This window comes from Homo sapiens, chromosome 13 (genome assembly GCF_000001405.40).
Source record: "Homo sapiens chromosome 13, GRCh38.p14 Primary Assembly".
NCBI lineage: Eukaryota > Metazoa > Chordata > Mammalia > Primates > Hominidae > Homo > Homo sapiens.
In genome coordinates, this window is record NC_000013.11 from 85,840,830 (window position 1) to 85,912,918 (window position 72,089).

A 72,089-nucleotide genomic window follows, 5' to 3' on the forward strand; every position below is an offset into this window, starting at 1 on the left:
CTTAGATGGAACACCTGTGAAATAGAGGAAATTATAGATATCATAAAAAAGGCAAAAAGCAAAATTAAAGTGTGAATAGAATTCAGTTTTACTTTATCTGGCATATTTCTTTTTATAACCACTAGAAATTTTGGATATCCGTAATGTGTAATATAGAAATCCATAAAGAAAAGGGGTAGATATATTCCCCATTAAGACTGCTACCTCAAAGGATTGCTAAAACTGTTTGTTTTTGGCAGAAAAACAAAAATAATTAAATATTACCATTGACTTTAAGAAGCTTTCTTTCTCTTTTCAGTCTAACTTTCTTGCTGTTGGTTCTTGAAATTTCAGTAAAAGCAACAATGAGGCTATAAGCAAGTATCATTATAAACAATGACATAAACATATTGACTAAAAAATTTGCTAAATTATTTCAATGAATATTTCAATGGAAATATTTTTAAATTACTAAGTTAAAATGAAGACAGTCTGTATAAGATATAAAATTAGAAGTATTAGCTTGGATGCTTTTTTCTGCAATTTATCTGCAGACTAGTGAAATAGATTACTCCTCTTTCATAAATCTAAAACTAAAAGCAAATAGTTATCTAAGGTGTTCTCAGAAATAAAATACACAAATATGTCTTTAGCACCTTAGTATCCTCACAGTATCTCTGACCATCTCGGTTAAGCTTCAGTTTCTTAGAGACATGCTTTAGATGAAATACTGCAGTCATTACTCTCTTTCAAAAACCCATAATATCACTACACTTTTATTGTGCAGAAGACATTGACATTTTCTTTCACAATGACACTAGAATTACTGACTAATACCACTCCAGGGCTGTCTGAAACTACACTTCAAAGCAGGTGCTTACCCTTTTCTTACTTTATATCCTTTACAGACTGTCTTCAGTTTAAGAGTTAGTAATTCAAAAATAATTCCGTTGAAATCTTCATTGGAATAATTCAGCAGTATTTTCAGGATCTAGGACATCAAGAGTAATATAAGAAAAGTTGTTGGAAGTTTTTGGGTTTTTTTTTAAGATGTTACTAAAAGTGACTTTAATTTTTTTTAACACTAAGTACAGAGAAAACTCTATTAGATTAAATATATACCATCCAGTAATATGTGAATCTTAGTACACATATATTTAAAATAATTACAATAAGTATGCATCAAATCTTATCTTCAGCAATTTTGTAACATTCTGATATTTTCTCATAGGGAAATTTATCCAAGAAGAGAAAAAATACAACAAATTTGGAAAACACACAGATCTGATATATGACATATTTCTAGAGTTGAGACTGGCTACATGGAATGTCTGTAAATCTAGAAAACTGTGATATGATTTGAAACATACTTGAAAGAGTTATTAGGATTCAGTTAAGCTCTATTTCTTCAGAATTCAAATAATCTAATTATTCTTGCTCTGGTGAAGGACAGTATAAAAAGACACTTTCAACTACTTTTTGCCAAAGTCATTACTTCATTTATTTGGTGAATATTTGTCATTTGTCCATAGGCTACAGATAAAATGTGCCTCAAAATAAATAAAGTTCTCTTCTCAAAGCTCATAGTACAATGGAGATAACATTTTTTAAAAAATCCATAAGGTACAAGAAAAACATCCATTTTTTCAGATTAGCAAAAAGAGAATAAGCTCCATATGTAGAAATAAACAGTGCACTGATATTGTGAAATAACCTATTCCAATAGCAAACAATTTCAGCTTCTTATTTATTTTAAATGAATATAAATTACGTTGTTCATAAATGCCTTTTACAGTATTATTGTTGGCAAATAATGTGAAGCTTATAGTATAGTGCACTTACTTTACACATAGGCCCATCGGATCCCAAGGTCCAAGATTTCAGTTACAATAAACTGATGCAGGTTTGCTAAATTTTAAATCCAACTTACAAGGGATGTGAAGGACCTCTTCAAGGAGAACTACGAACCATTGCTCAACGAAATAAAAGAGGACACAAACAAATGGAAGAACATTCCATGCTCATGGGTAGGAAGAATCAATAGCGTGAAAATGGCCATACTGCCCAAGGTAATTTATAGATTCAATGCCATCCCCATCAAGCTACCAATGACTTTCTTCACAGAATTGGAAAAAACTACTTTAAAGTTCATATGGAACCAAAAAAGAGCCCGCATTGCCAAGTCAATCCTAAGCCGAAAGAACAAAGCTGGAGGCATCACGCTACCTGACTTCAAACTATACTACAAGGCTACAGTAACCAAAACAGCATGGTACTGGTACCAAAACAGAGCTATAGACCAATGGAACAGAACAGAGCCCTCAGAAATAATGCTGCATATCTACAACCATCTGATCTTTGACAAACCTGACAAAAAGAAGAAATGGGGAAAGGATTCCCTATTTAATAAATGGTGCTGGGAAAACTGGCTAGCCATATGTAGAAAGCTGAAACTGGATCCCTTCCTTACACCTTATACAAAAATTAATTCAAGATAGATTAAAGACTTAAATGTTAGACCTGAAACCATAAAAACCCTGGAAGAAAACCTAGGCAATACCATTCAGGACATAGGCATGGGCAAGGACTTCATGTCTAAAACACCAAAAGCAATGGCAACAAAAGCCAAAATTGACAAATGGGATCTAATTAAAGAGCTTTGCACAGCAAAGGAAACTACCATCAGAGTGAACAGGCAACCTACAGAGTGGGAGAAAATTTCTGCAATCTACTCATCTGACAAAGGGCTAATATCCAGAATCTACAAAGAACTCAAACAAATTTACAAGAAAAAAACAAACAATGCCATCAAAAAGTGGGCGAAGGATATGAACAGACACTTCTCAAAAGAAGATATTTATGCAGCCAACAGACACATGAAAAAATGCTCATCATCACTGGCCATCAGAGACATGGCAAATCAAAACCACAATGAGACACCATCTCACACCAGTTAGAATGGCGATCATTAAAAAGTCAGGAAACAACAGGTGCTGGAGAGGATGTGGAGAAACAGGAACACTATTACACTGTTGGTGGGACTGTAAACTAGTTCAACCATTGTGGAAGTCAGTGTGGCGATTCCTCAGGGATCTAGAACTAGAAATATCATTTGACCCAGCCATCCCATTACTGGGTATATACCCAAAGGATTATAAATCATGCTGCTATAAAGACGCATGCATACATATGTTTATTGCGGCACTATTCACAATAGCAAAGACTTGGAACCAACCCAAATGTCCATCAATAATAGACTGGATTAAGAAAATGTGGCACAGATACACCATGGAATATTATGCAGTCAGAAAAAATGATGAATTCATGTCTTTGTAGGCACATGAATGAAGCTGGAAACCATCATTGCCAGCAAACTATCACAAGGACAAAAAACCAAACAGCACATGTTCTCACTCATAGATGGGAACTGAACAATGAGAACACTTGGACACAGGAAGGGGAACATCATATACCGGGGCCTGCTGTGGGGTGGGGGGAGCGGGGAGGGATAGCATTAAGAGATATACCTAATGTAAATGACGAGTTAATGGGTGCAGCACACCAACATGGCACATGTACACATATGTAACCTGCACGTTGTGCACATGTACCCTAGAATTTAAAGTATAATAATAAAAAATAATAATAATAAAAAGTGGAACCTGAGGTCATTATGTCCCTTCTGGAGGACCCCAGAAGTGTTCTTACTTGTTCATTGCTGACTGATGCTCTTCCCTTTGTTCTGGTTATTGCTGTAAATAGAGCAGAGTCACTTAAAATATGCATAAAAAATCAAACTCAACCAATATTTATGAAGTTCCTTATAAATACCAGATATTGTATCAACAATGCTCAATAGATTTTCCACAAGAAAGGTTAATGCTAATTACAGGCTCAGACACAGGCAGTGGACAACTATGTTTTGTATAAGACAATCGTCAACTTTTTTATTCCCTACTCTAATTTGACTTTCAATTTGTTCTAATCATCTGATCAGGCAGCATTTCCTGGAATAGGTTTTTGAAAGTTTCAGAAAGGCAGTCATAGACACATAAAATTTAGATGGAAGGGATTATTTCAAAGTCACCTGTTTTTAGTACTCTTTTGCTTATCAAAAGACAGCATTTGCTTTGAATAAATATAATTTCAAAAGAATAAAAAGAATGAATTATACCAGTATTCAGAAAATAAAGCATTTATTAATTCATCAAAGTGTCAGCAAGGCAGATACCTAAATATATTACCATGGCATGTCTGGGAAACAATAGAAATATTAATAGATAAACTGTGTCTCTCTTATCCACATTTCTTTTTTTTTTTTGAGACGGAGTCTCGATCTCTCACCCAGGCTGGAGTGCAGTGGCACGATCTTGGCTCACTGCAAGCTCCGCTTCCCTGGTTCACGCCATTCTCCTGCCTCAGCCTCCCGAGTAGCTGGGACTACAGGAGCCCGCCACCACGCCCAGCTAATTTTTTGTGTTTAGTAGAGACGGGGTTTCAACGTGTTAGCCAGGGTGGTCTCGATTTCCTGACCTCGTGATCCGCCTGCCTCGGCCTCCCAAAGTGCTAGGATTACAGGCATGAGCCACTGTGCCCGGCTCTTATCCACGTTTCTCTTTAACTTCCTCTCCTTTATAGAGTTTCTTTATAGATGTTTCTTTACTTGGCATTGACTCATTACCACCAAGTGATTTTATCACATAGTTCAGCCTCTATACTTTTCACTGTTACCCAAATTTTTTTCTAAATGTTATTTCCTTCAGTAAAAATTAAATTATGTGAATCTAATTTCCTTTGAACTTAACTATATTATAGGAATTAAGAAATTTTACCATACTAAGTGGAATAAGAATATTAATGGGTTTATATATTATCCTACCTTTACTCTTTCTCACTCTTATATTAGAAATTAAGTGACTTCATTTAAATACTTTATTTAAAATAAACTGTACTAATCTAAATTGTTCAGATGATGAGTTTTGGCAAATGTCTGCATCTGGGTATCTACCTATATTTGCAGAGAATGTGTTTGCATCTATCCTGCTTGGGGTTTCCCGAGCTCTCAATTTTGAGTGGAAGTCCTTCATCAATTTTTGAAGGCATTCAGCAATTATCTCTTTATTTCTCCTGTCTAATTTTCTCTCTCTTCTCTTTTATTGCCACACAATAACATAGGAGCTAAGTCATTCAATTTGTTTCTTTCTTTTTTCTTTTCTTTCTTTTTTTTTTTTGAGATGAGGTCTCACTCTGTTGTCCAGGTTGGAGTGCAGTGGCTAATTATGCCTCTTCAGGCACAATTGTAGTGTGCCAAAGCCTCAAACATTTGTGCTCAAGTGATTCTCCTGCCTCAGCCACCAGAGTAGCTGAGAATGCAAGTGCACCCAGAGTAGCTGAGACTGCAGGTGCCCGGCTTAGGCCATTTCATTTTTTAAAAATGTTTTGTTTTTTGGTCTTATTTCACTGTTTTCCAGTATAAATATTTTCTATTGACATAAAGTTCATTGTCTTTTTTTTTCATTGTTGAGTCCAATCTAATTTTTTTATCAATGAATTCTTTATATATGATCTTATGTTTTTAACGTTTTGTTCTATTTTATTTTTTAAAAATTGGTTTCTATGTCTCTAGTGGAACTCCTCATATTTTCATACATATTGTTCACAATTTTCAGTAGATATTTACATAGCATTTTTATTGTACTTGAAATTCACTTTCTGATAATTTTAGTATCAGAGACATCTTTGCTTCTACTGATGGTTCTTCTTATGATCATGTGTTATATTTTCTTGCTTATTTATGTGTCTTTTAAAATGGAAGTAATATTGTTAAACTTTTTAAAGAACATGCTCTGTCTTGTGCCAGGTTACTTGAGTGGGAAGCTGAATCAATCTTACCTGTATTTGAGTAGAATCTGGTAATTTTCGAAAGTTTAATTTGATTGGGTTTACCATTGGGTTCAAATGTTTTTACAAATAAGATAAAAAAATTCTCTTCTGTGGGACTTTGATTCTGAAGAAAGCTGAGACTCCAAAGATCTTTCTGTTCTTTACAGCTGAGCCTCCCCTTTCCAGACTGTAGATCTCTCTGTGCTCTATATCCCACCATTAGCTTTGTCTTCAGTGGGGAAATATTTTATTTCTCTTTAGTCTTGACCTATGCTTTCTATGCCTATAGAGAGTTCTTTGATGGAATATGTAAGAAGAATTTCTCTCAGCACTTCTGTCATCTCTCTTTATCTCCTTCTGTGGTGGGTTTGCCTCCTCTCAACAATGCCAATAATGAGAACAAAATTATCTACTCTCGTCTGAAAAGCTGATCACTTTCTGTAAATGAGTCCACTTCTGTGTCTTTGCGTATTGGTTCTCTGATAGTTTCAGAGAAACTATGATATTTTAGTGGGTCTGTCTTGTTATGTGGTTAGTATGAAAGTAACATATTGCAACGATCTCCAACGCAACAGGAACAGAAGTCTCTCTCTCTGTCTCATGAGCAATATATTTTTGCTGGCTTTTTGTTGTTGTTGTTAACTTAAGAAGTTAATTTAATAGCAAGACCTTCCATCCAGTTAACCGAGATGCTTTGAAGCGTGATGGCTGGCTGACTGTGTATATATAGCTCTTACTGCTTCTTTTTAGGCCTGATTGTTTTGAAATAACCTAGTTTTAATATTTTCAGAAAAAATCCATGTTATGATACAGCTATTCAATATTGAATTATTATTGAAATCTGGGCATTTCTCCTTATGTGACCTTTGTTCAGTTAAAGTGTCTTTATTTGTACTTAACTTTTTTCCATATCCTCAAATACCTTTATAGAATTCTCTTAATCGTATCCTATTTAAAATATGCTCAAGAGAAAATTTATAATGGTATTTACATTTCATGTGATTTACTATTCTTTTTAGGTACTTTATATAAAATATTTCTAATTTTTATCCATCACATTTTAAACTTGATAGAATTTTTCAGGGTTGCAATGAAACCCATTTTCTGTTTGCCATCCAACAAGAAAGGAAAACAGGAAGAAAAAGTAAGCTATCAAGGTTCAGAAAAATCTGATGTTAAGCCTGGTTATCTGTTATTTTTCTTTTGAGAGTTTCTGTTTTTAAATTATAGAAACAATAATCATTGTGCTTTAAATGCCTGTCAGGTGTAAAATCTAGAATCCATTAACAAACAGAACAGGTTTGAACATGTGCACTTATGAGAATAATTTTAAAAATGTTATATAATTTACAACCATCTCCTCTAAAACTGCCAAAATAACCAAAAATTATTTTACCGATTTATGAAAAATATTATAATCATTTTATCCATCATCATTCACAAAATTATATTATAATAACTTCATTAAGGAAAGCACTTGCTGATTCGCATCAGTTTAGGAAATCTTATACTTGCTACTTTTTTCCTTGACATGGTTTAAATAGCACTTAGCTTGGTGTACTCTGCAATATACTCAGGAGGAATTGCTAAAGTACTAAAATATTCATGTTTTGATGCATTGCACTTATTCCTCAGTGCCTTCTCAGTTTTGTAAGAACAAACCTAAAAGTAGCTATAGAAGTATCAGCAGTATCAGGTCTGTCAAAATAAACTTTATAAATGGAGTGTTTAGGAACATTCTGATGAGTTTGCCAAAAAATACCCTACTGGAACTAACAAACTTGGTAAATGTCTTAGACTTATAGAACACATAGAAAAATAAAAGGTTATGATTTTAATAGTTGTAGCCATGTAATAATATATATATTGGGGAACAATGTTTGGAAAATTATTTCTACTTATAAGGTTATTGAAATGTAAGTTATTATACTGTATTCAAGCACCATGTCCATATGACTCTGAAAAACAAAATAAATTAACATGAAAATTAATGGGATTTGGATTACATTTTTCTTTCTTCAATTAGTATACATGTTGATAAAACTTCTTAGATGTTTGGTAATTAAATGTATTTTGTATCAATATGTTAAAAATTTACAGCCAAAAACATACAGAAATCGTTTAAGTGGTGAGGATATAAATACACTAGTTCTCTATAACTATAAGGGTTTAGATAATATTAACCATAAGCTACTATATCTAAATTTCATCTAGTCATAGAAAACCTCAAATAGCAGTGTCTTGGAAACTTTTCCAACACTATACTTACAGAAGGGTGATGTTTAAAATTGTTCTAGGAAATTCTGCTTTAATTCACCTTTTGTAACATAATTGTCAAAAACTTTCAGTATTTTTGCTACTTTGAGTGTAGTTATATTTTTAATTAAATACAACACATTCACCCCCACCACAAATACAAACACGATTACTCACTGAGCATATTTTAAGTAGGTATAATTTTTCTTTTACCTCATGGTCAGTCACTGAATCTTATAAATATGTGTATTAGTCTGTTCTCATGCTGCTAATAAAAAAAGCATTCCTGAGACTGTATAATTTATAAAAGAAAGCGGTTTAATTGACTCACAGTTCCACATGGCTGGGGAGACCATGCAATCATGGCAGAAGGCAAATGAAGAGCAAAGTCACATCTTACATGAAGGCAGGCAAGAGAGAGTGTGCAGGGGAACTCCCCTTATAAAACCATCAGATCCCAGGAGACTTATTCATTTTCACAAGAACAGCCCCTGTGGATCATTACCTCCTACACAGTCCTTCCCATGACATATGGGAATTATGGGAGCTACAAATCAAAACGAGATTTGTGTGGGGACACAGCCAAACCACATCATTCTTTCCATGGCCCCTCCCAAGTCTCATGTCCTAACACTTCAAAACAAATCATGTCTTCCCAACAGTCCCCCAAAGTCTTAATTAATTTCAGCATTAATTCAAAAGTCCACAGTCCAAAGTCTCACCTGAGAAAAGGCAAATCCCTTCAACCTATGAGCCTATAAAATCAGAAGCAAGTTTGTTACTTCCTAGATACAATGGAGGTACAGGCATTGGGTAAATAAACCTGTTCCAAGTGGGAGAAATTGGCCAAAATGAAGGGACTACAGGACCCATGCAAATCCAAAATCCAGTGGGGCAGTCAAATCTTAAAGCTCCAAAATGATCTCCTTTGACTCCATGTCTCTCATCCAGGTCATGCTGATGCGAAAGATAGATTCCCATGGTCTTGGACTGCTCCTCCCCTGTGGCTTCGCAGGGTACAGCCCCACTCCTGTCTACTTTCACAGGCTGGTGTTGAGTGTCTGTGGCTTTTCCAGGTGCACAGTTCAATCTGTCAGTGGATCTGCCATTCTGGGTTCTGGAGGATGGTGGCCCTCTTCTCACAGCTCCACTAGGCAGTACCCCAGTGAGAACCTTGTGAGGGGGTCCCACCCACATTTCCCTTCCACACTGCCCTAGCAGAGGTTCTCCATGAGGGCTCCATCCCTTCAGCACACCTCTACCTGGATATCCAGACATTTCTATGCATCCTGTGAAATCTAAGCAGAGGTTCCCAAACCTCAATTCTTGACTTCTGTGTACTCACAGGCTCAACACCACGTGGAAGCTTTCAAGGCTTGGGGCTTGCACCCTCTGAAGCCATGGCCTGAGCTGTACATTGTCTCCTTTTAGCTATGGCTGGGATGCAGGGCACCAAGTCTTGAGACTGCACAAAGCAGCAAGGCCCTGGGTCTGGCCCACAAAACCATTTTTCTCCCGCTAGGCCTCGGGGCCTATGATGGTGGGGCTGCTGTGAAGATCTCTGACATGCCCTGGAGACATTTTCCCCATTGGCTTGGCAATTAACATTTGGCTCCTTGTTACTTATGCAGATTTCTGCAGCAGGCTTGAATTCCTCTTCAGAAAATGAGTTTTTCTTTTCTATTGCATCACCAGACTGCAAATTATCTGAACTTTTATGTTCCACTCCCTTTTTAAACATAAGTGTCTCCTTCAAACCATATCTTTGTGATTATGTAAAACTGAATGCTTTCAACAGCACCCAAATCAACTCTTAAATGCTTTGCTGCTTAGAAATTTCTTCCAGCAGAAACCCTGCATATTCTTTCTCAAGTTCAAAGTTCCAAAGATCTCTAGACAGAGGTAAAGTGCCACCAGTCTCTTTGCTAAAACATTGCAAGAATCACCATTATTCAAGTTCCCAAGAAGTTCCTCATCTCCACCTGAGATGAGTAGCATTTGGTCAAAGTCATCCAATAAGTATCTAGGAAGTTCCAAACTTTATCCCACTTTTCTGTTTTCTTCTGAGCCATCCAAACTCTTCCAATCTCTGTCTGTTACATAGTTCCAAAGTTGCTTCCACATTTACAGGTATCTTTACAGCAGCGCCCCACTCCTGGCACCAATTGACTGTGTTAGTCTGTACTCACACTGCTAATAAAGATTTACCTGAGGCTACATAATCTATACAGGAAAGAGGTTTAATTGACTCACAGTTCCATATGGCAGGGGAGACCTCACAATCATGGTGGAAGGCAAATGAGGAGCAAAGTCACGTCTTATCTGGCAGGAAGCAAGAGAGTGTGTAGGTGAACTCCCCTTTATAAAACCATCAGATCTCATGAGACTTATTCATTATCATAAAAACAGCACAGGAAAGACCTACCCCCATGATTCAGTTACCTCCCACATGACATGTGGGAATTATGGGAGCTAAAATCAAGAGGATATTTGGATGGGGACACAGGCAAACCACATCAACATAATTCCTTAATATTGATTTAATCCATTATTTATTCATGTATTAAACTGTTCTTAATTTTTTCTTTTGATATCTTTAGTGAATACTTTGAGCTGATAATTTAAAATATCTTTTAAAAAATTTCACCAATTAGCTTCACAAATTTTATCAATAAATGTTATTACCTCACAAGTTAAAAGGCAATCACTGAGTATAAAGGATGTTTGCATTATATAAGTAGTAAATATTTATGTAACTACTATATATGCATTTATTTATCATCTATTTAGCTACATCAATGTATCTAATGATGTAGTACATCACTGCTATCTTTTTAGATACTTCAGTGACTTTGACGTTTTTATATCCCCAGCAAATTTTTGGCTTTTCTCTTGAACAGTGTTTGTTATTGCCTGTCGTTTGTTACAAGCCATTTTAACTGGGATGAGATGATATATTATTAAAGTTTTGATTTGCATTTATCTGATGTATTAGTCCATTTTCACACTGCTGATAAAGACATATCCTAGACTAGGTAATTTATAAAGGAAAGAGATTTAATTGGCTAACAGTTCCACATGGCTGGGGAGGCCTCACAATCATGGTGGAAGGCAAGAAGGAGCAAAGTTACATCTTACATGGCATCAGGCAAAGAGAGAATGAGAGTCAAGTGAAAGGGAAACCCCTTTTCAAACCATCAAATCTCATGAGACTTATTCACTACCCCAAGAACAGTATGGGGGAAAAAACGTCATGATTCAATTATCTCCCACTGGGTAACTCTCACAACACATGGGAATTATGGAAACTATAATTCAAGATGAGATTTGGGTGGGGACACAGAGCCAAACAATATCATCTGATAATCAGTGATGTTGAGCACCTTTCATATGCCTGTTTGCCATTTGTATGTCTTCTTTTGAGAAAAATCTTTTCAAATTGTTTGCCCTTTTTAAAAAGTCATGTGATTAGATTTTTTCCTATACAGTTGTTTGAGCTCTTTATATATTCTGGTTATTATTCTGTTTCGCAGGAATGTAAAATTAGCTGGGGACTGCTCAAAGATTATTTTTTAAGGATTGCTGAAAAACTATGCATGTGGCTCTTGTGAATATTTTATGCGTATTTACAAGTGCAGCATATAAAAATATTACTTGACAAGGTGTTACATTACCGACAAAGGACTCCTGTAATTCAAAGACAATCACCTATAATAAGCTGCTGATATCTAGATTCACCAGTAGTTGAAAATGAGGTAAAGGATCTTTGTTGACTGCAAAAAGGAACAGCATCTATTGTTGATGATAAATCATTGTGTCTGTATGCTTGTGCAAAATATAGTATGTATATATCTTTCATTAAATTTTTGGGACTCCATCATTATTTTCTAAGTTTAGATAGCACTTTTAGAACTTTACTATCATGTGCTTTTTGTTTCTGGTTTTTCTTCTCTCCTCCATACTGTAATATTATGCATTTTTCTTCTCTCTTTTTCCACAATATCAACTGAGTGAAAAAAGTGGGTTAAAGTAAAATCACAGTTAGTAGAAAATAAAGTAAAAATAGAAAATAGTACTGAAATATACAAGCACATATACTCATACAATGGGATATTTTATTTGTATTGGACTGATTACCTTACTGGAAGGGACTGTATTTTGTGGAAGGTTTGATAAACTTGGTGATTGTTTGTACTCTTGCTACAAATCATTGTTGGCAATGTAAGCCCTTCTGAAGCAGCTGCTGGGGAGTCGTCTGCTGCAGCAAGGGGGTGGGGGTGAGGCTGAAGCCATGTGCTACATGGGTCTGGCAGGAGCAGGATACAGGTGACAGCCCCACCCCCTATGAGTTGGCAGGACTCCCCTGTCTCCCAGGTGCAGCTGCAGCAGCCCAGGCATAGATCCAGACCCGGGCGCCCCTGTGCTCTAAGAGGTTTGGGAAGTCCCTGGTCCTGAAGGTTCTGAAGTGCCTACTCCCACTCTCTGGCCTCTCCCCAACCCCAAGTGCCCACTCCTGTGCTGAGCAAAGTTTTGGCCTAGCCCGGGCACTGTCTTGACCTGGTTGGGTGTGTGTGTACTTGGGTCAGTGCTGACACCCCAGCCCCCTACTGCCTCAGCCACCTTCAGACTTTGGACACTAACGAACATGGGAGGGATGCTGGGTAAGGGCTGAGGGCAGCTTGGTGTGGGCCAGCAGGCACCCCTCGGCCTGAACTGCCTGGGCACCTGGACAACATGTTGATGGCAGGAGGCAGACAGGTTCCTGGGTGGAAAGGGGTGGGTCCCTCGTGAAATCCAACCTTCAAGACAGGGATGGCCTGAAGCCCGGGGGCCAGGCTGCCAGCTCTGGGTGGAGACTGCAGCTGGGAGTGAGAACTTATGGTGCTTTTTAGGGGCCCACCCATGGGCCAATCAGCATGCACTTCCTCCCTCTGAGCCCATAGAATTGATTCAGCCAGACTCAGAAAGATGTCAGGACTACCAGCTGAGGGTGGAACTACCCACTTCTAGTCTCCCTGACAGTGGGAGACCACTGGTCTCCTCTCCACTGAGAGCTGTACACTCATTGGGATGACCTGCCTGCAGAAAGGAGCTACCTAAAAAGGAGCTACCCACTTTGGGTCTCCTGAGAGCTGTTCTGTCGCTCAATGAAAGCTCCTCTCCACCTTACTCACCTTCCAGTCATCTGCATACCTCATTCTTCCTGGACATGGGACAAGAACTGGGAGACCACTGAATGGCAGGACTGAAAGAGGCGTAACACAAACAGAGCTGAAACACTTCCCCCACTTGTCGTGTTGTGGGTGATAAGGAGAGAAGGGCTGTGGCCCTTAGAGAAGCCCAGACCTAGGGAACCTCCAAGCCAGGGCTGTGACACCCTCTTTACGGCTCTGCAGTTCCTGGCCTCTCCAAGCTTCTGGGCACCACCAGGTTTCCTCATACCCACAGTGGAAGACACTTGCGTTACACCTGGTCCAGCCGCAGCCTCGCACAGGGCCAGCATCTGTATTGGTGCTTGGAGCTCCCTGCCCTGTGGCAGACGGCACTCCTGGCTGTGCACAGTGGCCAGACCCTGTGCTCATTCACACTCGCCTTACTGCTCTGTGCCGGCTTGCCCTTGGTAGACATAGGATCTCTGCAGGTAGTGCGAGCTGAGTGCAGCCTGTGGGGCTGAGTGGGTGGAATGAGCCTAGCAAGCCCCAACAAAAGCACCCTTGGCCACAGAGTTTTCCAGCCAGAAAAGTGACACCCTAAGGATCCTGTGACATCATTGTGAGAGAAAAGTTCTTAAAATATAGTAATTTTGTGTGTTTTTTTCTCATAAAACAAACCACCACAATAAAAACAGGGCCCCAAATTCAAGAGGAAACTCAAAAACATATTAGTAAACACACACGTAACTCATGCTGCTGCAGCAGTGGGTGAAGAAGGAGATTTGCTTCTCTAGGGACTGTATAGATGAGATTTTAACACCTGTGCAATGTCAGGAGATGCAGCTCTCTCCTTATGTATGTCCTAGAGCTGGAAAATTTTAAATTTGTCTGAAAGGGATTTTTAAGAAAAGAGAATATAGAATACACAGAGGTACTGTTTTTCAACGCTTTCCAAAAGTTGATCATGACTTTTTAGTTAATTGGAATACCGTCTTCTCATTGTTGAAGTGAAGAATTTGTAGTCATTTTTAACTTCTCCCTTCCACTCAAATACCTCATCCAATAAGTCAGCAAATCCAATATGTCAGTATATAGATTTTACTTTTAAAATATATCCAAGATCTCACCACATTTTACTGCTTCCAACTCTAACACCCCAGAATTAGCTCATATCATTTGTCACCAGACAAATGACCTTCATGCTTCTATCCAATCTCCCTGCACTGTCTCCTCAACAGGGTAGTCAAAATCTTACTCCTCTGTTTAAAATACAGTCATATGTCAATTAACAAAGGGACACTTCCTAAGAAATGCATATTTAAGTAATCACCTGAATTCTATAATCATTGTTTGTGTGAATATCATAGAGTGTACTGACAGAAACCTAGATGGGCTAGCCTACTCCATGCCTAGGCTACATGGTATAGCCTATTGCTTCTAGGCTGCAAAACTGTACAGAATCTTACTGTACAGAATACAGCAGGGAATTATAACACAATGATAAGTATTTGTGTATTTAAGCACACATTAGCATAGAATAGGTATAGTAAAAATCTGTTTAAAAAGATTTAAAAATGGTACACTTACCATGAATAAAGATTGCAGAAAATGGAAGTTGCTCTGTATGAGTTGGTGAGTGAGTGTCTACGAATGTGAAGGCTTAGGATATTACTGTACACTACTGTAGAGTTTATAAACCCTATACCATTCGCTACCCTGAATTTATTTAAAAAGACATTTTTTCTTCTTCAATAATCAATTAGCCTTAGCTTATTATAACTTTTTTACTTTATAAATTTGAAATAAAAAAAAATTTGATTCTTTGGTAATAATGCAAAACACAAACACATTGTACAGCTGTACAAAATATTTCTTTCTGCATGCCTGTATTCTATAAACATTTTCCTCTTTAGCACAAATTATTTTAATTAAAAACAAAGACATGAACACAGACATTAGCCTAGGCCTACAAGATCATTAATACATTTGTCTACGCTTCCACATCTTGTCTCACTTAAAGGTCTTCAGGGGCAATAACATACATGGTGCTGTCATCTCCATGATAACAGTGCCTTCTCCTGGAATATATCCTGAAGGACCTGCCTGTGGCCGTTTTACAGTTAACATTTTTTTAATAAGTAGAAGGAATACAATCTAAAATAATGATAAATGGTATAATATAGTAAGTGCATAAACTAGTGACAGTCATTTATTATCATTACCAAGCATTATGTACTATACAGAATTGTATGTACTATACTTTTCTATGATTGGCAGTGTGGTATGTTTGTTTATACCAGTATCACCACAGACATGTGAGTAATGCATTGGGCTACAATGTTAAGACAGCTACGACATCAATAGGCCCTAGGAATTTTTCAGCTTCATGTTAATCTTAAGGGACCACCATCATATGTGCAGTCTGTCCTTTACCAAAACATTGTATGCAGCACGTTGCTGTAAATGCCAAGGATCCCCATGGGTTCTCTAAAATTATTTACAATTGCCAGGAAAAGTCTTTAAAATGGCCAAGGCCTTACCTGACTTGGCTGTTTGTTATTCTCTCTGCATCCTCAATTGTCCTCCTCTCATTCAACTCACTTCCTCTGCAATAGATTCTTTTCTTTTTCTATAACACACAGATATCCTTCTGCCTCAGGGCCTTTGCACCCATTGATACACTAGCATGAGAAAGCCTTACCTCCAGATATCCATCTTGCTTTCTCTTTCATGGTTTAATCCACTTTCTCAAATTTGGCCTTTTCAGGCTACCTGAATGAAAACTTTATTATCTCAACTCCAGGACTCATTATTCTAATTCTCTTTCTCATCTTTTAGCATCTAAATATTCCATGTGAATATGTAAAGTATTTAATTATTTTCTTTATTTCTTGTTTTCCCTCACTATTAACTTTTGTGGGAAAGAATTTTTGATTTTTCACTTATTTGTGTGCATATGTATATTTTAAAAACTGCTTGGAGCTCAGACCAGAGCCTGACACAGAGTAGATACTCAATGAATTCTTGTTAAAAATTAGTAATCAGACATTTTAGAAGTATTTTTACTCTTCTGTAAAAAAAATTCGGAACCTGGTCAAAAGTAACAGGATAAAATATAGAACAAAATTTCAAAATTTACAGCTCTTCTATTCCTAAATTGAAAGCAAAATTTAGAAATTATCAATAAAATGTCTTCCACTTCACAGTTAGTTTTAAAAATTGCTAAATTGATATAACTAGATAAATTGGTAAAATATTATAAAACTTTTTCTTTTACTATATAAAAAATTTAATTTTCAAATAAATAATTGGTATACTACCCCAAACACTTTAATACTAAAATGCAGCTTAAAACATCGAATCCTATTGAAAAATAGGTCTCATTGCATTTTTATAAACCATGAAAATTTGCTTCAATGCCTGAGTACAATCTACATACATCACCTATTTTGAAGTTAATGAATGTATTAATCACATATAAGAGCGTAGTACTAGAGAAATACATAATCTCATTTTCTTTCATCTATGGGCAAAACGGTTGCCTTATATATTATGAAGTGAGCACTCAATAAAGTGTCTATATGGATAAATCTTTGTAAACAGAAGTTCAGATGACTCCATTTACACGTTTCCAAAGTACCATGTTAGCAAAGACTAGCAGCATTTGGAGACTTTATTTTTAAAGAGTCTCCTTGTGCATATCCAAGTGCGTTTGACTCTTGGCATGGCAGACAGGGGTCCTCTCTCTGCAGGAAATAAAAACTTTCTGAAATCTTTGTGCTCAATTGGAATCCTTCTGAGGAGTAATTCAACGCATCTTAGAAAATGAGGTAGGTGAACAGTCATGATCCCCAAACATGAGTCGCAAAAAACAATATGAAATATTTAGAAAATATTTTTAAAATATTTGAATCCACAAAATTTCTAACTTTCAGAAATCAGTGAAAAGAACATTTGGAGACTTCAAATTTGTTGTTAGTATAATATTAATTACAATTGGGAGAAATACATCAAATATAGTAGGATAAAATAATTTAAAATTTGACCAACAGAATGAGAAGTAAAATACAGAATGTTACGGTAAGCTTACCAAGAATTTCTATTCTTTAAATCTAGTGTATTTTAATAACATTAAAAATTTGGCATATATTCATTCCATTGCACCAAAAGAATATATTTTGTAGCTGCCATATTATTATTTTTTATAAAGGATATATTTTAACCAGTAATTTGAAAGTTTACAATTTTGATTCAAGGCCTGTGCTCCCTCCCACCCCACAAATGGAGGAAAACAAAAATAGTAATATATATTACAATTTTTTAAAGTTTTGAGATAATTATATGTTTTCATAAGTATAATTTAAGTTAACAAGATATGTCGCAATGATTATTTTTATTCTTTCAACAAATATTGATTGCATACCTACCATTGGAAATAGAATAATGAGCACAATATTTGCTCGAACATAAGATACAGTCTAATAGGGAGAGAGACTGCTCAAATGTGATACATGCCTATGTAGCCTTATAACCTAAAATACATATATGTTATAAAAGATAGAAATATGATGCTATGAGAGAATACTGTATAACAGAGAAACTTACCTATAGGATGAAATACAAACTTTCATGACTATATTACAACGGGAATCAGATTTATAGGTTTATACATGAATTTGGATAGGAAAAGGCCAATAGAATAAATAATCTTTCCTGAGATATAATGTGAGGCATTGTTTGTTACAGGGAACTGAAATTCAGCCAGTATGGCTGGAAATCAGAGGTTAAGGGAGAGCATACAAAGACTCTGAAGGAGTTAGAAAACTAAACAGGAACTTCTGGGTCATATTTAAGAATGTAGTCTTCTCCTTAATTAAAAAGGAAGAGTCATTAAATCTATAAATTATAATGACAAGGCTACATTAGCATTTTAAAGTGACCATTCATGATGTGGTTTGGGAAACATATTGGAGTAGATGGAGTAGATGAGAGTGAACACAATAAGTTAGGATGCTTTTGCTGGCTTTGGGTTGATAGTTAATGTTACTTTAGATGACAAGAGTGGCAATAAATATGTAGATATGTGGTCATATATCAAAATATGTAAGATGTAAATTAATGACATAGTAATCAATTGTATATGGGTTGTGAGAAGCAAGATTGTATCATTAATGTATTCAATTAGCAAATACTAAATCTATACTATTTGCTACTTCAGTTATTGCTAATGAGAATAAGTGAATAAGACAAAGTCCATTTCCTCCTTCAAGTTACATTATTTAATGATAATTTTTCTGACCTTTGTAACTATAAGCATAAAGATGCCATTCACCCAAATAGTAATATGGATCTTCTAGGTAAATCTAGGTAAATGTAAATATTTAGTTGAGTTTAGTAGGGAAAATCATGGATCAATGGTGAATTAGAATTGGAGTTGCCTTTACAATATTCAAATACATGGGAAGTTTGATACTTCAGGCTATAATGCATAGAAGGCACATTTGCAAGGAGAAACACAATTTTTGGTCAGTGTTATGTAGAAGGCAATTAAAACTGAGGTTGTAAATGACATTTTCTAGAAAGAGTTATAAAAGACGAGAAATGTGACAAGGATGTAATCATGAAGTCCCTGAATATTTCATTGTCAAATAAATAAGATACTTCTCTGAAAGGAACTGGGATATTTCAGATTAGATAAAAGCTCAATGACTGAGACCTCAGGGATGCTTAGTTTGGTGAATATTATTAAGAAAGAGAAAGCTGTCTAGTGGAATGTTAGGCAAGATGAAGACTGAAAATAAAAATTCTTCACTGGATTTTTGAACATGGAGATCATTGGATTCATTGGTAACTACTGTTTTGTTGAACTAATGAACATAAAAGTCAGATTGGAATAAGATAAGAATAGTGGGAGTTGAGAAATGGAGGTTTGTATGAATAGACCTAAGGCACACAGCTCCATACATAGGGTATTCACATTTCACCGGTGAGGAAGTTGAACCCCAGAGTTGTTAGATACCTTACACATGACACAAAGAATTGCCAATAATCAGATTGGAGTCTTATGTGCTTTATAATACAAAATGAAAGAAGACATGTACATAATTTCAATTATTTCCAAATCATGACATCTACTTACTAATTTCTAAAAAATATCTGGCTGATTTATTTCATATTCTATCTCTGGGATAAGTAGTAAAACATAATAATTATATATATATATGCATACGCATATTACATGTGTGTGTATATGTATAGGGGTGTGTATGTGGGTGCAAGGGTATGTGTGTATGGTAAATGTTTAGAGATGGTAAATCCAAAATAAATCATTTCAGCTTGCATGAGGGATTGTCAATATTGCTAGCAGCAGATGCGAGGGAACTTTGCTGTGTTCTCTTTCCCAACAAGGTAACTACTGTATTCTATTTCCTCGGGCAGAGTATGTCCCCTTTGTCCCATTGATAGAAGTCTTGACCATGTGACTTATATCCATCACTGATGCATAAAACATTGATAGTGGTGTGGAAAGAGACACATCGGGCAAAAGGAAAACAGACCTTCATATTTATTTCCTTTCTTTTTCCCTCCTACCATGTGTTTCTTCCGTTCTTCCTCACTTTCATCTAATTTCTATTGTATCAAAATTCTTTCCCATATCATGTAACTGCACTATACTAGCACCTTAGAAGAAAACATTGAATAGGATTTATTCTCACCCTTTATTGACTTATCCTATGTGAAGAGAAGGAGAAAGTAGTTTTGGAGATAAATAAGAGAAAGCTTCTAATGAATGCATTACCTTCTAATGTAAAGGACAGAGATGAACAAAAGATCATTCAAAATAAAACATTTACTTTCATTTTGAGCAACTAAGAAAAGTAGTGATATTCTAGGAGATTTTTATTATCATCTTCCCCAGGTTCATCATAATTTCAATAACATTAGTATTAGGAAATGCGCATATATTGATTTTATTTTTATGCTTCAAATAATTATTCACATTAACTATACATTTTATACCAGATACATATATCCAACCTACAACAATAGAATAGAAAATTGAAAGAAAGGCCACTAAGATTTTTATCTCACCCATTGTGCTAGTCCCATTTATTCTCTCATCATGTAGGACTGTCTATAAATATGTTCATGGTTGTTAATTCTATTATCCTTGAAGGTAACTTTAGAGTATGAAGGGGAAATTAATTACTTGTAATGTTTATAAGGATGACAGTGAAGAATTCAGTTTATAACCGTTCTTTTGATCCATTAGCTACTTACAAAAAAGGTTTTCTAATTTACTAGTGTCAAAATGAACAATTTCTTTCTAATTTGCAAAAACTAAACAAATAATAACTGATATTTACTGGCACAATTACTTAATAAAAACAAAACAAGTGCAGATAGATTAAAAACTTTAAAGGAATTAGATATTTTATCAGCTTAACTGGTTACTTTATCAGTTTAAGTTTTATGAGAAATTCACTCATCATGTTGAAAGCTTACCTGGCTACTTTAGAAACACGTTAATCCCATTATTTGCTCTCTAAAGGGCAGCAGGTACAATCCAGTGAATTACGGGGAGTCTGGTAACATCTTCTGACCTTTCAATATACGTCTAATAAAGATACAAACTGGTGCAATCAAGTACACTCTTTCATGTTTAATGGGAGAGCATTGACTTATACTTCATGGTATTTCTTTTCAATGGTTCTTGATGTAATTGTGCCCATTTTACATCATATTATGGAGAAAAATACCTTTTTTAAAAGCTTTATGTTTAATCTTTTAAATTTCTCTGTATTTTAAAATTATTAAAAATTTGAAAAGTAAATTTTTATTTGGCTAAAGCATTTTACTAAGGATTTTAAAATATTTTTTCGATTGCTCTTAAATTGTATTTCCTCTGGTTACATGGCTTTGCAAATATAAATCTGAACTTCACAAAATTAATTGATCTCTTGAAAAGAATTAATTTTTCTTTTGAGTAAAAACAAATCTTTGTTGTTTCCATAACCCCTACCACATTCAATCTAATCCCAAAGTCAATTTTGTCTATTGCCAAAGTATATTCCAAATCCATCTTCACTATCCTCTATCAACAGCCACCACCTTAGTCCAAATCTCCTAAACTATAAGAGCCTTCATTTGGTCTTCTTGCTTCCAAGTCCGAGCTTCAAAAACACCATTCTCCAAAGCAGCAGCCAAGGTGATCTTTCAAAAAATATGTTGTACTAACCCTCTCCTGCACAACATTTCCCAATAACTTTTTACTGTAATTAGGATAATAAGAAAGCATTTCATGGCCTTCAAGACCATTTAGCTTTTGCAGTTTTTCTCTACTACTACTACATTATGCTGTTTTCCTTCTTTGTCTCTACACTCTAGACCTTGTAGCTTCTACTTTGTCCTTGAATGTTTTAAGATTAGTTGTATTTTGACGACTTTGATTTGGAATTTTCTCCCATTGTATATTTACATGCCTATATCATACTCATTCTGTTGCCAACTTGAATTTCTCTAAAGAGCCTTCCTCTGACATTCCTGACTATAATAACAATCTCATAACTCTTCTTAGCTCATTGATTTCATAACAGTTATCGCAATTTATCTTATTAATGTATTTGCTAGTTTTAAATTCTCTCTATTCAAGAGATAAGATCTTTTATATAGTGTTAAGGGCTAAAATCTCAGTTACTAGGACAATTCATGGTGTATATTGGGCATTCAAATGATTTTTGACTTTTGATCTTTTAATTTTAGGGTATTAAATCATATGGTGTTAAGTTATTAAGCTATTAAATTGTGTAGTATTATTGCAATGTGTGTTGTTTTGTATAGCATCTGTGGAAGTTAGGGTTTATTTTACTGATATAATTAAATTCTAAGACTGTGACCCCCACACTCCAGCTCCCAAAGGGACCATGCCATTGGATAATCAACTACCCAAGAGAAAGGGCAGGACCTGTGTTTATGACAGGATATGACATCCTTGATTAGGTTATGTGGTATGATATGGTAGTGATATGGGGATATTGCAGATGTAAATAAAACTCTAATCTGCTGACTTTTAGTTAATAAAAAGAGCAGACTACATTGCTGGACCAAACCCAGATGAATCTTTTTTTTTTATTTTTTATTTTATTATACTTTAAGTTTTAGGGTACATGTGCACAACGTGCAGGTTAGTTACATATGTATACATGTGCCATGTTGGTGTGCTGTACCCATTAACTCGTCATTTAACATTAGGTATATCTCCTAATGCTATCCCTCCCCCCTCCCCCCACCCCACAACAGGCCCCGGGGTGTGATGTTCCCCTTCCTGTGTCCATGTGTTCTCATTGTTCAATTCCCACCTATAAGTGAGAACATGCAGTGTTTGGTTTTTTGTCCTTGCAATAGTTTGCTCAGAATGATGGTTTCCAGATTCATCCATGTCCCTACAAAGGACATGAACTCATCCTTTTTTATGGCTGCATAGTATTCCATGGTGTATATGTGCCACATTTTCTTAATCCAGTCTATCATTGTTGGACATTTGGGTTGGTTCCAAGTCTTTGCTATTGTGAATAGTGCCACGATAAACATACGTGTGCATGTGTCTTTATAGCAGCATGATTTATAATCCTTTGGGTATATACCAGTAATGGGATGGCTGAGTCAAATGATATTTCTAGTTCTAGATCCCTGAGGAATCGCCACACTGACTTCCACAATGGTTGAACTAGTTTACAGTCCCACCAATAGTGTAAAAGTGTTCCTATTTCTCCACATCCTCTCCAGCACCTGTCATTTCCTGACTTTTTAATGATCGCCATTCTAACTGGTGTGAGATGGTATCTCATTGTGGTTTTGATTTGCCATGTCTCTGATGGCCATTGATGATGAGCATTTTTTCATGTGTCTGTTGGCTGCATAAATGTCTTCTTTTGAGAAGTGTCTGTTCATATCCGTCGCCCACTTGTTGATGGCATTGTTTGTTTTTTTCTTGTAAATTTGTTTGAGTTCTTTGTAGATTCTGGATATTAGCACTTTGTCAGATGAGTAGATTGCAGAAATTTTCTCCCACTCTGTAGGTTGCCTGTTCACTCTGATGGTAGTTTCTTTTGCTGTGCAGGAGCTCTTTAGTTTAATTAGATCCCATTTGTCAATTTTGGCTTTTGTTGCCATTGCTTTTGGTGTTTTAGACATGAAGTCCTTGCCCATGCCTATGTCCTGAATGGTACTGCCTAGGTTTTCTTCCAGGGTGTTTATGGTTTCAGGTCTAACATTTAAGTCTTTAATCTATCTTGAATTAATTTTTGTATAAGGTGTAAGGAAGGGATCCAGTTTCAGCTTTCTACATAGGGCTAGCCAGTTTTCCCAGCACCATTTATTAAATAGGGAATCCTTTCCCCATTTCTTCTTTTTGTCAGGTTTGTCAAAGATCAGATGGTTGTAGATATGCAGCATTATTTCTGAGGGCTCTGTTCTGTTCCATTGGTCTATAGCTCTGTTTTGGTACCAGTACTGTGCTGTTTTGGTTACTGTAGCCTTGTAGTATAGTTTGAAGTCAGGTAGCGTGATGCCTTCAGCTTTGTTCTTTTGGCTTAGGATTGACTTGGCAATGCGGGCTCTTTTTTGGTTCCATATGAACTTTAAAGTAGATTTTCCAATTCTGTGAAGAAAGTCATTGGTAGCTTGATGGGGATGGCATTGAATCTATAAATTACCTTGGGCAGTATGGCCATTTTCACGATATTGATTCTTCCTACCCATGAGCATGGAATGTTCTTCCATTCGTTTGTATCCTCTTTTATTTCACTGAGCAGTGGTTTGTAGTTCTCCTTGAAGAGGTCCTTCACATCCCTTGTAAGTTGGATTCCTAGGTATTTTATTCTCTTTGAAGCAATTGTGAATGGGAGTTCACTCATGATTTGTCTCTCTGTTTGTCTGTTAATGGTGTATAAGAATGCTTGTGATTTTTGCACATTGATTTTGTATCTTTAAAGAAGACTGAAAGCTGTAGCCGAAGAAACTCTCCTGTTGACCTCATAGAAGCCAGCTGCCCTCTTGTGGAGAGAACTATGTTGCAGGAAAGAGCTTGTATTCAAGGATGTGGACAACTCTGAACCCTCATATGCAGCTGATGGGAATATAAAATGGTTTTGGTCACTTTGAAAGACAGGCTGGCACTTCTTCATTAGGTTAAGCATTGAGTTACTGTATGACCCAGAACTTCCATTCTGAGTTATATACTGAAGATAGTTGAAAACACAAATCCACATAAAAACTTGCACAGACATGTTCATGGTAGGGTTACTCATAATTTTAAAAAGTGAAAACAACTCAAATGTGTGTGAACTTATAGATGGATAAATAAAACATGTCTTATCCTACAATGGAATATTATTTGAAAATTAAAGGAAATGAAGTAGTGACAAATGCTACAATGTGGAAGAACCTTAAAAACATAAGTGAATGGGAGGGGTCCTTTCCCCATTGTTTGTTTTTATGGCTTTTGTTGAAGATCAGATGTTGTAGGGGTGCAGCATTATTGCTGGGCTCTCTATTCTGTTCCATTGGATCTATGTGTCTGTTTTTGTACCACTACTATGCTTTTTTGTTATTGTTGTTGTTACTGTAGCCCTGCAGTATCGTTTGAAGTCGGGTAATGTGATGTTTCTCCAGTTTTGTTCTTTCTGCTTAAGAATGTCTTGACTATTTGAGCTCTATTTTGGTTCTATATGAATAAAAACTACCTATTGGGTAATATGCTCATTACCTGATGATTAAATAAGTTGTACATCAAACACCTGCGTCAAACAATTTACCTGTACCGCAAACCTGCACATATACCTCTGATCCTAAACATTTAAAAAAAAAAAAAAAGTGAAAGGGTCTAATCAAAAAATGCCACAAATTTTAAGATTCTATTTATATGATATAGACAGAATAGGCTACTCTGTAGAGACAAAGGGTAGAATAGTGTTTTCCTATGACTAGAAGTGGGGGAAATGTGTGGTGACTGCTAGCAGGTATGAGGTTTCTTTCTGATATGATGAAAATGTTTTAAATTTATTGTGGTGATGGTTGCATGAATCTGTGAATATTCTAAAATCATTGAAATATACACTTTAAAGGGATGAATTGTATGGTATACCAATTATCACAATCCTTTAAAATAATAAGCCACCAATCAAAATATAGTGGTTTAAAGTGTATAATACCCTATTTCTCTCATGTGCAGTACATGTCTGAGTTTGTGGGGTGGGTCTGCTCCACATAGACCTGCTCTGCTGTTCCTTCCAGGACACAGGTTTCTTCTACCTTGTTATTTTACCATCCTCAGTGAAATTGTTGTCTTATAAGTGTTCAAACTTCATTTATTGCTATAAGAAGGCACTGGTTAAAGTAAATGACATCTTTTAATATGGAGATGATACAGGAAAAGAGCAAATAGTAGAAATTATCACATAATCGAGCACCTTTTTATACTCAATTAATAAGCTTTAAATGGGATAACAAAGTTAATTTCATATAAAGAAATTTCATTCCCTAAGCTGTGTATCACTGTAAATAGCTGTGAATACAGAGTATGCATTTAACAAATAAAGCCATATGTTTTTTGCAAGATGGGAATTTGAGATGAATAAAAAGGCTTACATTTGGGTATAACAACTTTTATTATATTAAACTGTTTAGGTATTTGAGTGAAAATCATCTTATTTTAAAGTACTACTTCTTCAATTCAATATTGAATTTAATATTATTTTTTCTAGACAATGAGTACCAAGGATGTTAAATGTCAGTTATATTACTTAGGATTTTTACTGCACTTTTAATTGTGACATTTTTCAGAGTTTATACAGAGCAGAAATCTTTTTAACCTTAGAAAATTTGAGCAATCACCTAATTAAAGATTACCAAACATGTCTTATAATTTTACAACCCAACTTCTATTTCAGGAATGTTTAAAAGTTCATCTTTCTTACAAGCTTTAACCCAGAGAATAAAAACATTATACTTACCCATAAAATATTTAATTTCTAATACAATAAAAGCTCTTTTCATTTTTCTCTCTCTGGGGAAGCAATATTCTTCCTGATCAGTAGAAGTAAGGATAAAACAGTATAAAATTTGTGTCTGAGTCTTTGGGATAGCAGATTTTTTCCATTCTTATGTTTTTTGGTGGAATGAGTCTATATGAAATTGTATCTCAATTAATACCAGATTATAAAAATTAATAACAGATTATAAAATACCAGGTTATAAATTAATACCAGATTATAAAAACAATATATTTTTAAGTTAAAAATGCATTAGAGCAGAATCTAGACAATAAAAATGGAAGTAGGAGTTAAAGTAAAGTTGGCATTGGATACAATGTAACTTAACCTTTTCCCTGGGTTTTCAGAAGTTTTGCTTTATAATTGGGAAAAATGTGAAAATTTGAGACAATATATTTTGTTGTTTTTCTATGTATACTTTAAGAATGTAGTTTTAAAGTACATAAACATTAAGAATATTATTCTAAAGCATTGCATGATTTTAGCAATGTTTGGCCCACACAATATACCTCTGTCTACACCCTACATCACCTAAGAATTGGTCATTTGAAGGACTTTTCAGATTATGTTTCTTACCAACCCATTGGACTGAGATTTAAATGCTAAATATAAATTATAAATATAATTGCCTCCTACTCAAACATACTAGTGTTTATATCACAAACTTTAGTTTTGTAGTTTGGGGCCCTTTCTAGATAGCTGAGTAAGAAGCTGATTATTATAAAAAGAATACATTTTAGATAAATCTCACAATATGAATAAGCTTTTTAATTCCTTTACTGTATTATAGTTATCACATAAAACTTAGGGGATTCAGCATTATTTTTTCATCGCTAAGTTAAATAGTAGAAAAGTAAACCCCAAAGGTATTATTTACAGTTGCTCATAGCCTTACACCAAGCAAGTAGCAGAATTTTAATTCAAACTCAAATTTTCTGTTATCAAGTTCTATTTGAATAATGGGACTGATATAACTACTGCTCATTATACAACCACAGAAACCTCTTGTAAGAAAGAGTAGAGGAACACAGGCAATATATCTTCCAAAACGTTTGCAGATAGGTAGGCTGTGCCAAAAAGGCTTTACAATAAGAAGAATAACTAAAATATTCTGCCTACCTTTACAAGGACAGAGAATAAAGATTCTTCACAAGGAATATTAGCTTCAGAAACTTGGCCTTTCAAATCTCTTAAAAAGCAGTTGCTTAGGGAGAGGATCTTTAAAAATATGTGGATTGTGCTTGACGTAGCAAATTTCTTCTATCTGCAAAAGCCCTTTTCTCACTACCTCATATACACCCCTTTGATATGGCACCATGTTTGAAATTGGAGCGTACACACATAGTCATTGGATTTACTGGGATTCTCTTTGTGACAAGTAGGAGCCAAGGGGTCATGCAGGGAAGCGAACGTGCCCGATAAGGATTTCCTTGTTGCCAGAGTGTTTAGCAGCTGAGAAGTATGAAGCTGTTTGATGAAAGTTGCATGTGACTAAGGGAACTCAGAGTTTCTGGTCATAAGAGCTTTATGAAAGTTAGAGAGGACTGATGTAGACACAAAGTCACTTTTGGAGCCTGAGGTTTTAAGAGGAACCTCACTTGCACATGGGTGATCTGGGGCTGAGTATTAGCTCTGGGTGTGTCCACTGCGAATTCATGAGAAACAGCTGTGTCTCTCAATACAGCTAGAAATCACAAACACCTGGTGCTACTGAGGATCTACCCAGGCATATCACTGGATCTCATGCACCATCAATAACAGTTTCACATAACACCATGCCATTAACTCTCTCTCTGTCTCTCTCTCTCTCGGACTCTCGCTCTGTCCCCGAGGCTGGAGTGCAGTGGCGCGATCTTGGCTCACTGCAAGCTCTGCCTCCCGGGTTCACGCCATTCTCCGGCCTCAGCCTCCCGAGGAGCTGAGACTACAGGCACCCGCCCCAAGCCCGGCTAATTTTTTCTTTTCGTATTTCTAGTAGAGACGGGGTCTCACAATGTTAGCCAGGATGGTCTGTATCTCCTTACCTTGTGATACCCCCACCTCGGCCTCCCCAAGTGTTGGGATTACAGGCGTGAGCCACTACGCCCGGCCACCATGCCATTAACTTTCATACATATCCTAAAATAATTTTCATAAGAATAATCATAGAACTTTTAAAAAGATGATAATAAAACTATTCTGAGATACATGGATAAATCGAAGTTTTTTTGTTTTTGTTTTTTTTGAGATAGGATTCTACTCTGTCACCCAGACTGGACTGCAGAGGCATAGTCACGGGTCACTGCAGCCTCAACCGCTCCAGGCTCAAGTAATCCTCACACCTCAGCTTCCCAAGTAGCCGGGACTACAGGTGTGCGCCACTATGCCTGGCTAATTTTGTAAAGATGGAGTTTCACTATGTTGCCCAGGCTGATCTGTAATGCCTGGGCTCAAGTGATCATCCCGGATCAGCCTCCCAAAGTGCTGGGGTTATAGGAATGGGCCACTGCCCCTGGCTTCAAGTTCTGAAATACAGAAATTCAGTTTTGTAAACTGTCAATTTAGAAACTAATTTATAATATTAAATTTCATTAAAAAATCCATTATGTTGGGAAGATAATTACATAGTTAATTACAAAATGTTAAAATTCAGCATAGCATCAAAGTTTCGAAAATAAATACAATGCCTGGATAAGTATACTACTACACACACACACACATACATTTATACACACATAAACACACACATATACACACATACGTATGCACACAAAGGGCTAAAAAAGCAACATTACAAGCCTAAATGCCACTAAACTTTTTGTGGGGCTGGTCATTTGAAACATAACTAAAGTCAGTCTGGAAAGCTTAATATGAAAACAAAATAATGAAAAACTTACAAAATATGAAGCAGTAATGGGGAGATTACATTACTAGCAGCCATGACATATTTTAAAGCTGCCAGAATAGAATTTCTACTTGTAGGAATCATGATGTAGTCTGTTTCAGACAACAATCCCTGCTGTTTGAGACTAGCTGCACTATCATCTATCTATCTATCATCTATCTATATATCTATCTTTCTTTCTATCATCTATCCACCCATCCTTCTATCTGTCTTTCGATCTATTTATCCAAATCTTTATTTCATCTTTCCCTTTAAGGAATTGCTGACAAAGAAAGGGGTGCTTAAAGAGAAGATGGAAATCTCTGAGATATAAATTTTAGATGAGATTTCAATAATATTGAAATTGCACATTGGGGAAATTGCAATATGAGGGGAAATTGCAATTGGAGTTCAGAGCTAGTAAGAAAGAGAAACCTTGGTAAAAACAACCAGTTTCCAGTGAAGTCTGTAGAATAGCAAAATGGTAGAAGTCCCAGTTACTTAGAATACTCTAACAAAATGCTAAAATGAAGCCTCAAAGTAGATCACTACCTGACTGGATTGAAGTGAGCTGCTCCTAATTACATTGCATGCTGGAAAGCAAATGTAAATATTTTCTAGAGACTCAATTTATTTCCTAAATTACTCACATTTAAATTTTAGTATGAAAACAAAAATATCTGTGCACACCAGGAGAAGAAGAAATGTTCAAAGGGAAAAAAAAGAGATAATAGACTTTAGAAACAGACCCAAATGTGACCCAGGTACAGAAATTATGGAATGAATGTTTTTGTATATTTTAGAAAGTCAATGACAACAGGAGAAAGTGGAAATACTAGAACTAAAAAATATTAAAAATAATTTAATAAATTAGTAGATAGGCTAGTAGCATATTAGTCTCTTGAGAAGATGAGGGGATTGAGCTGAAGTATGGGTCAATATTAAAATATAGAAAATATACTACTAATGCAAGTGAAATAAGTATTGAAATACATAAAACTGGAGTTACAGAAAGAGAGAATGGAGCAAATATTTGAAGACATAATGTCAGAGTTTTGAAATTGGTAATGATCATGATGTCAATGACTTAAGATGTTCTATGATCACCAATCTTGTTTCAACCCTTTATATATGAATATTTGCTCTCTTCCATGGATCATGGAATCTCAGTCCCTACGTATTGGCAGCCCAGGAGTTGGCAAAATTATTCAAGAGGAAATTCCACATAGACTTCTAGGCTTCTGCCACCAATTTCATAGCCTCTTTGTAAGTTCTAAATGCTGATCTGCTTCCTTCTTTCAGATAGATCTCCTCATGCTTGGGCTTAGCCTCGCTGTGCTGAAATTATATCCTACAAAACTAAGCCCAAATGGAAGTGGGACAGTCCTCACGTATCTCCCTTTCTAAAAAATTTCAATCCTGCAGTGGTTCCATCTGCAATTACCATTTTATAAATTTTCTTCAGATTTTATATTGTTCTTACCAATTTCTCCATCATGAATGGAATTAGAAAATTAATGCACGTTAAAAAATATTGCTATAGATGTTGTGTATGGTATTCCCTGTTTTGGGGAAGACTGAAAGCAGAGAAGACAGCTGGTTCATGTATTTTTTTCATGCTTTAGATTTAAGTGTCCACAGACAAGATATTACTGTTCATGAACAGTATTTTTCTATGAAGTTTCTTTTCACGGATTTTCTCTTGTGACTCACCTACTAAACTCCATCTGGCTCTTACCAATGCCCTTTCCTGACCATTCTTATACTCTTAACCAACTGCTGAATCTCATTTATTTAGAAAAAAAGTTTATTTCTCAAACTTTTCCCTTCATTTTCTTTCTGTGACCAAAGTTTAAATATCTCCTAAAGGCATTCTCCCTGCATATTTTTCCAATACGGGATGCTCTTCTAGTCTGCCCCTCTTGTTAGTGGCTGAAATGTGGCAGAGCAAACCTCCATGTTCCTCACTGCTGCTCTTAAATAAATCTCCATTTCTCCTCTCTAAAAATCCCTATCTTTGAAACTCACATCCTTAGACTCTTCTATCCACTACATTTTTGTTGGAATTATCAGCTGAAAATCATATTAAGACTCATTTTTGAAGACATTCTTTCTTACTGATTGTCATTTGTCTCCAACACTGCTCCTCTTGTCATCACCGTTGGTTTCAGTATCTACTAATTGACCCTTTCAATAGCCTGGCCTAAATTCCATGATCTCCTTTCTTTAATGATTTCATCTTTCGCCTTACTTCAACTTTGTATTTATGTGTCCTTAAAAAAAGAAGTTATCACCACAATAGTCTCAATTTTATGTATCTTACTCTCCATCTACAAACACTTAACATTTACAGTTTGTTTCCCCCAGTGATACTGAAAATTCTCACACCCCACCAGGACTGGTATATCATACATCCTACTACTCTAGTCCACAACTGACATATACACTAACTTATAATCATCATCATTTGTATGCGTCTTTAACTTATTAAACTCACTCTCTTTTCTATATTCATTTTGCATTACTACAAATCTAGCTAATGAGCTCTCCACCGTGGCACCTATGAGTAGTGTCTACTCCTGTGTAGTTGAAGGGAGTTGGAGGAAAAACATGCTGACTGATCTCAATCTTCATTTATTAACTAACTTTAAATGAGATTCTTATGGTGTCTAGCAAGCATATTATTCTGTTCTTATCTATTCATTTTCTCACTGCCCTCTATGATTCTTTCAAACATTTTCATCTCTCTTTAAAGTTTCAAAACCTTCCTCTATTTTCATTCTTGGCTGTAGACATTGACTTGACTTTTTTTTCCCACATTGTGGTTAAAATATTTTACCATCCTAAACATTTTTAAATGCACAGTTCATTAGTGTTAAGTATGTTTACATTGTTGTGTAACAGGTCTGCAGAGCTTTTGACATAGACTTTTATATTATCCAGGCAATAGAAGTAAGTCGAAGTGAACGCTCACTAGCACCACAGTACAACCAGCAAATATTCTCAGATACCTGCATCTTGACCATATACTTAGTTTGTTCACTATGCATGGGCTACTCAAACTCATACAACTAGCTAACACTCTCACTTGTATATTATTGTTCCCTACTCTCTTATTCAAGAGCATTAGATCAGCAGTTGTCCTCTCTTGCTCCCTCCACACTTGATCTTTCGCATCAACATATAGACTTTTATTTTTCTCGTGTTAAACATGACTTTCTTGATCATACTTTCTCTCTCTAACTACTATATTACTCTTCTCCTAGAAGGACTTTACATTTTCTTCCTCTAGTCTTTTCCTTCCTACTCTCTCTTGGATTACTAGCAGCGTTTCATGCTAACACTATGCAGGAACTATTTTTGCAATATCACCAATGTTGCTGAATTTAAAACGTGTGTCTCAGTACTTACTTCTGTTAACCTTTCTGGAGCATTTGCTACAGCCCATGAATCTCTCCTCCTAGATGTATGTCTTTTATTGGTTTCCAGAACCCTACGCCTTCTAAAGTTCTTTCTTATTGATTTCCCTTGTCAGTCTATATTGCTAGTTACTTCTAATCTTCCAAATTACTTCAAACTGGGTGCCTTTGGACTCAGTTCTGATATCACCTGTGAACTCCAGACATTATTTATCTACCTAATTGATCTTTATATTTTTGGATATCTAATAGGTATTTTAAAATGTATATGACTAAGGACAAATTTATAACCTAATGCCCTATCCTCAATCTGTTCCTCTATTGTCTTCCCAATTTCAGTTTATAGCAACTCCATTCTCCCTTTACCTTAAGCCAAAACTTTGAGTTTTGCTTGACACCAATCTCGTCTCATGCCTATAAACGATGCATCACATATTCTGTATTCAGATTATATTTTGAATCTCATCACTAGCTCACTTCACCATTGTCCCCTTGGTCTCCCTAATAGCACTAGCTAATAAGAGTTACCTCAGTCATAAAAATGTCCTGTATTTGTATTGCCTATAGCATAGCCTCTAGCCACATATGGCTATTGAACACTTGAAATGTGCTAATGTCATTGAGAAAACTAATTAATTATACTTAATTTAAATAGTAACCTGACTAAAGGGCACTATATTGTACAAGGCAGGTCTATTCCTCTATGCTAGATAATCCTCAGGCTTTTTATTTTATTTTTTTTTTGAGATGGAGTTTCACTCTTGTCACCCAGGCTGGTGTGCAGTGGTGAGATCTCTGCTCACTGCAACCTCCTCCTCCCAGATTCAAGTGATTCTCCTGTCTCAGCCTTCCTAGTAGCTGGGATTACAGGCATGTGCCAGCACGTCCAGCTAATTTTTGTATTTTTAATAGAGACGACGTTTCACCATGTTGGACAGGCTGGTCTTGAACTCCTGACCTCAGGTGATCTGCCTGTCTCGGCCTCCCAAAGTGCTGGGATTACAGGCGTGAGCCACCGCACCCGGCCCTCAGGCTTTTTTCAAACACAACTTTCCTGATATACTTTATATATAATGAAATTCATTTGTTTCAAGTGTGCAGTTCACTTTTTCTAAATGGTAAATCTATCGTCGTAAATGACTTTTAGAACATTTTCATTTTCCAATAAGATACCTGCAATGAGTATCCCTCATTCCCATTGAGAATTACTCCCTATTCCCAACCCAGCCCCAGGAAACCACTAATCTACTTTCTATATCTGTAATTTTGCCTTTTCTGGGCATTTCATGTAAAATAAGATTGCACCATACCGACTGTTGTGCCTTACTTTTTTCACTTTGCATACGATTTTTGAGGTTCTTCCATGAAATATTATTCGTCGGTAGCTCATCCCTTTTCCTAAACAGTACTCCGTTGTATGCATATATCACATTTTTTCTGTTAATTCAACAATTGGTGAATAGTAAGGTTCTTTCCACGTTTTAGCTACTGTAAATACTACTCCTATGAACATCCATGTACACATTGTGTGGACATATGCTTTTTTTTCCTCTTAGGTTCATACCTAGAATTGGAGCTGCTGGGTTGTATGGTAGTTTCATGTTTAACTCTTTAAGAAACTGAATGTTACAGAAAGTGGCTGCATCGTTTTACATTGCTATCAGCAATGGATGAGGATTCCTTTTTCTTTATATCCATACAACGTTTTTTCTGTGTGTCTTATAGCCATTCTAGAGCGTGTAAAATGGCATCTTACTGTCGTTTTGATTTCTAGTTCCCTGTTGACTAATGATATTGGGTATCTTTTCATGTCATTATTATTTGCATAAGTTCATTTGTGAGATGTCCCTTTATGTCATTTGCCTATATTTGATTGTACTGTTTATCTTCGTATTGAGGTGTAAGAGGTTTCTGTAAGATAGGTTTTATAAATATTTTCTCGTGATCTGTTTTTTTTTTGTTTGCGTGTTTGATTTTCATTTTATCTTCTAAGTGAGGCTTTCCTTGGCTGTGTTATTTAAAATTGCAGTCACCCTTGTACTGGCTGTTACCATCTGCTTTTACAATTTTCATTCATACTTTATGTCATCATCTAACAAAATACAGGTCTTAATTAGTTTAATGTTTTTGTCTCCCCACCGGCATGTAAAGTCTATGAGAAAACAGTTTTCATGTGTGTGTGTGTGTTTTTTTAACCTCTCTTATTTACATTCTAGACCTTATAGACAAACAATTATTTGTCATTTGAATAAATGGATACTTTAATATATTCATGTGAACTAAATCTCATTATTATCACTAGCTATTCACTTTTATCTATTGTGAAATAATAATATTATCAGTTCTTCATTATTCATTGGAGGTTTTTGAAACTCCACTGAGTATTCTAATTAAAATATGTAATGTCAAATTTTAAATAAGCATGATGGATTTATAGAAATTTGAAATTTAAAACAATCCATAAGGTCATATTGTTGATCTGTAAAATGATTTCAGTAGTCCGAGTAATGTTATTACATTGCTGCTTTTTAAATTGTCTTTTCACAAATAGATAAAAATTGATCAGTATTCAGGAATGTACAAAAGTCCTATGACCTTTTGCTAAGCTTTAGAAAAATTAGTATTATTTTCTTGTTTTTATCTTGCAGTTAATTCTACAGCTGAATCAATCTTGAGTCTGTTTTTAGCTTTCTGCCTGCTTTGATTTAGAGCCAATCTATTATGAGCTGTCTGAGGTTCTTTTTTTTTTTATCTTAAAGTAATCTCATCCCTAACACTTTCATACAGTACCTACTTATTCTTCATGGATTGGAAAGAATAACCGTACTTTACTATTCTAATAATGTTTCTTAGATAAGGATTTTAATTAAGACAGAAATTGGACTATATCATTCAGGCATACCAGAAGGACAACTAAAGAGTTTGGCTTGTATAAAAATTAAATATTTTTTGAATTTCTGATTTTATTTAATGGGTAAAAAACATATATTCTAAAATATGCTTGTAACAAAAATATGAGAGAAATAACTCATTATTTTCTCTGGGGAGAAGTTAAAGAAAGTAAATGGGATTTTCTTTTCTAAATATATATTTTTAACATGTGATAAATGTTAACACGTCACTGAGACTTGTTGTGTATTAGTCTTTGCACCTAAAAAAATGAGGATATTGGGAAACATATTATTGGGGAAATAAAATGAGTAATGTATGCTTGGTTTGTTATAAGTTACAAAGTGTTGAGCAAATGTATGTTGTATATTGATCTATATTTTATACAAATGTATATTACAGTATATATTTTGCATAATACACACAGGTTAAAATGTATGCTGTCATATGTATTTAGGCATACTAAATCATATTAAATTAGTAAAATATTCAATATATATATTTATAATAGATCAGTGAAATTGTCTAAATGTATTAAGTATTTTGTTGACCTATTATTATAAATATTAATTTAAAATGATGGTTTTATGTTGTAAATATTTTTGGAACACAAATATCTATTTCAATTCTGAAAAGCATAATTTAAAAAATATCTAATCTTTTTTTCTCTGTTTTTGTTTGTGTTTATTTATTTCTAGAAAAGAATAGCTAGCATGATGTATTTCAAGTTTCTGGCATGTCATTTTCACTGAGACGTCTGAAGACCAGAAAGACTTTGCAGAATTTCAAAACACTTATTAGATGGTTTTGAGACTAGCAGATTAATACACATTTGGTTTTTCAATGTACAGCCGTAAATGGACATGGAATGACCAAAAAGCTGCATTAAGCTTCATGGAGACCATTCAGTTTTCCACAGTAGTGTTTGGTGTATACAGTAAAGAAGATAGAGAGAAGGAGAGGAAGCTAGTGAGAGGGAGGGGGAGAAAAGAGGGACTTTACTGGGTTGCATAATGATAGTCAAAATAGTTTAAGGAAAGCAAAATTTTATAATAAATTAATACATTTAGCCTTTTTTATTTCTCTTAAAATTTTTGTTTGGACCCAGAATAAATTTTTATTTAACTTATATTTCTCAGTGTTGACATAAGGTACAAATTCATTAAATTTTTACCTTTGCCAGAATTACTCTTTTTACCTTTATACACCAATAAAAGGATGATAAAATTTAAGTTTAAAGAGATTACATTTAGGCCAGGCACGGTGGCTCGTGCTTGTAATCCCAGCACTTTGGGAGGCTGAGGCGGGCAGATTACTTGAGGACAAGAGTTCAAGATCAGCCTGGCCAACATGGCGAAACCTCTCTCTACTAAAAATTAGCTGGTGTTGGTGCACTTGCCTCTCGTCCCAGCTACTCGGGAGGCTGAGGCACGAGAATGGTTTGAACTCAGGAGCCAGAGGTTACTGTGTGCTGAGATTGTGCCACTGCATTCCAGCCTGGGCAACAAAGTGACACTGTCTGATAAAACAAACAAACAGACAGAAAGTTTACATTTAAATTTGTTTCTATTTATAACTCGTTCTCTTTATTTTACCAAGTTCTAAATATAATTTCTCTAATTTATTTGGGTAGATAAGATTAATAATTCAAGACTTGATTCTAGAAAACATAATCAAATTTGTTAAGTAACCTGAATGTGGATTTTGGTCACTCAAATCTCTTTTCCTTAATGTGTGTCATAAATGCATAACATGACATTATTACTAACAACTGTAAAATACTCCACACATCATAAAGTTGAATGTACAATTCATTGAATTAGTAAAAAATCCATGTTAATTTCATAAATGTTCCTATAGACAACACACATTTCACTATAGATGTGCAAGTACATTATCTTATATTGTTTGCTTGCTAACTAATTAAAATTATTTTTTCTATAATATTATAGAAGAGGTTTATGGCAATAATCAACCGGTCTCCTAAATCTATGGTTTCCTTGTTATATGTTTTGTGGATAAAATTGATTGAATAAATGATATTTCTCATAATCAGTTAAAGGATGGTAAAATGCTTTTTCACAATATTTATTCAAAAGTTGCAAAATGATCAAATTAATTTTCTTGAAATTAAAACTATATATTAACATTAAAAAGTTATCTTAATCAAAATGATCCAAAATTAAACCTAGACCTTAAGAGTAATTTATAACTGAATTAAATATGGTACTATATAATTAAATTAAGTATTGTTCTATAAGTTGGCATTTTAGAAGGCATAAAATGAAATTATTTACCCTTAAATAATTCATAGCTTACTGGAATAAAATCCTTTTGTGAAATTAGCTCATTTGGTTTTTACTCAATACTATGTCCCTCAATTAAACTTTTTGTCCAATATATGTTCATTTTAAACAATGAACATATATTTACTCTGATGCCAAAAGTATTTAAATAATTTTATGTATTTTCCAAAAACTTAGTCAGAAAATATATCAAGGTATAATTTTAATAATTTACATACATCACATATCTAGCTTCTATAATACAAACTCCATATTAATTTCTGTATATCACACTATTAATGATTCACTCAATTCATTCTGATTTTTTCTCAAGAGACCTTTGTTTAATGTCTTATATTAAATAAAAGAATTTTAGTTTGCTAATAACAAAATCATTAGAAAAACATTTAAAGTAATAAATTGATTTGTATTCATATAGAATTTAAAAAAATTAAAGTTCTATTTATAATTATGAGACTATGTTCAAAGCAGAAAATAATCTGTTGTATATAGAAACACAAACATGTTTTTTAAAACTGATTTCTAGTGAAAATGATTTGAGATCATCTTTAGAGGGCAGCATCTAACTAGGGAAAGAGGTATTTCAGGCTAATATGTTTGAGCCATTGCAATGGTTATATCTGGTTGTTGGAAGTTGATAGCCTATTAAAACATCACCGATTTCATAATTCCAATATCAGAAGACACTAAATAACAGCATCTGACATTAGTCTCCATGAATAATCCAGTTGAACGTGCACCTCATTAAATGTCACCTGTTCTTAAAGGCATGTGTATTTTTACAGTAGATATTACAGTATCTCAGAACACATTTATTTTTACTCAAAGCATGGTAATACATAGCAATAGCAATCTAGGCTTTAACCAATATGTATTATAAAAATAAGAGTGGGAGAATGAATTTCCAATATATTTTTTAATCGTATCATAGCACAATTTTTTTTAATGCTGCAAAGGAAGAAGTAAAATAAATGAGGCTATATATTCTTGTAATCAAATGAGACTAGGACTTTAAAACATGGGTCTAAAGAGTATTTTATTCCATATCCTTTGCCTTAAAATTAGAAAACATAAATGTTAGTTAAAAATTACTGTGAAATATATGAACTAATTAGCTTATTAAACATACATTAATGAAATAACTGTTCATTGTTCTATGATTTTATATGGGAAAATTCTATATGTGCACACAATCACTACTTCTGGAAATCCTTGATATAACAATGCTTTTTAACCCTTCTATAGCTAATGACAATCATTTTGTGGAATAAAGCTTTGCAAACTATTAAGGACCAATTAATGTATTTCAGCAATAGCATAAATTGAACTCAAATTACTTAAGAAACTGAGTATGCTATCACTTGTTTCTTTGAAAATGAATAATTTACACATATAATTAATCAGTTAAACACCTCAGCAGTGCATTATCAAAACCACCATTCAGAGCAAGCCCTTCAGTCATTTATTCACTCAACAAATATTTATTGAACATATCTTTGTGCTAAGCATTCCGAGGAGCTAGGGAGTACATTTATACCAGAAACTATGCAATGCAGCGTTCTTCCCTCATGTAACTTTAATTACCCTTATTATTTGACTTTTACCTTGGATGTGTGTGAATGTATGTTGAGGACTGGTGATAAATGGGTACAAAAAGCAGTGGATCTGAAGGATTTTTAACCCCATCAAAACATAAAATTAATGTTTCTTTATAACAATCTGATCAACTATACTCACATAGTCTCCTCTAATCTCTAATATTTTAATTAATTTGGGGTAGGCAGAAAAAAAGTTGCTTCTACTTTTTATTCGCCATGATATTATCCATAGAACCATCTAAAAGAACTTAGTGTTAAAAAATTCGAGTGGATTTAAAAGCTATAAATATGTTGATATGATTTGGCTCTGTGTCCCTACCCAAATCTCATCTCAAATTGTAATCCCCATGTGTCAAGGGAGGGACCTAGTGGGAAGTGATTGGATCATGGGGGTAGTTTTCTCCACGCTCTTCTTGTGATAGTGAGTCATTTCTCATGCGATCTGATGGTTTAAAGGTGTGGCACTTCCCTTTCCTCTCTCTTTCTCTCTCTCTCCTGCTGCCTTGTAAGATGTGCCTTGCTTTCTCTTTGCCTTCCACCATGATTGTAAGTTTCTTGAGGTCTCCCAAGCCATGTGCAACTGTGAGTCAATGAAACCTCTTTTCTTCATAAATTACCCAGTCTCAGGTAGAATCTTTATAGCAGCGTGAAAACAGACTAATACATAAGTCGGCATGATTCTAAACACAAATCTAACTGCAGGTAACCTTTGAACAATGCAGGAGTTGGGGTACCAAACCCCCACATAGTAGAAAATTTATGTATAGCTTCAGACACCCTCAAAACTTAACTACTAATGGCCTGTTGTTAATCATAAGCCTTACTGATAACATAGTTGATAACATATTTTGTATGTTATCTCTATTATATGCTGTGTTCTTTCAGTAAATGAAGCTAGAGAAAAGAAAATATTATTGGGAAAATCATGAAGGAGAGAAAATACATTTACTGAACTGTATGGTATTTATCAATACTGTAGGTTTATTTCATCTATTTATAAAATATATGTTCTATCTGAAATGGTGGGCAAAAGCAGCTGCAGACCTCAGTCTACAGTACACATCAAGTAATTCAACTTTTTTTGTGCTTTTTGAGAGCACTTCCAGAATCATTAATGGCATTTTGTCCCATGGTGTTATTGAAGGTTCATGGTATTATACTAAAAATAGTGAAAAATACTTGAAACTGTGAGAGATCGCATTTTACTGCCATACCCAATTTACGGAGGACACGAGCTGCTCACGTGGAGATGGTGAGAGTCGCACAGCATTTTAAGCAGATATTTGAAACGCTTGAGTTCACCACCATAGCAACAGGAAGTAGCTATAAAATTATTACAGTAGCACAATACATACTAGAGTTACTTTTATGCAGTTATAATTTAATGCAGAGTTTTTACCTCTGTTTAAATTTCTCTTGTCTGAGAATGGTGCCAAGTACAGTCGGTAAGTGTTTGTGTGCATAAGTTTTGATGAATTTTAACTTTTAATGATAGATTTGTATATGTTTCATTGTAGTAAATCATGAAATAGACTGGAATCTACATATATTTTATGGATTAATAACTACCTTTTTTTAATAATTTACGTTACATTGTTCAACTGTGAGTTTTTTCCAATTTTTGCAAATCTTCAAAAACTTTTCAAATATATTTATTGAAAAAACTCCATGCGTAAATGGACCCATACAGTTCAAACTCATGTTGTTCAAAGTCAACTGTATTATATACTTTACTCTTACAATAAAGTAAGCTAATAAGAGAAAATGTTATTAAGAAAATCATAAGGAAGAAAAAATATATTTACTAGTCATTAAATAGAAATGTACCATCATAAAGATCTCCATCCTTATCATCCTCACATTTAGAAGGCTGATAAGGAGAAGCAAGAGAAGGGGTTGGTCTTGCTTTGTCAGGGGTGGCAAAGACAGAAGAAAATTTATGTGTAATTGGAACCATGCAGTTCAATCCTGTATTTTTCCAGGGTCAATTATTTATTTTATTTGGGTGTTACAGCTTATTAATAAACTGAAGACATACAATTAGCACAATGAGTTTAAAGACATCTGCATGTAACTCACTATTAATTTTGTTTAGTTCTTTAATTTAATTTTTAAATTTAAATATATAGTTTCTAGAGCATTATCTAATTATTACTAGTTACAGCAATTAGCAGAGTATCACGAATTAGAAAATCAGACTTTATAGATGCAGTTAAATAATGCAGTTTATATAATGCAGAACTTTGCATTCAAACGGAGTATCAGGCATACATGTAAAATTAAGATGAAGGTGAAAGGGAGTTTTATTAAGACATTTATCTCCCTAAGAAAGGCAAAATCTTGGCCTTGGCAGGTTCTCAAATTTTTATTAAGGGACTATAAAATGTGGACAAGATTTTATGTTGTCAAAATATCAATTTTAATGCTTTGCATGGAAGTTCCGCTGTAAAGCTTAAATTTGAATTGCATGATCTACTATCAAATTATGTAAAAAGAGCTAGATATCCTTCAGGTGTATCTGACCCTTACGTTTGATAAATATCTCCCCAAATTTTAATGTAGTTATTTATTTTGGAGGGCATACAATAAAATTTCAATCATTTTTGTGTCCTTATGCTTGTCTGCAAAGACAATTTATTTATTGCTATCATATTATTAAATTATAGCAATTACTTTGATTTATTTTGTTATTAAACTTTGAATTGCAACCATTTATACTTTTAGAATCATTTTCTAAAAATGGGTAAATCTTGTTGTAAAATAGCATTTACATAGGGCGAAAAACAAACAAGCTTTTATTTGTTGAAATTAAAATATAAAAGCTATAAATTTACCATGTGACTGTATATTTGTCTTATTTTAAATTTATTCCCATTAGTTTGTTAGTTTTGTGAAGTGCTGGTTTTGTTCCATACTCTGTGTGTGTTATGCCCAGGTAATCAATTCTATCTTAAAGAATATATGTTCAAGGAAGGGTAGAGTCATGAATAATGGAGATAATATTGAAAATATTAAACCCTAGGATTTTGATTTTCATCTTTCTCCCATATCTTATTTATTTCTTTTTCTTTTTAGCAACAATTTTATCATTTGAGGTGTAGAAAAAGTAGAAGAGTAGATGTTAACTCCTGAAAAAGAAAGATAAGGGACAACCTTTACGGGAAGGGATAGTGAAAGAAGCCATTTTCTTGAGCAGTAGGGGTAAAAAGGAAGAGAGGAGGTCAAGGGTTACGGAAGCAACCAGTGAGATAGATACATATCCTTCCACTCCTGTAATCTACAAAGCACATTTTTTAAAAATTTAAAAAACAGAAACAAAACAACAGCACAAAACAAATCCCTTCAGCTGGTTAGCTATGCACCCTTAACCATTAGCATTCTGATGAAATTGGCAAAAAAGCTTGCAATGTTGGTTGGATAAGCCTCGGTATGTTCCTCTTCTTTCCTAGTCTTCCCTGAATGTTATTTTTATTTTACAAATATTAAAACAAAAACCAAAGATAACTCTTAGGCTTTCTCTTTATTTTTAATCACTTGCTTCTTAGCTTCTCCCCATTCACCTTGGGATAACTCCTGTTCTAATAACTGAAGAAATTTCTCCCAGTCTCCTAAATCCTCTCTCTGGTTTTGAAGTCCCAAAGTTGGGTAGGAAGGTGTTTTGGTCTATCTACCAAATAGTGCCATTAGTATTCATTATAATTCAATCTCTTGTTCCTTCTTAATCCGGAATGAAATACTGGAACTTTGTTTGAATGAGAGAGTTAAGTACAAGGATTTTTAAAGAAGAGGTTGTGAGTTCAAGTACAGACTCACGGGATATGAATATATGTTATCATAGTTAGCACTCCCAAGCCCAAAGTAAATGTATATTTATCCTTTCTCAAATATTTGGTTGCACTTTCTGAAATGTTTATATAGTTATACCTATAAAAAATCAGGGTAACTTACTTGAGAGTAACTAAAATGATTTCTAATTATATTCCTGTTTAGCTTGAATGTTAAAATGTCACAGTCAATTCTATTCAAGATAAAAGAAAATTGAGAGAGTCATTACCATTTTGAAAAAAGACCAGGACATAGATTTATAGCAGAAAAGAAAACCATTAAGTAGATGAGATCAATAGATGTCAAGCGCATGAGGGATTCTTGTGACACCTTAAGAAAACAAGAGCCTTTAACTATAGACATAAGGATTTATAAATGTAATCTAAAAGGCTCCTCATTTAATTGACAAAGAAAATCTAAAAGCCTGGGAAGAGATAAGTATTAGATCATGAATTGCAAAATGCCATATGCTATCTTAAAAAGTGTCTAATTCATAAGTATATTCTTGATTAAACTGAAATTGAATGTCTCTCCAAAAATAGATTATGGTTGTCTTGAAAACTTTCTTCAATTACTTATTCCCTATATAATGTCAGAAAACAATTGCATATTCAATTCCATTTGGGACTATGTATAAGTTTATATAATATATCCTCGTAATTAAATTCTTGAAGTAATCTTTAAATATTGACTTAATATTTCTTCCTGATTTTCAGCCGATTTAAATTTGCCTACATGATGCCAGTCCTTTCACCTTTGACTTTGTTTTAAAGTCATTAATTTCTAGTGTGATTAGTTTTAAGAAAACTTAATAATATGATCCATTGAATATTAACTAATGTATTCACCCTCTCTAACTTCAATGTCCTAATTAATAAAATGAGGGAGGTGATCTAGATTATACTTAAAATTCCTTCTGTTCCTAAGATTATTAAAGTTCATGAAATGTGCTTGTTTTGAAAAGTTATAAATCAGCAAGGAATTGATTAGATCCTTTTTTCCAGCTCTCTCAATATTCATTGAAAATTAGACCTTAAAAATTATAAAATTTTTAAAACATGAGACGTGTTTTGAAATAATTTTCAGTTTATATTTTACAGAGGTAATAAGAGTACTTTAATAGAATAATAATAATTTATAAAATGAACTGATACAAAGAAGGATGTTCTCAAATGCTGGTTTATTAAATATGATACAAAATAAATAGTAAGCAAAGAGGCAAATTCCCTATTCCACTCTAATATTGCTGTTAGAGTGAGCTTGTATAGGGAAAAGGAAATTGATCAATGAAGATTGCTCTTGTGGTCATTTGGAGACCTTGAACTGTACAAAGACAGATTCTCAGGCATATAGATTGAAAGATTTCAGATAGTATGTATCTCATAATTGGATATGTTCATATGTGCGTGTTTACATTGATGAGTTTCACTTGTGACTCATACACCAGTAAATGATAGAAGGGTAATTGTGTAAATTGGATCTTGACTCAATTTATTTCTCTCACTCTACTCATTTCTTTTTTTAAAAAAATTTGGGGCCGGGCGCGGTGGCTCACGCCTGTAATCCCAGCACTTTGGGAGGCCAAGATGGGTGGATCACACGGTCAGGAGATCGAGTCCATCCTGGCTAACACGGTGAAACCCCATCTCTACTTAAAAAAATACAAAAATTAGCCTGGCGTGGTGGCAGGCGCCTGTAGTCCCAGCTACTCGGGAGGCTGAGGCAGGAGAGTGGCGTGAACCCGGGAGGCGGAGCTTGTAGTGAGCCGAGACTGCGCCACTGCACTACAGCCTGGGTGACAGAGCAAGACTCCGTCTCAAAAAAAAAAAAAATAGTTTGTATTTTCTCCCATCCCCTCACCTTTACTGATGCATAATTGACAAACAAATATTATATATATTTAAGGTGTATTTCATAATAATTTCATGTATGTGTTTGTTGTGAAGTGATTATCACAATCAAATTAATTAACACTTCAACAACTCACATAGTTACCATTTTTTTCTTGTGTTGTAGAGACAGTAAATACCTACTCTCAGCAAATTTCAGGTTACAATAGAGTTTCATTAACTATAGTCACCATGTTGTACATTAAATCCTCAGAACTTATTTATCATGTAACAGAAAGTTGCATCCTTTGACAAACATCTATCCATTTTCTCCATCCCACAATCTTTGATCACCACCATTCTATTCTCTGCTTCTATGAGTCTGACATTTTTAGATTCCACATATAACTGAGATAATGTGGTATTTGTCTTTCTGTGCTTGGTTTATTTCACTTAGCATAAAGTCCTCCTGTTCATCGATGTTGTTACAAATGACATGATTCTCTTCTTTTTTATGGCTGAGTGATATACTATTTTGTGTGTGTGTGTGTGTGTGTGTGTGTGTGTGTGTGTGTAACATTTTCTTTATCCATTCATCCATTGATGGACACTTAGATTAATGCCATATCTTGGCTACTGTGAATAATGTTACAGTAAATATGGGAGTGCAATTATCTCTTTGAGATTCTGTTTTCAATTCATTTGGATAAATATCCAGAAGTAGGATTGCTAAATCATTTAGCAGTTCTATTTCTAAATTTTGAGAAAGTCCTATATTGTTTTTCATAGTGTCTAGTTATTTTTCACATTAAGTATGCATTTTACAATTCTTATTTATTTCATATTTTTCTACCACAATTTTAGTTATATGTATAGTTTGAAAATCTTCCAGTTTTATGTCTCTTGTCATTTCAGTGATAACACACTTTATTTCACAGGTCATGCAAAGGATGACTGTCTGATTGAGTAGCAATTGCTGCTAGATAATTTTAAGTTTTTTTTTTATCTATGTGTACCTTTAATTTTTTAAAATATATTATCCCACTTGCTTCTATGTGGTTTAATTTTAAAGACACATTTATTTCTCAAATAAAAATCTACTTGGTAGTCCATTTCTTAATTTCAGAAATTCTATCTAAATTTTTTTAAATGGTCTGTTAAATGATTTTTAAGCCACTAAGTGATTAAGTAAAATACTAAACAATCTGAGCCAAAACAAGTGTAGAATACTTTTATTTATAACTTCAGGCAGAAATTGATCTATTGACAAGTACATTCTCCAAATAGTACTTGAGTTCGTAATGGCCATATATAAGAACTTTATAATATAAAGAGAAATGTCTCTGTTTTTGATGAAATATTTTTAAGAGACTGATCATGGCTCAGACCTCTCCTTCCAATGGGTAATTCTGATCAGAGTAAGATTTAATTGATAGGCATGTATTTTGAAGAGCTGATATTCATTATTGATGTATCCTGCATTTGTAAACTTTCCTACTTGCTAAAAGTGAATTCTAACCCTAATATTAATAATTAGGACACTTCAAAATCATTCACAGACATTCACAGAGCTGCCAAAAATTTGAATTACTTAACATGAATCTTCATAGTTCAGGTAGAACAATGTGGCATTCTGACTTCTGGTTCAAGTCCCATGCTGTATACAAGTGGTTCTTTATGGTTCATGTAGTTTCCCACTATGCACGTTGTTCTTTTGTTGGTTATTTCACTCTTCACAATGACCATCCAGCATGGTGTTGAAGAGATGTCTAATGTTTCTAAGATATCTCACAAGAATGCTGTGAGATATCTTATGGCAAATAAAAGTTTGCTAGGTAACATTTGTTCAGGCATGACTTATGCTGTGTTTCAGTTCAGTATTATGAACCAACAATAGAAAACATTCATAAAAGGGAAAAGTTGTCAATCTGTACGTGAGGCTGTTCTGTAAAGTCTGAAGTCACATGTATAATATGTTTTGAAGCTATGTAAAAACTGAAGAAATGGCTACATTTGTGGATTCATGAGAATGATAACCTTTTTTTTTTTTTTTAAGTATAGTAAGACCAAAATCCAAAGACATTTGTAGTAATGAGACCTGGAGTCACGAAAAAATGTTGAACACTTTTGAAAGCTGGCTGGCTCACACATCTAGAAAGGGAATAGGGCACAAAAAAAAAGTTAAACTTGCAGGTGCAGATAAGTAGGCTGGGGAGGAATTTTAAAATACCTGCTAAGTGCTATACAGGAAAAATGTATGGAACAGCAGGTTTTCCACACTGATGAGACTGGCTTGTTTTAAAAACATATTGGCAATCAAACATATCCTAATGCAAATAACATTTTGTTTGACAAAATGTGACCAGAGGCTTGCAGGGGCCTAATCTTGTATTTTCTCAAGATGCAACAGCTCAGTATTCACAAATCCAGTGTTTGTAGCGATTTTATAAAACATAATTCCTGCAAATAATGAGAATTAGCTACACGTAGCATTACTTTATTCCATAGTAATGAGTAGTAGCCTTTTAATATAAATATCTACTATTGCTCTTGGATAAGTATTTTCTCGTATTTATTAATATATCAGAGACATAATAAGGATATAAATGCACTAGACTTTGAATGACATATATAAAAATTTAAAATATAATAATACATGTATCTTAGATTGCCATAAAATCAAGATTGTACATGTCTTCCCAAAGCAGACATCTCTTATTACTATTTCAGGTAGAATTTCTATAAAAAATTAATGTAGCAATTGATTTTGGAAAGTATATTTGTTATATATATATATAGAAAGTATATATATATGTTATCGCATCTTTGAATCATTAATTGGATAAAGATTGTGGGGATTTACTTAACATTATTTAACCAGATTTTCAAACATACGACCAAGAAAACTGTTTTGAAACAACATCTACCAAAGAGCAGTAGAAGTCATGTATGTAAAAAAGGAGCAAATCAAAACAATTTTGGGAAAAACAGATTCAATTTTCTTTAACATATAAATTGAGGCATTTGAAACCCTCTTGTTAAATTATCCATTGCATAATGATTTCTTCATACTGATTATCAATGTATTCTAATTAGTTTTAAGTAAATATTTTTCTCTGTATAAGTTACCAAAGCAAACATTTTGTTTATTTTGGGTTTTTAACTTCTGTGTAGAATTTTTAAATTTTTATTTTAATTTTCTCTATGCATAATTATTTTTCAAGTCTTCAGATCGTATAACATTTGTATTTGTATTCTAAAATTATTTCCAGTTATTAGCTATTTAGTTATTAAAGAAATCAGCACTCTAGTTATTAAAGAAATCAGCACAGTAGTACTGTGGGTAGAAGCCTTATTCAGTTATATATTATAATGCTTGCTATACAATTACAATAAAGAAACCAATAATGAAATTTCAAATTCTTAATCTAGTGGATATTTTATGCTATTTTCTATTCTAATGCTAAATGTGGCTCTGCTGAATAGATATATAATATATTCCCTAAGAGTTTAAGCATTTGGCTAATCCAGCTATCTGTTTCAGTTTTATGTTTTAAATTGATGCATTGTCCTTTTGACATGAGTGAATTAAAATATGCCATTCAAACGCTTGTCTAGAGTTCAAGCTATAATTATGATCAGCATTAAATGTTTCATACATGTGATGACTTTACATTTGAAATATGCTTTATTTTCCATATTTGTTGGCTATGATATCTATAGGATTTTTTGGAGATGTATTTATGATTATCTCAATTTGGGCAATGAAATAAAGCAATCAAATGACAGCATGAAAGTAATGTCAAACGATGAAAATTCAACAGATGAATGCTAATTTCTTTTTTAAAGTATTCGTAAACTTTATTTTCATAGAGCAGTTTTATTGAAAACAAAAATTGAAAGGTAAAGAGATAGCCCATTTACCCTGTGCTTCTCATGAGCACATTCCCTCATTAATAACACACCCCACATAGTGGCACATTTGTTGTAATTGAAGAACCTACATTGACAAATCATTATCACCCAAAGTTCATAGTTTACATTACGGTTCATTCTTGGTGTTGCACACTCTGTGGGTTTGGAGAAATGAATAATGATATGTATCATCCATGATAATATCACATAGAATGTTTTACATATCATAAAAATAGTCTGTGCTCTGCCTATTCCCCCTTGCCACAATTCCTGGCAAACATTGATTTTTTTTTTTTTTTTTTTTTTTACCATCTTTGAAGTTTTGTCTTTTCCAGAATGTCATATAGTTTAAATAATACAGCATTCAGCCTTTTTCAGATTAGCTACTTTCACTTAGTACTATGTATTTAAGGTTTCTCCATGTCTTTTCATGGTTTGATAGCTTATTTATTTTTAGCACTGAATGATATTCCATTGTCTAGATGTACTAGAGTTTATTCATTCACCTACTAAAAGAGATCTTGTTTGCTTCCAAGTTTTAGCAGTTATGAATAAGGCTGCATAACAATCTGTGAGAATAATTTTTATGTAAAAATTTTCAACTTCTTTGGGTAAATATTGTGGGGTATAATTGATGTATTGTATGGTAAGAATATGTTTGGTTTTGTAAGAAATTGCAAAACTGTGTTTCTAAAGTGGCTGTATCATTTTACAACCCCAACAGCAATAAGTGAGAATTCCTGGTGCTCCACATCCTTGCCAGCATCTGGAGTTCTCAGTGTTTTAAATTTTGCCCATTCTAATTGGTGTGTAAATGGTATCTCATTCTTGGTTAGATTCTCATTTCCTTGATGACATATGATATGAAGCAACATTTTGTATGCTTATTCAATATTTGTAAATCTTTGGTGAACTGTCTGTTAGTGTTCTGGGCCCATTTTTTTAATCAGGTTTTTTTTGTTGTTGTTGTTTTCTTTTTGTTTAGTATTAAGAGTTCTTTGTATATTTTGAATAAGAGCCCTTCATGTGTCTTTTGCAAATACATTCTCCAAGTCTGTGGCTTTTTTTTCTCATTCTAGTTATTAATTTTCTCAGAGAAGTTTTTAATTTCAATAAAGTCCTGCTTATCAATTATTTCTTTCATTGATCAAACTTTTGTTGTATTTTAAATGGTCATTGTTGTACCCAAGGTCAACACATTTTTCTCCTTTATAATATTCTAAGAGTTTTGAAGTTTTATATTTTACATTTAGATCTATGATTCATTTTGAGTAAATCCTGGGTAGGCAAAAATAACAAATGTCCACTTCACCTAGACAAAGGAATATGGCCCAAGTTACTCAATAATTAAATCATCTAAAATTTTAAATGCTAAGCAGAGTAATTCAGAATCAAGAGGAAAACTGTTCAATAAAAAAACTATAAAAAATACTAGAGAACAATACATTTTGCCTGAAACAGAAGCTACACTAGTTTCTAAACTATTTCTAAAATTTATTAACCTGTTCCCAGAAAATGTTGTGTGCAGCCGCTGGGTAACTCTCACAATACATTGTTTTTTGCTTAACTACACATAGTTTATTTTGGTGTCTATAACTCAATAACTAATTAATTATTTTGTGATATGCTGCCTGATATGGTTAGGCTTTTTGCCCCCATTCAAATCTCATCTTGAAATGTAATTCCCAGGTGTTTATGGAGAGAGCTGGTGGGAAGTGACTGGATTATCGGGGCAGTTTTCCCCCACGCTGTTCTCATGATAGTGAATGAATTCTCAGGAGATTTGATGGTTTCATAAATAGTAGTTTTTCCTGCTTTCTCTCACCCCCACCATGTAAGACATGCCTCTTCCCCTTCTGCCATAATTCTAAGTTTCCTGAGGCCTCCCCAGTCATGTGGAACTGTGAGTCAATTAAACCTCTTTTCTTCATAAACTACTCAGTCTTGGGCAGTTTTTTATAGCAGTGTGAAAACCGACTAATACAGTAAATTGGTACCACAGAGAGTGGGGCACTGCTAAGATACTTGAAAATGTTGAAGCAACTTTGGAATTGGGTAATGGGCAGAGGTTAGAACAGTTTAGAGGGCTCAGGATAAGATAGGAAGATGGGAAAGCTTGGAACTTTCTAGAGACATATTAAATAGTTTTGACCAAAATGCTGAGAGTGATGTGAACAATGCAGTCCAGGCTGAGGTGGTCTCAGATGGAGATGAGGAACTTATTGGGAATTGGAGTAAAGGTCACTCATGCTATTCTTTAACAAAGAGACTGGTGGCATTTTTGCCCTTGCCCTAGAAATATGTGGAACGTCGACCTTGAGAGAGGTGATTTAGGGTATCTGGTGAAAGAAATTTCTAAGCAGCAAAGGATTTACCAGGTGACCTGGTTGATTTTCAAAGTCTTCAGTCTTATGCATTCACAAAGAGATGGGTTGAAACTGGAACTTATGTTTAAAAGGGAAACAGAGCATATAAGTTAGGAAAATTTGCAGCCCGACCATGTAGTAGAAAAGAAAAATGCATCTTCTGGGGAGGAATGCAAGCTAGCTGCAGAAATGTTTTTGAGTAATGTGGAGCAGAATGTTAACAGCCAAGACAATGGGAAAAATGTCTCCAGGGCATGTTAAAGACCTTCATGACAGCACTTCCCATCACAAGCCCAAAAGTCTAGGAGGCAAAAATGGTTTCTTGGGCCAGGCCCGGAGCCTCACTACTGCTCTGTGCAGCCTTGGGACTTGGCACCCTGCATCCCAGCCCTGGCTAAAAGGGGCCAGCATAGAACTCAGGCTGTTGCTTCAGAGGGTGTGAGCCCCAATCCCTGGTGGCTTCCATGTGGTGTTGTGCCTGTGGGTGCACAGAAGTCAAGAATTGAGGTTTGGGAACCTCTGCCTGGATTTCAGAGAATGTGTGAAAATGCCTAGATATCCAGGCAGAAATTTGCTGCAGGATAGAGCCCTCATGGAGAATCTCTGCTAGGACAGTGCAGAAGGAAAATGCAGGGTCAGTGTTCCCACACAGAGTCCCCACTGGGGCACTGCCTAGTGGAGCTATGAGAAGAGGGCCAGCATCCTCCAGACCCCAGAATGGTAGATTCAATAACAGCATGCACTGTGCTCCCAGAAAAGCCACATACACTCAATGCCAGACTGTGAAAGCAGCTGAGAAGGAGACTGTACCCTGCAAAGCCATAGGAGTGCAGCTGTCCAAGGCTGTGGGAGCCTACCCTTTGCATCAGCATGACCTGCATATGAGACATGGAATCAAGGGTGATTATTTTGGAACTTTCAGATTTTAATGTAACCCCTTTTCTTTGACAGACTTATTTTATTTGGAATGGGAGCATTTATCCAATTCCTGTACCATCATTGTATCTTGGAAGTAACTAACTTGTTTTTGATTTTACAGGCTCATAGGCAAAAGGGACTTGTCTTGTCTCAGATGAGACATTGGACTTTGAAATTAATGCTGAAGCTAGTTGACATGGGAGGAATTTTGGGAAGGCATGATTGATTTTGAAATGTGAGGACATGAGGTTTGGAGGGGCCAGGAGTGGAATGATATGGTTATGCTTTGTTTCCCCACCCAAAACTCAACTTGAATTGTAATGCCCAAGGGTTTAGGAAGAGACCTGGTGGGAAGAGACTGGATTATGGGGGCAGTTTCCCCCATCCCGTTCTCATGATAGTAAGTGAATTCTCACAAGATGTAATGGTTTTATAAATCATAGTTTTTCCTGTGTTTGTACTTGCTGTCACTTGCCTGCTGCCATGAAAAACATGACTCTTCCTCTTCTGCCATGATTGTATGTTTCCTTAGGCATCCCCAACCATGCAGAACTGTGATTCAATTAAACCTCTTTTCCTTATAAATTACCCACTCTTGGGTAGTTCTTTATAACTATATGAGAATGAACTAATACACTCCCTTATCCTTTACTTGTTAATTTATAATACTTATTTTGATCTTGCTTTATGCTAGATTTTTCTAAGATGTTTGGGCTATGATGTGGACAAATCATTTTAAACAAAGATAAATATTTATTTCCATGAGAAATCTCAGAGTCTTAGAAAAGGTTGTTTGTATGTACATCTTTAAAATATACCTATCTCATATTACACAAAATGAGTAATTTTACTTTTTGGCTGTGGAAAACCTATTCATCTTTTAGAATTCCAGAACACACCAGAATAAATCTTGGACAAAGATGTCTAAACAAAAATATGCTAATGTGTAGATGAGATCTGATGCATTCAGGGTGGAATAGCCATAGACAGAGGTGCTAATGTTTCAAATGAGATCTTAATTATTATTTTAGTGTTCTGTTTTAAAATGACTATAGAGACAGATTTCTTACTATTGATTCACATCCAGATGCAAGTAATAATTCTATACTGGCATATTCTTTCAAAGGAAGAAATACATCCTTTTTGGAAACAAAAAATCTGATGAAGCCTGACAGATCTACAGTTTGGTTGAACAAAAACCTCGATTTTTGGTTTTTCTACTAAAGAAACTTTATAATGTAAAATAAGACAACAAAGAAAATGACAAGTCTTCCTATGCTGTACCACTCCTATGTTCATGCATTTTATTTTCATAGATAAAGATGGCCTTAAAGAGTATAGATAACAATTTAAAATGTGGAGAATTAAAATTTACCCAATAGCTTTTTGCTGTATATAAATCTTTAATATTTTAAAAATTATTCTAAATAAACTTGTAGAGAACATCTGTATACTTATGTTAATGTACAGTGGTCAAAATTGGAATCTATAATAACGTGCCATTTTCTATAATTCTTTTAAGTGTTTTAATTAGTTTATACATAATACATTCTATGTACACAATTCTCCTTTTAAGTTTGTTAATGTTTATAATACCTGATTTTAAATGTGACATTTAAAGCCTTTGAGTATTTGTGTTCTCTCCTAAATTGGCAACATCTTCCGGAATTGTTTTGTTTATGAGAGCACAGCATATGTTTAATTTTCTCCCAGTATGTTATGTAAACCAGAAGCAAACGTCTATGAGTACCGCTATTTAATTATTGTAATATTTATACTAACTTTTTGCTTTTGAATGCACTGGATGACTTAAAATATTTTTCTAATAAAACTTTATAATAATAAAATAATTTAATAAGTTTTGCTCCATACTATTCAATTCAAGTAAAAGAATTGAGAAAAGTAAGACGAAACCTTGGATTACTATTTTGCTGCTCTCCTTAGTTAACATAATGCCTTAGTTGTAATTACAAGGACCAAAATTTTATTATATAAAAGATATTCCCTTAAAACAATTAAGCTGAGAATGAAACTATTTATTAACAAAATAAAATATTAAAATATTAATTTTTTTCAAGATGGCAGATTAGATGCTTTCCATGTGCCTCAGCCTCTTGGAAATAACAAGATAGCACATAAAAATCCTCTCTGTGAAGTTTAATTTGAGAAGGAAAATGGGAATCAACCAGAATTGTGAAGGGTTCCCCAGATCCCAGAGAGAATGTTAACAAACAGCCCCAGTAATGGCATCTGGCTGATAAAAGTGAATAAAGCTTTAGTATGTGAGCAAGGCTAAGAGCCTCCCTCCGTGACTATGATGGTTAATATTGAGTGTCAACTTGATTGGATTGAAGGATGCAAAGTATTATTCCTGGTTGCATCTGTGAGGGTGTTGCCAAAGGAGATTAACATTTGAGTCAGTGGACTGAGAGAGGCAGACCCACCCTCAATCTTGATGGGTACCATCTAATCAGCTGCCAATATGGCTAGGATAAAAGCAGACAGAGGAATGTGGAAAGAGTAGACTGGCTGATTCTTTTGGCCTTCATCTTTCTTCTGTGCTGGGTTCTTCCTGCCTTTGAACATCAGAGTTCAAGTTCTTCAGCTTTTGAACTCTTAAAATTATACCAGTGGTTTGCCAGGGGCTCTCAGGCCTTTGGCCGAAGACTGAAAGCTGCACTGTTGGCTTCCCTATTTTTGAGGTTTTGGGACTAGGGTTGTCCTCTTTGTTCCTCAGCTTGCAGATGGCCTATTGTAGGACTTCACCTTTGTGATTGTGTGAGTCAATACTCCTTAATAAACTCCCTTTCATATATACATCTATCCTATTAGTCTTGTCCCTCTAGAGAACCTGACTAATAAAAGAACTCACCTTTTCACTGAGCATCTGAGCAACCCAGGCCGGGGGAGAGCAGTTTGTTTATCCCAAGCCCAGGAACTAAGCAGAGAAGAGGCTTTGAGACACTGTGATGAAAATAAACCTGCAGCAAATTCAAACATTTTGCTAGACCCAGGACTGAGAGCAGGATATCATTTTAATTCCAAATGCATGTAAGTTCAGTCATTCCTTTGCAATCCCGAGTTTGGAGTGCTTGCTCTGGAGAGGGTTATAGGACTCTGCAGGCAGAACTGTGGAAACCACCTCAGCAACAGGGGCTGGAATTGCGCTTTCCTCCTTCACAAGCGTAGGGCAGAAGAAGAGCTCCTACAAGTATAGTTTCTCCTGTGGTGAGATGTGCAGCCATGGCCAGCTTGGTAACCTGGAACTGATCTGTATGTGACTTTCCTGGGTGCCAAATTCTGCTCCCTTGAAATCTTGATGCAGTGAGGCCTTCTCTGTTCCACCCCGAGGCAGACATCCAGGCACTCAGAGCAACCATTTACCTGATTCAGCAGCCTGAGCTGCCCAACCTTTCCTGGACATAGACTGATACAGCCAGACTGTCTCTGCTCCACACCCAGGCAGATCTCCAGGCATTTGGAGCACCTGTTTGCCTGGTACAACAACTTGAGTCACTCCAGCCCTCCTTTGCAGAGACCTTGTTGGGGGAGCCCTCTCTGCTCTATGCTCAGGCAGACCTCCAGCATTTGGAGCACTGCTTACCTGGATCAGAAGCCTGAGTCATTCCACTCTTCCTGTGCTGAGATCCTGGTGCAGAAGGGCCCTCTCTGCTACATGTCCAAGCAGATCTCCAGGCATTCGGAGAACCTGCTTGCCTGGTTCAGCAGTCTCAGTTACCCCACTTCCCCTTTGCAGATATCTTGGTGCAGGAGGATCCTCTCTACTAAATGCCCAGGCAGATCTCCAGGCTTCTGGAGAACCCATTCTCTTAAATTAGAAGTTTAGGTCACCTCTATCCCTGTGCAGAGAACTTAGAGCTGAGGTTTCCCAGCTCCACACCTAGGCAAGTATCTGGGGGCTTGGTGGCGCATGCTGGATTCTCCCTTGCTGCTGGTGCCTGTGCCTGCCATCCTGGACATGTAGGTGGAGCTGCCCAATTAGGCACCGCCCTTCATGGCCCCACATAGCCTGGGACTTAGCAGGGAGCTCAGACCACTGTGTGTTCCATGAAGAAGCCCATTACCTGAGGCAACTGAGAGGTTTTGCTAGTTAAAAAGGATGAAGTTTATAACCAGCCACATTGGCTGGAACAGTCCCCTACCAATTAAATGCCATCTACTGGCTTGTAGGTCAAACTGCAGTCAAATATAAAACCTGCCAAAAGAAGTGCATAGGACTATAGAGGAAAAGCCAAGGCTTTACCCAATATTTGCTGCAGTTGCACCCACTAGGGAAGATAAAAGGGATAAATGAAGAAAATAATAATAACATTATAAGGAAGGAAGTAAAAACAAAAAAAACTACTCAAATGAAAATAATTTTTAAAAAATTCCAAATGCCAGCATCTCCAGATGAGAAGCAACCAGTACAAATATTCTGAGACCATGAAAAATCTGAATGTAGTGACACCATCAAAAGATCGCACTAGCCCTCCAACAATAGTCCCTAACCAAAATGGAAATTTAGAAATGACATTAAAAAATCAAACATGAATTGCAAGGAAGCTTAATAAGATCCCAAACAAGGTTGAAAATCAAGAGGAAGAAACTTCTAAAGCAATCCGTAAAATAAAGGAAGAGATAAATATCTTAAATTATAGTCAATCAGAGCTTCTGGAGTTGAAAAATTCACTTAAGGAATTTCAAAATACAATTAAGTGGCTCATCAGTAGACTGGACCAAGCAAAACAAAGAAGTTCAGACTTTGTAAACTAGTGTTTTGAATCAACACACTCAGACAGAAATAATAAAAATAGAATTTAAAAAAATAAAGTTTTTTCAAAAAATATGGGATAGTGTACAGTGACCAAACCTACAAATTATTGGCATTCCTGATCAGAAAAAGAAAAAGTGAAAAACCTGAAAAATATATTTGAGAGAATTATTCAAAAAGCTTCTCTAATCTTGCTAGAGAGGTAGACATCTAGATACAAGAAATCCAAAGAACACTTGTGAGATACAATAAAAAATGAACATCACCAAGGAGTATAGTCGCCAGACTGACCAAGGTCAACACTATTTAAAAAAAAAAAATTAAAGTCGGCCAGAGAAAAAGAACAGGTTACACACAAAGGGAACCTCTTCAGGCTAACAGTAGACTTCTCAATAGAAGCCTTACAATCCAGGTGAGATTCAGGGCCTATTTTCAGCATTATTAAAAAAAATAAATTCCAACCAAGAATTTCATGTCCAGCCAAACTAGGCTTTATAATCAAGGGGAAAATAAAATATTTTCCAGACAAGTAAGTACTAAAAAAATTTGTTACCACTAGACCAGCCTTACAAGAGCACCTTAAGGTAGTTCTAAACATGGAAACAAAAGAATGATACCTGCTACCACAAAACACAGTTAAATACATAGTCTGGAGATTCTATGAAGCAACCACACAATAGAAACGACAGAGAAACCATCTAATAACTCCATGATAGAACCAAAACTTCACATATCAATATTTACATTGAATGTAAATGGTCTAAATGCCCACTCAAAAGGTTCACAGTGGCGTGTAGAAAAAGAAAAAAAAAAGACCCATCCATCTGCTATCCTTAAGAAATCCAGCTTACACATAACAACACCCATCGGCTCAAAGTAAACGGTTGAAGAAATATCTATCATGAAAACAGAAAAACAAAAAAGGGCAGGAGTCACTATTTTTATATCACTATTTTTATATCAGATAAAACAAACTTTAACCCAACAACAGTAAAAAAGGATAAAGAAGATCATTTCATAATGATAAAGGATTCAATTCAACAAGAGGACATCACTATCCTAAATATATATGCCCTCAATGTTGGAGTACCCAGATTCATAAAACAAGTACTTCTAGACCTACAAAAAGACATAGACAGCCACACAATTAGAGTGGGAGGCTTCAAAACCCCATTTACAACAATTGACAGATCGTCAAGACAGAAAACTAACAAATAAATTCTGGACTTAAACTCAACGCTTCACAAATTGGACCTAGGAGACATCGATGGAATACTCCATCCACCAACCACAGAATATACATTCTTCTCATGTGTACATGGAACATACTCCAAGATTGACCACAGACTTGATCATAAAGCAAGTCTCAATAAATTCTAATACATTGAAATTATACCAACCACACTTTCAGACCATAGTGGAATAAAAATAGAAATCAACACCAAGAAGATCTCTCAAAACAACACAATTACATGGAAATTAAACAACGTATTACTGAAAGACTTTTGGATAAAGAAATGAAAGGCAGAAAACAAACAATTCTTTGAAATAGATGAAAACAGTTACACAATTTTCAAAAATCTCTCGGATGAAGCAAAAGCAATGTTAAGAGGAAAGTTTATAGCACTAAATGCCTACCTCGAAAAGTTACATGATCTCAAATTAACATCACACCTAGAGGAATCAGAAAGACAAATACAAACTAAGCACAAACCTAGCAGAAGAAAATAAATACTAAAATCAGAAAGGAACTGAATAAAATTGAGACCCCAAAATTCATCCAATCAATGAAAAAACAGTTAGTTTTTGAAAGGATACATAAGATTAATAGATCAGTAACCAGATTAACAAGGTAAAAAAAAAAAGAGTGAAGATCTAAATAAGCACAATCAGAAATGACAAAAGTGACATTACAACCAATCCCACAGAAATGCAAAATATTTTCAGAGACCATTATGGACACCTTTATGCAAACAAAGTAGAAAATCTAGAGGAAATGAATAATTTCCTGGAAACACACAATCTCCCAAGATTGAATCAGGAAGAAATTGAAACATTGAATAGACCCATAATAAGTTTCAAAGGTGAATTAATAAAAAAAAACCTACCACCACCACCACCAACAAAAGGATCCAGACCAGTTGGATTCTACCAGACATACAAAGAAAAACTGGTACCAATGCTAATGAAACTATTCCAAATACATTGAGAAGCACAGACTTCTCCATGTTAGGGATGAGTTTTTGCTCCTCAATTTTTTGAAATAGTTTCTCCCTGTATTCTGTAAAACCAAAGTAACCCTGATACACAAACTTGGCAAAGATACAATTAAAATATAAGTTACAAACCAGTATCTCTGATGAACACAGACACAGAAATCGTCAACCAAATACTAGTAAACTGAATTCAAAATGTTAATATTGCTAGCACATCAAAATGTTTATTTGTTATGATCAAATAGGTTTCATTCCTGGGAAGCAAGTTTGGTTAAACATATACTAATAGATAAATGTGATTCAGCACATAAACATAATTAAAAACAAAAGCCGTATGATGATCTCAATAGATGGTGGAAAAAAAATTTATTTTAGACTTTATGTCATCGATTGAAAAAAATGTATGCCTTATGCATCATTAAAAAGAATAACCCCTGAAAATTAGACTGTGTTTTTCATGAATTGCAAAATGCATTAAGATTTTAGAAGTGTTAAAATGTGAGGTAATTTAGATATTATATCAATGAGATAAGGCATTTCACTTATTTTGTTATACATATTATCTTTCACAATGGCCTTCGTCCTAACAAATTCAATCTCTTTCAAAATTCTGTAAGTGGACTTTTAACTGTGACTCTTAACACAGTGCCTCTGGTACATTTTGTACTAGCATACGAGGTAATATTAGTGTAAGTCCTAAAGTCACACACTACCTTGGCAGAGATCCCCACTCACCACTTCTCAGTTATATGGCCTTGGCAAATTACCTAATATCCATAAGTTATTGTTTCTTTATCTATGAATATGGACATAATATTATCTAGTTACAGAACTGTTCTGAGGATGAAAAAATGATTGCTAGCTTCAAAATGAGACATATTTGCTCCTCTGATACATGAAAAACTTTTAAATAAGTTTTTGAGTATAGGAAGTATTATTAAATAAATTTCTACAACTTCAAATTCCATATACTCATTCCTAATAGTTATCTGCCAGAGATGCTCCTGTGGGTTCTCCTTTCAAAACTCAGTTGTTGTAAATTGCAGCCTCTACCTGACTTTACTCTCATAGAATTTCTCGCATCTCAATATGCTGACCTGGTCTGTGGAATTAAACTAAAAGAACTATCAAAATTATTATGTAGATACAGAGAAAAAAACACACTCATGATTGGGTAACAGATTATCTCATAAAAGTTGGGTGGTTTCATTTATTGTTTGTATCAACACAATTGAATGCGTCCTTATTTTGAGTTTTTAATTAATAGGTCAAGAGGCATACACTCTAATAATAAATTACTATATCATTTTTGGTATGTAACTTTGGAGTTCAAAGATTGAATGAGATGGCTATACTCAAACTTCTTCTGTTTCTATTCACTTATATAAATAAGTTTTGCCAGTACTTACACTTAGATAAATGCAAACTAAGAAGAGTATTAATGCTAAACCATGTTCAAATTTAGAGATAGGTAATATCCATCTTACTATTCACAAACTAACCAAAAAAGTTCCATTGTTATTATTTCTAATACAACTTTACTTTTTATGAATAATATTTATAAAATTTGTAATATATGTAGTTTTGAGCTACTTTCACTTATAAGGAATATAGTGATAACTCATATTTAAAAATATTTTTATAGTTTCAAAATCCTTTCTGGAGTCGGACGTGCTATCGTTGTGCCACGAAGCCCTTCAAAATCCTTTCTAACTGTTGCAATAAATTATGTGGGTGTTTACTTGAGCACAAAACACATAATACATTAGGAATAAACTTTTTGAGGCTAGTGAACTTGAAATATTATATTAAGGGAATAAAGTGATGGGAAATATTTAAGAAAGTTAAAGAAGAGCTTGTTTATTGTTTTAATGACAGTGGAGAGTATCAAATTGCTTGGCATTTCATTGACATTACATACCCTTAGTCTCCATTTTTAAAATTTGTAATGCTACCATTTCTAATATGCCAGAAGTTTAAATTTTTTTCTCTATTCACATATATGATAAAAATTTAGATGCCAATTTAAAAAACTAACAAAAAGGAAATATTTTAATAATTTTTTTGGAGTGTATATCAACAAAAATGTGAAGACCACTGATGTAGATAATACCTAACATCTGTTGCATGTTTTTTTTTTCAGTTATTAATTTCAAAAATGTAAATGTTTAGGCCAGGTGAGGTGGCTCGCACCTATAATCCCAGCACTTTGGGAGACTGAGGCAGGAGCATCACCTGAGGTCAGGAGCTCGAGACCAGCCTGAACAACATGGCAAAACTCCGTCTCTACTAAAAATGCAAACATTAGCCAGATATGGTGGTGGGCGCCTGTAATCCCAGCTGCTTGGGAGGTTGAGGCAGGAGAATCGCTTGAATCGGGGAGGCGGAGGTTGCAGTGAGCTGAGACTGTGCCATTGCACTCCAGCCTGGGCAACAAGAGTGAAACTCCATCTAAAAAAAAAAAAAAAAAAAAAAAAAAAAAACAAAAAAAAACAGAAAGAAAAAAATGTAAATGTTTTATCTTATTTATTTCTTGAAAGAATTTTGTCATTCTCATTTAATAGATGACAAAAGACAGGGGTGAGAAGTGAAGTAATTTGCCCAAGCCTGTACAGCTAATAAAATGCATGTATGAATCCAGTACTGGGATTGACTTCAGAGTACTCAGCCTTTGTGATGCTCAACCCTTATGACCCTCAACATTTATGAGGCACTTCCTTCCAGAGGATTTAATTTAGTAAGTACTAAGTAAAAGGCATTCACTATTTCAGTTATCACTAATGGTAATGATAGTTATGAGTGGAAGTGTGATCAATAAAAACTGTTAATTGTAAGATTAATCCTGGCCCAGTGCAGTGTCTCCTTGCCTGTTATCTCAACACTTTGAGGGGCCAAGGAGGAAGAATAACTTGAGCCCAGGAGTTCGAGGTCAGCCTGGGCAACATAGTGACATGTCAATTCTACCAAAAAAAAAAAAAAAAAAAAGCCAGGCATGTTGGTGCAGGTCTGTTGTCCCAGAACTTTGGGAGACAAGGCAGGTAAATCGAGCACAGGAGTATGAGACCAGTCTGGGCAACATGGTAAAACCCATCTCTACAAAAAATACGAAAAACTAACCAGGCATTGTGGCGCACGCCTGTAGTCCCAGCTGCTTGGGAGGCTGTCGGAGAATCACTGAGCCCAGGAGGTTCAGGGACTGCAGTTAGTTGTGATCGTGCCACTACACTCCAACCATGGTGAACAAATCTTTCTGGTGTTTAATTTTATATCTATATCTATATCTATATCTATAGATATGTATATATAGATATGTATATATCTCTCACATATATCATTGCAGATGTTATATATAATAATTACATATATATATATATATATATATATATATAAAATTGCAGAAGTCTGGGCAATAACAGATAACCCAAATTTATTAGATAAATAATTGAATGGATGAATGCCTTAATAAATAACTCTTAATATGCGTTTTCATTATTATATATCATTTTCCTTCGTATCGTCACAATATGTGCCTTGTGTTCAGGTTACCTCTTTTCACTATCACTTAGATATATGCAAGGGCTGAATGGTACAATTTATCCTGCCATCTTTGAAAGTGAGACATGATACAATATATTAATGTGCTTTTTAGGAAAAAATAACCTCGGATTTATTTTTTGTCATTATACTGATGCATTTTTTTCTACTGGTTCTTTACATTGGCCCATATTCCTTCTGGTATCTAGATACTGAATGAATATCTTGCTTGGCTTTGCATAGTATCTGTGGCTGTAGCTTTGGCAAAGTTAAGGCACAGAGGACAATTCTCTTAACAGTGCTTTATATCTTTTTCCCAGTACTTATTAAAATATTTTCTAAAATTACAAAACTAATGCATATTGTTTTATTAAGATGTTAATTCTTTTCATTAAGACAACAAAGGAAGTTTTGTTTTAATCCAAACCTCCAGTGTGTTTGGAAATTGCATGACCCTGTGTGAATAACAATATATGTGTGTTGGCAATTGAAGAGCTCAGACAATTCCTGTAATAAAGATATGTATTTAAATGTTCTTAAACTGTGTTTCTCAAATTTACTTGATTATACATCACCACTTAGAATTAATCTAATAGGCCGGGCACGGTGGCTCACGCCTGTAATCCCAGCACTTTGGGAGGCCGAGGCGGGCAGGGTCACAAGGTCAGGAGATCGAGACCATCCTGGCTAACACGGTGAAAACCCGTCTCTACGAAAAATACAAAAAAATTAGCTGGGCGTGGTGGCGGGTGCCTGTAGTCCCAGCTACTTGGGAGGCTGAGGCAGAATAATGGCATGAACCCAGGAGGCGGAGCTTGCAGTGAGCTGAGATAGCGCCACCGCACTCCAGCCTGGGTGACAAAGTGAGACTCTGCCTCAAAAAAAAAAAAAAAGAAAAAGAATCTAATGGACAGAAATTGAGACAAAAATTTTATATTGCTACCAGCAATATAAGAGTTTGGAAACTAATTAGAGCTAGCAACCCCATTACTAGGTTTATTTCCAAAGGAATATAAATTGTTCTATCATAAGGTCACATACATCCATATGTTACTCACATCACTGTTCACAATAGAAAAGACATAGAGTCAACTTCTATGCCCATTAATTGTATAATGGATAAAGAAAATGTACACATACACTGTGGAATACAACACAGCCATAACAAAGAATGGGATTGTGTCTTTTGCAGCATCATGGATGGAGCTGGAGGCCATGATTGCAAGTGAACTAATGCAGGAAAAGAAAACCAAATACCACATGTTCTCACTTAGTGGGTGATAAACAAACATTCAGAACACATGGACACAAAGAAGGGCACAAAAGACACCAGAGCATAATTCAAGGTGGAGAGTAGGAAGAGGGAGAGGATTGAAAAAAACTACCTATCAATACTATGCTTATTATCTGGGTGATGAAATAATGTGTACAGCAAACTCCTGTTATATGCAATTTACCTGTATAACGAGCCTGCACATGTACCACTTAACCTTAAATAAAAGTTAGAAAAACAGAAATAAAAATAAATAAACATTCCTAAAAATCACTAAATAAAGCTTTTTGGTAAATAGGAAAAAAATGTAATTTGTCTTTATATATAAATCATTCAAATAGCAAATACCTGCTGATCATTTGCTATTTGCCAGAGGACTTTTCTAGTTTCTGGAGGTCCAGCAATGAACAAACAAATAAAAATTATTATCTAAAAAACGTTTTAAAAAGGTAAACATTCCGGGCCCGGTGGCTCACACCTGTAATCCCAGCACTTTGTGAGGCTGAGGCGGGCAGATCACTTGAGGTCAGGAGTTCGAGACTAGCCTGGCCAACATGGTGAAACCCCATCTCTACTAAAAATACAAAAATTAGCCGGGAGTGTTGGTGTGCAAGTGTAGTCCCAGCTACTCACGAGGCTGAGGCAGGAGAATCGCTTGAACCTGAGAGGTGGAGGTTGTAGTGAGCCAAGATTGCCCCACTGCACTCCAGCCTGGGCAACGGAGGGAGGCTCTGTCTCAAAAACCAAAACCAAACCAAAACAAAACAAAACAAAATGTTAAGCAATCCAGCCAGGGAGCTTCAAAGATGTAAATCATGAATGATGTTCTTTTTCACAAGGAAATAAAATGATATTTTTTTACAAATCACATATGTGTTGTTCTGTGACCTTTAGCAGCTTCATTAACATCTCTGGCCTTTGCTTCTACCTCGAAGAGTTGTGCAGCAGAGTAAATGCCAGAATACATAAAAAGAACAGAGAAATGTGTCCTGCACATTGTGAGCCTAAGGAAGTTTTACTATGATGATGATGATTACTGAATTCTGAAATCTAATAATCTCTTTTATGTTCTCTTGGAAGCTTGAAAGCACAAAGAACTTATTTAATCCCACGACAATTTATATTTTAAAACATATTCTCTTTTTTATGGAATGTTGCTTCAGCAACAGTGTTTGATATATGTGGAGTAGATGAATTAATATTTTTATAAAGTTTAAAAATGCATCTTCATAACACTGTGCCTGCATGGATATATATTACTTTGCATCTATCTGTCTATCTATCGACCATCTATCTATTTATACATAGATATATCTGTGTATATATCTATCTACCTATCATTAATCTATCCCTATCTATTTGTATGATATAGCTGAGTAAGCCAACTTAAGAATATAGTTCAATATGCTTGTTGAAACACTTTTTGAAGATTCAAGAGAACTATGTGAATTCCCTTTTCTTTGTGTCTGTTCATATTTTAAAATCTGTGAGCTTTTACTTGTTTTTCTGTCATGGAGCTAAATAATAAGCTAGAGATTGCTGTTGTGGGAAACATAATGTCTGCTAAGCCATTTAGCAAGGTAAGGCTAGTCTGAAGTTTGTTCCTGAAATAGATTGGGATCTGTCATCACCTGCCTGATGTGATAGAGGCCCAACAAATCCTTTTATCTCATCTGTGCTAGTGAGCAAGACTTTGTTTAACCATGATGAGAAAAGGTCCCATGGTAAAAGGGAAATGGGTTTCCTGCAGAATCGAAACATCCAAATGACCATAAAAAGTGTATGCAGGTAAACATCATTTTTACAATATTGCTTTATAGCAGATTATAGGACTCACCTTGTGTGCCATAGACTACATGAGGGAATTAGAAAGAAACAGAGTTTCGGCTTCCAAGGAAGTCCGTCAGAATAACACAGCTAAAACTGTTGCTAGAAGTAATCCCTGAACAGAGCTTGAAATCGCATTGTTTTAAAGAACAACAACAAATATAAACCAGTAAAAAAAAATTGGCACAATTTTCTACAATGTATTTATTTTAGATAATAAAAAATACCTATTTTATATTCCAAGTATGTCTGTATTATAACACTGTGTTTCTTCAAGGGAATGATAAATCAATTTACTTTTAACAATAGCATATATTAAGGTAACATCTTAAGAAGAAAAATAGAGATGCTAGGTATTTGAGTAACAGTTTTAAACAATCATATTTTACTTATTATGAGATTTATTTTTCATGATTTAACATCACTCTATGTTATTAGAGTATTGATAAATAAAATTTCCGTGTGTGCATGTGTGTGTATTTCTAGACTTATAGAGAGTAAAGCCAATAGATGACAGTCAAAATCAAAATTAACAAAAGGGCTTAAATTATGCAGATAAGAAAAAAAGTTGCAATATTATGATAACAGAATAAGAAAGTTAGCACAAGTCATTACATTACCACATTAGTGTAATTCTAATTAATGAAAATATGCTTTCTTAGACTTTTTTTATGCCTTGTATTACTTGTTGTTTCCTCCACAATTATTATTATGCAAATAAAGTAATTATTTGATAATATCATTATAGTTACATGTAGACTGAAAAATTAGGCCAGGCATGGTGGCTTGCACCTGTAATCCCAGCACTTTGGGAGCCGAGTTAGGTGGATCACTTGAACCCAGGAGTTTGAGACCAGTCTGGGCAACATGGCAAGACTCTATCTCTTCAAAACACACAAAATTAGCAAGCTATGGTGATGTAGACCTGTAGTCCCAGCTACTTGAAAGGTTGAGGTGGGAGGATCGCTTGATCCCAGGAGATTAGGCTGCAGTGAGCTATGATCATACCATTGCACTCCAGCCTGGGCTACAGAGTGAGATCCTATCTCAAAATGAAAAAAAAAAAAAAGAAAAAAGAAAAGAAAAAATTAACATAAAAGAGTCTCCAAAAGAAAGGATATTGTAACAGTTTTTTAATGTATAATTTTTAGCAGCTCATACGGTAATTAGGATTAAATGTTTTATAATATTTGATTTTATAGAAATAGAATTATATTTGCTATCTATAATGCAAAATATAAATTTATAGAAAAAACAATCTTATCTGGAAAATGAGATATAATTCAATTGTAAAGACAATTTTCTTTGCAATAAAACAAATATGATCAGTAATTAAAATGTATTATCAATAAAATTGAATGAAATGAAAACATGCTTTTCTGAAAGTCAAAACATAAGACTGACCTTCTCTATAGTTGTCCTAGGCCAACCTATAGTTGTCCTAAAGTTGACTTAGGTCAACTACAGAGAAATAATGATTCAAATAATATGCAATTAATAAATTATGAACATGTTATTATTTTTATTTATCTTATTTGTTTTCTCAAAGGTCTGTTTCTTAAAATTAAAGGCTGTGTTGGAGCATATGTTCATGAATGGGTCTTGACAAGTGACACATCTTCTTTAGGGCATGAGCCATGGAAACAGCTATTTGTGATACAATATTCATGCACAAAATTAAAGATTTGTTTTGTTCTATTGAACCAATACCCATACAAAAAGGTGTTGTTTTCAATATTTCTCTTCTTTTTGCAAAACTAGGGGTAAGAAATAGATCCTGCTAGTTGTGCTGATGTTATCAATTAGGGTTTAACTAGAGAAGCAGAATTTATTTATACATAAAATATTCATAAAATGTATATTCTAAAATATGCTCTTACATTGATTCTATATATATTAGTTAAAAACAAGTTATAGATTATGCCTACATTGAAGGGGAGGAAACTGTTGAAGTGGGTTCCTAGAGTGTATCCACAATATCTGATTACAATATTTGAAAGATGAAGTAACAATTGAAAAATCGTCAGGCATAATTTCTCCTACATCTTAATAGCTACATCTTCAATGAATGATTCATCTCTTCCAAGGTTCTCACTACCACACTACATAATTCAGACCTCCCAACTTACAATCTCCCATGAGTTTTTAATCGATGATTATTTCCACATTAATGACATTCTTCTTGTTTTTCATCCATTTTGTTCCAATATCTAGGTTTTGTGAACTTACTATTCTATTCTCTTTTTTTTTGATTTTTAATCTGTATATTTTATTACATACCGTTTATAACTTTTAGATGGGCCCCCTTTGTGGAATTCACATTTACCAGAAATATGGTACTCATTGAAAATGGTGTATAAAATCAGAAAAGATACATCTAATGCATTATTGTCTCTTTCTTGTTCTTCCTCTCTTCTCTCTATTTCCCCTTTCTCTCCCCCTTCTCTCCCCATCTCTGTCACTTTTACTTTTCTCTTTTTACTCCCTCTTTCACTCTCTTTAAAATCAGAAGCATCCAGGCACAGTCGCTCACGCATGTAATCCCAGCACTTTGAGAGGCTGAGGTGGTGGAAAACCTGAGGTCTGGCATTTGAGACTGGCCTGGCAACCCTGTCTCTACTAAAAATACACAAATTAGCCATGTGTGGTGGTGAGCGCCTGTAATCCCAGCTATTCTGGAGGCTGAGGTAAGAGAATCGCTTGAACCTGGGAGGCAGAGTTTGCAGTGAGCCCAGATCGTGCCACTGCACTCAGCCTGGGTGACAGAGCAAAACTCCATCTCAAAAATAAATAAATAAATAATATACAAAAAAAATCAAAAGCAACATTTTAAACAAGGAAATCTGCAAAGTAAATCTTGGATATTTGTATTTTATATATATATAAACTTTAAATAAATAAATACATATATTATATATATATGAAAAGATAGCCATCGATCTACAAACCAAATTATGAATTAATGTTGAAATAATCAATTCTGAGCATTATATCTGAATAGCTATTTAGTTATTTCAGGTAAAATATTAATAATCCTAAGTTTCAATATAAAAAGTTTCTTTTGCCAAAAACTTTTCCGCCTCAAACAGAATTACCTATCTTGATAAATGTTACACAGTTTGTTGCTGAAACACTGGGAATTTGGACTAGTTCCCATTGCTCATAGCACAGAAAGTCAATCAATGTGACAGAAAGATGGTCAGGGAAGAAGGCTTTATTTGGATGCCACAGTCAAAGAGAACAGATTCGGTTCAAATTTGTCTCATCAACTGACTAAAATTTGGGGTTTACATGTAATAGCAAAGAAGAAATGTAACTCTGTGTGAGAAAACAGGAATTAGGGAGGAGTAGGGAAGAGAAGTTGGTCCGTAGGAAGCAGGTGATCAGTTAGGCAGTCATAACAGGTGAGGGATCTGGCATCTCATTGTATAGATGAAGTGGTCTGTTAAGTTTCACTTCCTTGATACTATCTGAGAGGCCTGATGATTGATTTCCAGAGAAAGGAACTCGGATAACACAAATGTAAGTTGCTCAAGTTTTAAGATTGGGAAGGTCAATTTCTACCTTCATTTAACAAACTGTACACACTAGTTCTGTGGAACAATTGGCCCAGTTTCAAATTGACAGACTAATCTTCCTATAACACAAATATAAGCATTCCAGCATCTTGTGTAAATTTGTTTAATAGCTCCCATTGTCATTGACATGAAGTTCAAGTGTCTTAAGGAGCACCATAACACCCTTTTTGATCCAACTCCTACCTTCATTTATGTAGCTGAAGCTCCCTTCCCTTCCAACGTACACAAGATATTACATCCTTTGTTGCTTTCTCTTGCCTCTGGGTTCATAGGCTTGTGATGCTTTTTAACAGGAACAGGCTGACTCTCCATATATCCTTGAAAATATTCATGACCCCAACCCATATAGCTTTTAGAACTCTGCCATAGAACAATTGATAATAATTTTACACTAAACCTTTATAAATACATGTTGAAGGTAAGAGAAAATTATAGTCCCTAATTATTCTGCCCTGCAGAACAAATTATTTCACTATGATAAAATACTATAGAGCAAAAGTTGTATACAATGGCATTAGGATATTTTGTGTGTGTTTGTAAAAAAACAAAAACAGACATCATGCAGGTCGTGTTCCTATAATATATATATTTTATCTTTGTTTTATTATAGTATTGAGAGATTCAATATTAAACATTAAAGAGTGTTAGTTGATTTTGAGAAAAGTTATAAGCAGATACAGACTCAGCATGCCCACTTCATTTTTACTGTCTTTTCCCTCCTCTTATTTAGTTTGTAATATTCACTTTTGCCTGACAAAGATAGTTGTTTAGAACACATGGTCAATAACAGGAAGTTCCAGATAAACTGTACCATAACTGTAAGCTTGTCATATTTTCTCATAATTACGTGACCATCCTGCTGAGAAAAGCACTTGCTGGGGAATGCTCATTACATTTCTTTTCACCAAGGCTACTATTACACCCTTCCCATTGTTGTTGTGCAGGATACCATAAGAGAATCTGATTTCTTACTGCAGATGCTGTTACTAGCTTGAGGGGAAAATATATTTTTTAAGTGTTGCAAATGGTTTGTTTCTAAAGGAATCTAAGAAAAGACATTTGTTTTTCCTAAGCACTCCAGATACTTTGTGTATCAGATTTATGGCTGCTAAACATACTTGTTTATTAAGAGTATATGGTTATAGGTATTCACATTAATAAATCGAGAAATACAATTTATTGAATGATTGTTTTGAACAAAGCATGATTCTGGGCATTAAGGGAATAAAATTCTGCATAATACATAATGTCTTTTATTTAAGAGACCACAATCTATTAAGGATTTGTGTAAACACATCCTCTAAATCATGAGAACCTCAATGTAAATTGTTAATTGTCTGAGACAAAAATTATTAGAAAAAAAATGAATAAAATTAGACAGTATTAACTAAATTTATGATGGTATCAATAGTATTACTACCCCCTTAATGTCTTTAATATTTTACCATTCATACTTTTGTTTATTATATAATTTTAACAGAAAGCATATAAATATAATTTTTCTTTTTTATTTTCTTATTATTATACTTTAAGTTTTAGGGTACATGTGCACAACATGTAGGTTAGTTACATATGTATACATGTGCCATGTTAGTGTGCTGCACCCATTAACACATCATTTAGCATTAGGTATGTCTCCTAATGCTATCCCTCCCCCCTTCCCCCACCCCACCAGAGTCCCCGGTGTGTGATGTTCCCCTTCCTGTGTCCATGTGTTCTTATTGTTCAATTCCCACCTATGAGTAAGAACATGTGGTGTTTGGTTTTTTGTCCTTGCATTAGTTTGCTGAGAATGATGGTATCCAGCTTCATCCATGTCCCTACAAAGGACATGAACTCATCATTTTTCATGGCTGCATAGTATTCCATGGTGTATATGTGCCACATTTTCTTAATCCAGTCTATCATTGTTGGACATTTGGGTTGGTTCCAAGTTTTTGCTATTGTGAATAGTGCCGCAATAAACATATGTGTGCATGTGTCTTTATAGCAGCATGATTTATAATCCTTTGGGTATATACCCAGTAATGGGATGGCTGGGTCAAATGGTATTTCTAGTTCTAGATCCCTGAGGAATCACCACACTGACTTCCACAATGGTTGAACTAGTTTACAGTCCCACCAACAGTGTAAAAGTGTTCCTGTTTCTCCACATCCTCTCCAGCACCTGTCATTTCCTGACTTTTTAATGATCGCCATTCTAACTGGTGTGAGATGGTATCTCATTGTGGTTTTGATTTGCATTTCTCTGATGGCCAGTGATGATGAGCATTTTTTCATGTGTCTGTTGGCTGCATAAATATCTTCTTTTGAGAAGTGTCTGTTCATATCCGTCGCCCACTTGTTGATGGGGTTGTTTTTTTTTTTCTTGTAAATTTGTTTGAGTTCATTGTAGATTCTGGATATTAGCCCTTTGTCAGATGAGTAGCTTGCAAAAATTTTCTCCCATTCTGTAGGTTGCCTGTTCACTCTGATGGTAGTTTCTTTTGCTGTGCAGAAGCTCTTTAGTTTAATTAGATCCCTTTTGGCTTTTGTTGCCATTGCTTTTGGTGTTTTAGACATGAAGTCCTTGCCCATGCCTATGTCCTGAATGGTATTGCCTAGGTTTTCTTCTAGGGTTTTTATGGTTTTAGGTC

At 34.8% G+C, this 72,089-nt stretch overlaps 2 annotated features.

Annotated features, from left to right (window-relative positions):
• Positions 13,497-13,693: a silencer, noted in NCBI's record as "fragment chr13:86428461-86428657 (GRCh37/hg19 assembly coordinates)". NCBI's record gives its function as "represses an EF-1alpha promoter that drives an FKBP-Casp9 reporter gene in an ReSE screen in HepG2 liver carcinoma cells {active_cell/tissue: HepG2}" and the evidence as "EXISTENCE:reporter gene assay evidence [ECO:0000049][PMID:32094911]".
• Positions 24,145-24,439: a silencer, noted in NCBI's record as "tiled region #1723; HepG2 Repressive non-DNase unmatched - State 13:Ctcf". NCBI's record gives its function as "represses a minimal TATA promoter and a strong SV40 promoter by Sharpr-MPRA in HepG2 cells {active_cell/tissue: HepG2}" and the evidence as "EXISTENCE:reporter gene assay evidence [ECO:0000049][PMID:27701403]".